The sequence below is a fragment of the Nelumbo lutea genome, chromosome 3 (assembly GCF_056320005.1).
Source record: "Nelumbo lutea isolate HS-2025 chromosome 3, American lotus-T2T, whole genome shotgun sequence".
NCBI classification, from domain to species: domain Eukaryota; kingdom Viridiplantae; phylum Streptophyta; class Magnoliopsida; order Proteales; family Nelumbonaceae; genus Nelumbo; species Nelumbo lutea.
The window spans coordinates 98761507-98822454 of record NC_142686.1 but is presented as its reverse complement, the minus strand read 5'-3'; the positions used below and the strand labels follow the sequence as shown (position 1 = coordinate 98822454).

The 60948-nt window shown below is 37.6% G+C and overlaps 3 protein-coding genes and 2 long non-coding RNA genes across 6 annotated transcripts in view; 4 read left to right on the top strand and 1 right to left on the bottom strand.

Moving 5' to 3' along the window:
- The first annotated feature begins 8287 nt into the window (after positions 1 to 8287).
- On the top strand, positions 8288 to 9849 carry LOC148867112 (uncharacterized). The gene is made up of 2 exons (XR_016110165.1): positions 8288 to 8686; positions 9476 to 9849. It is a non-coding gene; the product is annotated as an uncharacterized LOC148867112 (long non-coding RNA).
- A 15006-nt stretch (positions 9850 to 24855) lies between these two features.
- Positions 24856 to 30478, top strand: LOC148867111 (protein trichome birefringence-like 38). The gene is made up of 5 exons (XM_088977905.1): positions 24856 to 25678; positions 27818 to 27980; positions 29417 to 29592; positions 29723 to 29881; positions 30012 to 30478. Exons 1-5 carry the CDS (start codon positions 25371 to 25373, stop codon positions 30304 to 30306), a joined length of 1101 nt encoding a protein of 366 aa, XP_088834031.1. The 5' UTR covers positions 24856 to 25370; the 3' UTR covers positions 30307 to 30478.
- A 1633-nt stretch (positions 30479 to 32111) lies between these two features.
- On the top strand, positions 32112 to 35686 carry LOC148867110 (protein trichome birefringence-like 41). The gene is made up of 5 exons (XM_088979560.1): positions 32112 to 32469; positions 34063 to 34234; positions 34607 to 34782; positions 34877 to 35035; positions 35174 to 35686. The coding sequence occupies exons 1-5, from the start codon at positions 32180 to 32182 to the stop codon at positions 35469 to 35471; spliced, it is 1095 nt and encodes a 364-aa protein (XP_088835686.1). The 5' UTR covers positions 32112 to 32179; the 3' UTR covers positions 35472 to 35686.
- Positions 35687 to 36034: 348 nt separating this feature from the next.
- LOC148867109 (protein trichome birefringence-like 43) lies at positions 36035 to 42534 on the top strand. Its single transcript, XM_088979676.1, has 5 exons — positions 36035 to 36753; positions 40501 to 40672; positions 40821 to 40996; positions 41122 to 41280; positions 42027 to 42534. Exons 1-5 carry the CDS (start codon positions 36461 to 36463, stop codon positions 42325 to 42327), a joined length of 1101 nt encoding a protein of 366 aa, XP_088835802.1. The 5' UTR covers positions 36035 to 36460; the 3' UTR covers positions 42328 to 42534.
- Positions 42535 to 55047: 12513 nt separating this feature from the next.
- LOC148867108 (uncharacterized) overlaps positions 55048 to 60948 on the bottom strand; it is a 16454-nt gene continuing 10553 nt past the window's right edge. Inside the window, exons 4-6 of one of the 2 annotated variants that reach the window (XR_016110720.1) lie at positions 57063 to 57214; positions 56881 to 56956; positions 55048 to 55280 (exon numbers count right to left, since the gene is read on the bottom strand). This is a non-coding gene — a long non-coding RNA (uncharacterized LOC148867108). Of the gene's footprint in view, positions 55281 to 56730; positions 56800 to 56880; positions 56957 to 57062; positions 57215 to 60948 lie in introns of those variants that run through there. The other variant, XR_016110721.1, reaches the window with a different exon arrangement.

Below are 60948 nucleotides of genomic sequence, written 5' to 3'. Positions count from 1 at the left end.
TGGATAGGAGTGGATCTATATTCAATGATTCAATCCAAGTATAAACAGATCGGATCAACCTTAGTAGGGTCGAATTCAAAGTCAAATATGGATAATGGGATACCGTTTGCTGCCCTAATTCCACTAGCACTACCATTGTCTTGTCCTCTAATGACAGAACCTACTACGCTGGAAAGTGTCCAAGTGGGCCAGCCTGCCCATTGGACAATGGACAAGGTTGGACCACCGGTCGATTACCGTGCTAGACCATTTTTGTCCTGCCCATTCGATCTCTTTCCTTGCAAAAAGAAAGAAAAAGCTGAGAAAGTTATCTTAAAGTATTATCTTAAACTATTCTTAAGATTTAGGAAATTAACTAAGTATCTTAAAGTATGTTATTGTTGTCATGTTAAATCATAACAGAAAAAATAAAATATCAAAATTATCCTTCATTATTTCTCAAATTTTCAAAATAAAACTCAGACTACTGAAAAAATTTCACCCCACAGCCGTTGCCATCTTTGTTCTTTACACGGCATGATCCCAATGATCGGATCTGATACCCAAACAAGTCTATTAATTTCTTGACGTTGAAAACCCCAGACCAATTTATAAAGCAGCAGAGCGACAGAAACAATGAGAGACGAAGACTTGGTTTCAGAATCCGGCAAGCAAGGCGATGAAGTTGCGGTAGCTAATGGCGAAAGTGGCTAAAAGTGAAAAACTTTTGAGCGGTGGCGGAGGTGGTGAAGGCGACTACTAGTTTGCTGAGATCGATTTGGCGGGAAATTTCGGATGTTGTACTGGCCGCATTGGCAAGAGAGGTGACGACCTAGAGGGAGAGAAGAAAGAAGTAGAGAATTGGGATTGACTTAACGCCCCTGGAGAGACCGATTGTAGATTGTAGGGAGGTAGGGATAAGGTTTCAACGTGGCGGATGAATTGGGAGTAAGAGATACAACGACCGGTAGAGGCATCGATGAGGACGGTTGTGTTGTCCAGGGATGAGCTGGTGCAGAGAAGAGAGGAAATTTCAAATCCGAAGCTGCAAGGCAACAACCTCTCAGTCGTCTCTGTACGAGGCAACAATCTCTCCAACTGTGTGAGGCAAGTAGGCAACAGTCATTGCTATCCCAGGATTTGAGCTGTTCAGTTACAAGATTTGGGAACAAAAGCAATTGAAAACAAGGAGTTATATTTTAACAACTGCCTGCGGTCTTCGAGGATGCCAGTAGCTTTCCAATTAGGAGTGACTGTGTATTGTTTAATAGACTTTTAATAATTGCTATAGTGCCTCTACATCGATAAGAATGCAGAGGGGGGAAGACATTGACCTGCTTCGCAGGTGGGCTAGCTTTTTCCTGGTTCCTTGTTATTTACCCCTGTTTACCCCTCGTTCCATACACATCTTATCACATGTGTACGGATTTTGATGGAAGATTAAGGGATGTTAACGATAGGGGTAGACTACCGGTGATCCTTCACTTTTATTTTTTTCCAAACAAGGGAAACATAAACGCCTTATTTGTTTTTCGATAAGTTACTTAGGTGGGTAAAGGTAATCGTTGGGTAAGTGTTGTTAGACAATGTATGGCCTTTGATCCAATTAGATTGATGTATACAAACATTTATGAATAATATAAATACATTTGTTTCATGATCATAATTTGTATGTTTTTGTGAATTATTATTTAGACACTTATTAAACTCGTGTTAATTTAGAATGTTTTTAGCCATTGGATAGATTTAGAGAGTTTATCCTGAGAAAACTATCATTAGTGTACTACTGAATGGTGGAGCAGTTTGTTTCATCTACTAGTATTAAACTCCAAGCACAATCACTAGATATTTGGAAGAAGCATTGAATAAAAAAAAAAAATAGTTATGCCCTGTACCTTGGAGATAGATGGACAAAACTAAAAAGTTGAACTTAACTTTAAACTTGATTATGATATTACATTAATTTTTGGACTAAATTGTCTTTGATATGCCAAATAGCGAAATCAATCGAGGGTCAAATATTTGAGCATGTTGGGGCAATTTAGGAAATTAATTGAGTGGAGGATCATAGTGATATAATCGGTCCTTTTGTTAGACAAAGTGAATATTAAGATTTACACTCTCTTTGATGGAAACCTAAATTAATGGTAATGGATTTCAAATGTATTTAAAATCTGATTTGCAAAATGTATTTATATGTTATATTACTATTTTATGAAAAAATGTTTATAAAAGGTTTTAATCTGGGATGCATTTGAGTAGAGAATGTGACACTACATTTTGCGATCAAGGGATATGTCATTCCCTATGAGCAATGTTTTGATGATTATGAGCCGAGAGGTTAAGTGTAAGAGACCATACGGGATTGATTATCTGATAGGCTTCATCTTACATAAATTCATAATCCTTAGGTCTTCTTCATAGGGTGACTGAATCCAATGATCCTTTACATGTAAATGTTAGGCCCAACTAAGCCCAAGTTAATTGTGTTAGAGGTTCACTACCCTTGAGTAGTGAATTCGGCCTAGTTTCTTCCAAAGTTTAAGGGTGAGCAATCGATTTATTCGATTAAAAACTAAACCAGATAAACTAAATTTTTTAAAATTGAAAATTGAAATTTAAAACCAAACCAAAACCAAAATAATGAAAAAATGAAATAATTGAAATTGAAATTTTTAGTTTAGTTTTCGATTAAAACCAAATTTATTTAGTATATTAATATACATTAATATTTTAGTATATAAATTGTAAAATATATATAACATTATATGTTCTAATATATAATATAATATATTATAGATATTCTATATGATATTTAACATATTTATTAGTATATAATTAATATATATAAATATATGTATATATTATAAACCAAAACCGAAACTGAAATTTTATAAAACTAAATTAACCAAACCGAATTAATTGAAAACCAAAAAAACCAAAATTGAAATTTTTGGTTCGATTTTTTGTTTTAACCGAATAATGCTCACCCCTACCAGAGGTGGGGCCAAACCTTTATGGATTTGTGAGATCTTTGTGGGTCCTATGCCATACTACGTTCAAGCCTACATGGCCATGCAACACATAGGAAAGTGAGCCATTAAAGAAAATGGGCCTAAGGCCCATTACTAATATGATTAATTAATTTGTCATTGAGATGGGACAAAATTGGGTTATGGATATGGGTATGGAGCACCCATTCTTCTAATAAGGTAGAGTTTATCCATAAGGGTAAACTCTAATCTAAATCTCATTTGAATTCAACTCCTAATAGGACTAAGAGAATGATCTATATAAGGGAAGAGAGGGATGGGCAAACCGTTTGATCCTAAGCTTTCTCTAGCTCTTTCTCTCGTCTAACTTGCTCCCATAAAATCCTAGTTCGTTTTTCCTCCTCTTCTTAATTGTGTTTTTGGAGAAAAGCATTAGTCCTAAAATAGCTCACACTGTTGTATCGATCCCAAGAAGATTAGAGGTTTAAAGTGTAGAATATGCATTATTGAATAGACTTTAATTCATTGTTGTGCAATCTTCAGCGGGAGACTAGTTCGAGTCTCACATTGGGTGTGAAATACTACTTTGGAAATTATATTTGTTGACCCTATATCAAGTATAATCAAACTTAAATTTGAGTTTCAAATATGTTGTCTTTCAATGCAAGATTGAGCACAAAATTTCAGATTTCAATATCACCAGAAAATCGGTTCCTTGGTTGGGTTAGAAAAATTTTAAGAATTCAGTCAACAACTAAATCTACTTCGGCCATATCTAATCTAATTTCTAACCATTCCAACGAGTGCATCTACTCATGTTCTTTTATTTCCCAAGTAAATAAGACAATGACCTTTTTAGCCATAAAAAATCCTTTATTGAGAGGGACAATTTTATCTTATCCAAGTGTTGGCAACTTTCCTCCTAGGTGGAAAAGTTACTTATTCACCTAGGAGATAAAATAAATTTTCCATAGACCCCACATTAATCTGAAGAAAGAACATGCGTTTTTCGGTCAGTGCAAACCAAAATCCCATTGACCAACTTTCCCCCTCACAAAATCCAATTTGTGAATATTATAAAGGCCCTGTTCACTTTTCGGTAAATTACTCGGTTAATGTAATTACCTGGGTAAGTTTTTTCTGGGAAACACTTACCCAGGTAAATGCATTTACCCATGTTCTTTTATTTCTTAGGTAAATAAGGTAATGACCATTTTAGTCATAAAAGCCCATTATTAAAGGGACATTTTTGTCCCATTCAAGTGTTAGCAACTTTCCTCTTAGGTGGGAAAGTTATTTATTCACTTAGGAGAGTAATACCAAGGAAAATAAACTTTCCCTCGTCCCCACATTAATATGAAAAATGAACATCGGATTCTTGGTCAATGGGAACCAAATGTTGCATATGGCAGCGTTTTTTATATGCGACCTTTTTGTTTTTGTTTTTGTTTTTGTTTTTGTTTTTTGTTTTTGGATTTATTTATTTCTGCTTGTTTTAATTAAGTGCTTGTTTGGGGAATTCAGATCTATTGTCAACAAATGCTTATAACACTACTGTCCCAACTAGTCATGACAGTCGCACATCGATGGGGATATCTCCCCATGAATGACAAGGGAAATGTTTTCAATGTATAACTGCAATGGCTTGTTGGGACTGTTGCGAGGGTATTAATGGTAAAAGATCCCTACCCTAAACTGTTTAGGAAGGCTGAAATTAGTCCAGATCTCCTGCCAATAAAATATCCCCAAAATATATTCCTACATGCAACCTTTCAACATGATCTGACACCACACATTTTATACATGATGGGTCCCAGTCTCAAGGTGAGATGTGTGGTGCCAGATCATGTTGGAAGGGTGATGGGATGTGTTTCATTGGTAGGAAATCTCAGTTTTTTAAGATAGGTTCCATACGGATAGCATCCAAAGTAGGTCCTAGAGTGCTTCAAAGCAGCTGAACCAACTCAACTAAATCTCCAGATCAATCTTCCTATATAAATCTAGGGGTGTAGTTGGGCGGATTGGGTTTGGTTTATGGTCAACCCAAGCCTAACCCTAAAATTTGAGCTTAAAGCCCGAGTTTGAGGTCAAGCCCAATCTTCCCAACCCGAGCCTAATTAGCATTGTAATTTGATGCAAACTCGGGTTGATGCGCACTCCGGATTTAGATTACCTAAAAGCTAAGTTCAAGCTCGACTAAAAAAATAAAAAGGCCAGACCTTTTGAACCTATATCCAGCCCGTATAAAATTTCGGACTGAATTGATTTGGGTTTGGATTAGGCCCGCCCAAGTTTCACCCCTAAATAAATCCTATATTTCTGGATTATGAAGTAACGCTCTCTTGTGAAGCTTTTCTAGTGGGGATAAGAAAAATTGGACGAGTCCTCAAACTCGATGTCAATGCATGCATGGAATCACAGCTCTATACATGCCGATATTTTATATTTAACATATGACTCCTAATGGTTCTTGTGGGTTCACAAGGGAAACAACTGGATATACATTTACAATAAATTGTTCTTGCAATTATATTTCTTATCATTTTAACTTGTTTATAAATTATAAGTAGTAGTAATGCGATGCCAAGACAAACTAGCAAATGCCAAATTGTGTGCTTAGCCTGTTGGTTATGTGTTTTCATGGTATTTAGGGATGTTACTTGGGTTGGTTCAAGTTCACCCAAATTATGAGTTCACATCTACATCCCACAAGGAGGCACCCCATAACGTTTCACAGCACATTTCCGCCATGTATTGAAAACATCTTCTTATGATTACATAATATTCAAAATTGGGTATTTGTAACAAGGTGCCCGCCAGCAGATGGATAAAATCTCCTACTGATCATAGCGGAAATTTGGGATCAAATCCTGTCTGCACCTGGATTAGAGGATGGGCTACCCCATTGTATAGCCATTCAAAAGAAAAAAAAAAAGTTATTTGTGCATGACATGATTCATACTCCTTGTTAATGTTTTATTTCTTTTTATTTTATAATAATTAGAAGCTTGAGGTTGAATCATGGTTTGTTTAAAATGCTTTAAAAAATTATCTATCAATTTATCCAAAACTTACTTGGATGCACCCATATATATACGATATGTCTCATATATATATATATATATAGATAGATATCGGTATTATAAAATTTGAATAAATATAATTACAAAATTAATATTTTTAATTCTCATTAAAGAAAACATAAAACTTTTGAGTCAGAAGGCTTATTCTTCAAGAAAATGTGTTTCAGCTCCCAAAGTGAGCCCCAGTTTTAAAGTCAGAGATGGTATTAAAGAGGGACCTTTCTCCTCAAATAATTGAGGTCACTTTTACTAAGATGAGATTAGTCTTGGCCTGTTAGCTAACTAAAACCATGAATGGCAAGTCTTTTATTATATTGTTGTGGATTCCCTTTGGCGTCACTTCATCAAATTCAACGATGGCTAAAATCCAATCATGCCAAAAGTGAATTGCAACTAATTAGAATTGATTTGAAGAAGAATTAAATGTCCTTCCCAAAGGTGATGACCGTTCTGCCCAAGTGTTTTCAATTTGTTGTTCCATTTTCTGACATTTGACCTAGTGGCATAGTTTTGGGGGAGAATGACCAATCAGCCCAGATCAAAATTGTATAGTCCCAAAGTATAGGGGGAATGCATCCTAACCGTGAATTGATGTCAAATTCATTTATAGGGGGGAAAGGGCTAATAATAGGGGGGGTTGGAATTCAGAATTCTGCATCGTGTGTATTCGTTCTTGTCTGTAGTTTTGATCAATTTTTTTTTTAAATCCGACCCGAAATCGAAAGGGCTTCAGTCACCGGCTTTTAAGTCGGCAGTTTGACCATTCAGTTAAAAAACGATATGTTAAATTTTAAAAATGAAAATAATTAAAATAAAAAACAGTAAAAAATCATTGTTCATGTCAAACAAATTAAGGGTTCAACCACCCAGATCAGCGGATTACTGATTAAATCAATGGTTCTTAATAACAGAGTAGATTAAGGGTGAAGTAGAATCAGTTGCTGAACGGTTTTCGAGCTGAATTGTCCCCGACTGTCTGGGTTAATAATTAATGGGTCAAAAACCATGGTTTGGATCATGATTTGGATTGAACCTCCAGCTTGCAAGCAAAAATTTTGTTCACATGGGAATCCAATCGTACCTTGGGAATATCTCCCCATAAATTCAACATATACGTATGGGAGATATTTTCAATATCTAACTTGAATTATTGTACCAGCTCGGACACAAAACCACGCTTTCCTCCTACCCAAGGTTTTAAAAACCAGATTGGACACAAAACTATTTTGGCCACTGGTTTTCTTGTCAAATGGTCCAACTATCCAGTTTGAATGAACAACCCGTTCTGATTTAAAAAATTAAAATTAAAATAAAAAGACCAAAAACTATTATCTAGATTGATGAGTCAATGGTTCAAACAATCCGACTGTCCAGTTTGAATAAACGGTCCATTCTGATTTAAAAAGAAAAATTAAAATAAAAAGGTCAAAATTTGTTGTCTTGATTATTGTGTCAATGGTTCAATCACCTGAATCAGCGGGTCTCTGACCAAGCCAACATATGATTATTGGCCTAGGAACGGTTTTATGGTGATACGGTACTGATTGCCTAGAGAGTTCCCAAACCAACCGGTCTGCCCCATCTGGTCCCACCTATCTTTCAAAACAATGCTCCCAATTTTATATAATCTCACTGCCAAACAAATAATGCTCTTACCTCCATTATCTTCATATATACGAGGTTGGGATCACATTATAATTGTTACAAACAAATAAGGCAAAGCCAAATATGAAGCAAAAGTAAACCAGAATTTACACAACCTATTTGCACTCCCCTACATTTACATCAATGCAAATGGAATTCACCAAGGTTCAAAGTATCAATGCGTATTGCCCCGTATTGGCCGATACATGCCATTCCGATAGCTCCCCGGTATGCCCTTGCAGAGGGTGTATTGTGGTTTTGATCGATTCAGGGGGTGGAGGAGCCTTAAACCGGCCCCATGAACTGATTTCAAAAAAATTAAAAAAAAAAAGTAAAAAAAAAGGGAAAATTCCCAATAGGTACCTAGTACTTTAGGCCAAGTGCCAATTTAATATTTGTACTTTAAATCGTGACAATCTAGTATCTGAACTTTTAATTTGGAACAATTTGGTACCCAAACTTTCAATTTGCAACAAATTGGTACCTGGTGTTAGATTTCCTTCAATTAAAAGACTCACATGCGGGTTAAAATTTTCAAATATCAAAATTACCCTTTACAAAAAACCCTTCTTATTTCCCTAATCCCCTATTATCTTTGTTCTGGGTTGAACGAGTGAAAGAGGAGAACCCTTGTTGTCTTCATTCTAGGTTGAACGAACGAAAGAGGAGAACCCATGTTGTCTTCATTCTAGATTGAACGAACAAAAGAGGAGAACCCCTGATGTTGTCTTCATTCTGGGTTGAACGAACAAAAGAGGAGAACTCCTGTTGTCTTCATTCTGGGTTGGACAAGCAAAAGAGGAGAACCCCTATTGTCTTCATTCTGGGTTGAAAGAACGAAAGTGAACCCCTGTTGTCTTCATTCTGGGTTGAACGAATGAAAGGGGAGAAGAGAGCCAACCTTCCTCTTCATTCCTAGCACTTCCATTCCACCCTTCTCTTCAAAATCGGTTAGAGAAACGACAGAGAGGCCGGTGAAGAAAGCTGGTAAGCTTCTCCCCAACATCTCTAGAGCCGCTCACAGATTTGATGGGTATAAAAACTCCCATACCAGAGTTGCGCACAGATCTGAACCATTTTCATACGGCGAAGAAATGTGGTTCTGATCTGAACAATTATCTGAACCATTTTCAGATCTAAACGGCGACGAAATGGTGATTACAATTGTATGTAAAAAGAGCACAGAAAGTGAAAATGGATTTTTTTTTCACCAAGGCTTATCTTTGGCTTGACGGAAAATTGTCTGACTGTTGTTCCAATGCTGACCAATGTTTGGCAAAATGTTTTAGTTCTGACTAATGTTTCAATTATGATCAATGTTTTCAGATCTAATATGTTGATGGTCAAAACCTTGTTTGTTTTCAGATCTAAAATCAAAATGTTTGATTTTGCATACCAAAATCTGTATCATACCAGAACTAATTAATCTATATCATACCAAAATCAAAATGTTTGATTTTGTCTAGTTTGTATCATTATGAATTTTTTATTATAGTTGCATGTTGCATAGGATCTTTTTGTGGTTTTTATGTTTTTATTTGCAGGGATGCCATCTTCTAAGTCAACAAATGATAGTCAACATGTTAGGTATCTTAAATACAAGCCAAGGGATTATAAATGTGGAAGGAGGGTTGTCATTTGGGTTTCGGAAATAAGTAGAAATCTGAATAGAATATTTTATAGCTGCACAATTAATCTTATAAGCAATTAAGGGCATCTATTTGTATTCAAATTAATTATGAGATGCTGATTTCTTTGCATTTGATTGTATTCAAGGCAGCGTAACTCCGCCATGCAATTTCTTTGAATGAGCAGTTCCCACAGACTTTTCTAATGAAGGCAATTCATCAGAAGATCATCTAGAAAGCCGCATTGCAGAGCTTCATCAATTGGTAGCTGGTTTTAGGTGTTGTATTAAGGTTATGGAGTCCTCCCAAGAAGTAGTTACTGAAGGGTTAAAGAGCATGAGGGTCTTAGTTATTGTGTTAATTGTTGTATTGTCTGACATGTATATGTACAAGTAGTTAATGAATAGTATCCCAATGAAATTGTAGAATGGAACTTGATCCCTTTGTAGATGTAAAGGGTTAATTGTTGTTCCTTTTGCCATTGCATTCAAGTTAATCAATTAATTAGTAGTGAAGTTCCAATGGTTATTGTCCAACAATAATAGTATTCCAATTTTTTGCATATCTCCATTAGAATGGGATGACCAACTTTGCGTGTAAGATCCAATTGTTGGTTAAAGTGATGAGGGATTGCCTTTGAATAATAGGTACCCTAGAATAAGTTACCTTAAACAAATAATCATTCATTAATATGAGAAAATATTCTAAAGTGATCAACATTAACATTCTCGCACCAATACAAATAAGGGGACGACACCCATTCAACATTAGTATTCTTGTGAAGTCATCCCATCACCATTTACAAAAAAAGTGGAAGAAAAAAATAAGCAACAGTTCTTCCACAATCTTTCTAAATGTTGTGGTTATCTTATTAACACCAACCTATAAAACATTATTCCCCCATCCACCATTCAAACAACAAAAGAACAAAAAAACCATAAACTACAATTGCAAATGTGGTTCAATTCTCCTTTCTGTAGTAGCTTTATGGTTAGAAGCCCATGCATATCAATATCCATCCAATAGTCCCATGTATCATTAACGGAATAAGTCCGTATTTGAGCAAATGCATTTCAGCAAAGTCATACAAGCATTAAATTCAATTAACTTATACAGGCAAACCTGAAAAGAGGAGATAGAGAGAGCTAGAGAGAGGGGGGAGTTGATCAGATTCCAGGGACAGGAACAGGAGAGAGAGAGAGAGAGTATTGAGGATAACCCTACTGCCACATCATCAGGAGCTGCCATGTCATTAGATAGATCTCCATCTACAGATAGATCTCTTTCTATAGATGTAACTCTATCCAGATTGATATAGAACTCAACTAACTAGATAGACCCTATCAAATAGAGTTTAAATCTATGATAAACTCTATCTAATAGAGTTCAATGTTATTTGATTATCTCCAACTATTGTTGTACCCAAACTGTACTTCTTCATCTATAAATACATAAGGATTCGATTGGTTCATCAATTCCAATGAACCATTTTCCATTTATTTGGTTTTTCTATTTCTTGTTTTATTTCTTTAACTTGGTATCAGAACTAGTTCTCAAGGCTTCTTTCAATAGCTCAACAGGAGGAGAGATCAACAACCTAGGTCATTTACATCACCATCTGCAATAGGCACGGTAAGTTCAATTCCAAATGTCTCTCACTATCTCCCTATCAAGCTGAATAGTGACAACTACCTCCTATGGCGAGCACAGCTTCTTCCCATTCTTTGTACTCACAAACTCATGGGTATCGTAGAAGGGAAGACTCCTGCTCCTCCTGAAGAAATTGATGATCCTGAAGATCCATTAAGGAAGATTATCAACCCAACATTCGATCAATGGTATCAACTGGATCAACTAGTACTCAGTTGGGTCGTTTTTTCATTTACTGAGGGTATCCTAGCTCAGGTTGTAGGTATGTCCTCATCCTCTGAAGTTTGGAGTGTGTTGGAAGAGTCCTTTGCTTCCCACTCACGTTCCAGAGTCTTACAATTAAAGAGACAACTCCAGAGCATCAAGAAAGGTATTCTTTCTATTTCTGAATACATATAGAAGGCCAAAGGTATTGCTGAGAACCTTTCTACTGTTTTTGAACCTGTTTCTTGACAAGATCTTGTTATGTGTATTTTGAGTGGACTTGGATCTGAATATGAGTCCGTTATTACTACTATTGCTAATAGACCTAATGTTGATAGATTGAGAATTGCTGATGTTGTTGGCCAATTACTTAATCATGAGTCTTGGCTTAAAGAAAATCGTTTTACTAAGTCTAATGATGGAGCTTCTACCAATTTTGCTTCGAACAATAAAAGTAACTCACAACACTCCCAACAATGGCACAATAGTTCATAGCGTGGCAGAGGCAGAGGTGGCCATGGGAACCAAAATGATGGTTCCGAAAGAGGTCATGGACGTAGCAATATTATCTATTAGTTGTGCAACATCCCTGGCCATGGTGTTCGGAAGTGTAGACGCATGTTTGATATCTCCTATCTTGATCCAGATCAACAACCTGCTCAGAATCCCACACCAGATCCAACTGCTGATTTTCACACTAGTTCTTCATCACAGTTTGATCCGGCCTGGTATCCAGATTTTAGAGCCACACACCACATCATGTTCGATATGGACAATTTGTAGATTCGATCAGACTATGGTGGGTTTGACTAGGTGAAAGTTGGTAATGGCGCAGGTTTGGAAATTAAAATTATTGGTTCTTTTGTTATTTCTCATGATAAAAATAAATTTTATCTTAAGGATATTTATCATGTTCCCTCTATTACAAAGAACCTACTTTTTGTCAGCAAATTTACCAAAGATAACAATGTTGTCTTTGAGTTTCATCCTTCAAATTTTCTCTTGAAGGATCATAAGGGGAGAGTTCTACTCCGCGGACCTAGTAAAGGTGGACTCTATCAACTTCCCACTTCAGCATCCATTTCTTCGTCTTCCAGTAGTACTACATTTATTGGCAAGAAAGCATCAGTTCAAGTTTGGCATCATCACTTGGGCATGCTTCAGTTAAAGCAGTTCGACAAGTGCTATCTCGGTTCAGTCTTCCTTATCATGGTTTGTTTGATATTTTAGTTTGTCATGCTTGTGAGTTAGGAAAAAGTCATTGTCTTCCTTTCCCTAGTTCGTTGTCATCTTACAGTAATCCTTTAGAACTTATTTATTCAAATGTATGGGGAGCAGCCCTAATTGAGTCAAATAATGGTTTTAAATATTATGTGTTATTTGTTGATGCTTTTTCTAAATTTTCTTGGATTTTTCCTATACGCTGTAAATCTGATATGTTTGAGATTTTTCTCAAATTTAAACGGCATGTTGAGCTATTATTTGATAGAAAAAATAAATGTATTCAATTTGATTGGGGAGGGGAATACCAAAGACTTTCACAGTACCTTGACTCTCAAGGCATCAGACACCATCTCGCTTGTCTGCACACTCATGAGCAAAACAACATGGTTGAAAGGAAGCATCACCATGTGATAGAGTCCACCCTCACCTTACTGGCCCCTGCCTCTCTCCCCCATAATTTTTTGTTTGATGGAACTGAAACTACGTTTTTTCTAATCAATCACATTCCTTCACTGACTCTTCAAGGCAAGTCACTATATGAATTTTTATTTCAGCGCACACCAGATTATTCTCAGCTTCGCACCTTTGGCTGTGCATGTTATCCGTTTCTTCGTTTGTACAACAGACATAAAATGGATTTTCATTCAGACAGGACAAATTTATATCTGCCGCCATGTCATCTTTGGTGAAGATCGGTTCCCTGGCTTGCCACCGTTGTCTTCAGCTCCAACACCCAGCTCAAAGGGTGTTAACTTACTGCCAATATGTATGTCTTGACTATCAACACCTGTTCCTATAGATTCGTCATCACCCCAGACATCTTCTGGGACAAATGTACCTAGTATCGATTCCAGTGATAATGATGTTGCAAGCGCTAGTCCTCCTGCTTCAGATGAACTTCCACGCACCCGACCTCGGACTTGACTGGTTCAGGATTTAATGAACACCAAACAACCTATCCTTGCTCCAATTTAGCGCACTCATTCTATGGCCACCAAGTCCATGCATGCTCAAGCCTCTTTGGCTACTCGGTACCCTCTACCCCTTTGTTATACTGCTTTTGTTGCTACTGAATCTGAACCTAGCACTTCTTCCTAAGCCTCTAAACATCCTCATTGGTGTGAGGCGATGTTCAAGGAGTTTTAGGCTCTTGTTCAAAACAAGACTTGGGATCTTGTTCCATATCACTCCTTGATGAACGTGGTAGGTTCTAAATAGGTGTACAAGGTCAAACAGAAACTCGATGAATCTATGGATCGCTATAAAGCCCGGCTTGTTGCGTAGTGTTTTACGCAAATACCGGGTGTGAATTCTTTTGACACTTTTAGTCCTATTGGTAAACCCACTACCATTCCTACTATCCTCTCTCTTGCCATTTCTCATCAATGGATTATTTGGCAACTGGACTTTAATAATGCTTATCAATGGTCTGGTAACTAAAAATAATTACATGTGACAGCCTAAGGGTTTTGAGGATGTAGGTCATCCCAATCATGTGTGCAAGTTATCTAAAGCCCTCAATGAACTTCGACAGGCTCCTAGAGCTTGGTTCTCACACCTTAGCTCTAAGCTTGTTGAACTAGGATTTTGTACCTCTAGTTGTGATCCCACTCTTTTTATTTGTTCTCATGGTGTTCACCATATCTACTTGTTGTTATATGTGGATGATGTTATACTTACTAGCACTTCCTCACTATTATCAATTCTGTTATTGCCAAACTAAGTCGTATGTTTCGGCTCAAGGATCTTGGTGATCTCCACTATTTTTGGGTATTGAGGCATGCAGGGATTACACCGGACTTTATCTCTGCCAAAGCCAATACATAATTGATCTTCTTCATCGTGTTGGGCTGGCTGGTGCTAAACCTCTCTTTACTCCTATGGTAGCAAGTGTTAAACTCTCTAGACTTCATGGGTCTCCTCTCTCTGACCCATCTTAATACAGGAGTATTGTGGGTGGACTGTAGTATCTTACTCTCACTAGGCCTGACATTTGTTTTGTAGTTAACAAGGCCTATCAGTTTTTACATAATCCCACAGATGAACATTGGATAGTAGTAAAGCGTATTCTTTGGTACCTCAAATATACCCTTGAAGACGCTTTGTTCTTCTCCTCTTAGTCTTCTACCAGACTCTTGGCTTTTTCTTATGCTGATTGGGCAGGATGTCCTGATGACTACTCATCTACTGGCGGGTATTGTGTTTATCTTGCTTCTCATCTAGTGAGTTGGAGTGCTAAGAAGTAGCAGACTGTTGCTAGATCTAGTATAGAAGCAGAATTTCGGTCCCTTGCCAATACTGCCACCGAATTGATTTGGTTGCAATCTCTCTTACAAGATCTTGGAGTTTGACTTCCATCTGCTTCATCACTTTATTGTGATAATGTCGAAGCTTGTTACCTTGCAGATCATCCGATTTTCCATGCTCAGACTCGTCATATTGAAGTTGACTTTCACTTCCTACGGGATCATACACTCAAGAAAACTCTTCAACTCCATCATGTTCAATCCCTACATCAGCTCGCTAACATTTTCACAAAACCATTGGCTTCCCCTCATTTTTCCTCTATTATGGACAAGTTGTATGTGCTTCCAATTCCCATTCGCTTGAGGGGGCGTATTGAGGATAACCCTACTGCCACATCATCAGGAGCTGCCATGACATTAGATATATCTCCATTTATATATAGATCTCCTTCTACAGATGTAACTCTGTCCAGATTGAGATAGAACTCAACTAACTAGATAGACCCTATAAGATAGAGTTTAAATCTATGATAAACTCTATCTAATAAAGTTCAATGTTATCTGACTCTCTCCTGTTATTGTTGTACACAAATGTACTTCTTCATCTATAGATACACAAGGGTTCGAATGGTTCATCAATTCCATCGAACCATTCTCCATTTATTTGGTTTTTCTATTTTCTGTTTTATTTCTTTAATTGAGAGAAGAGAGAGAGATGGAAGAGAATGAGGGGGAGGAGAGAGGAGAGTGAGAGATCCAGAGGGAGGGGGGAGATCTGATTAGTTGATCAAATTTCTAATTAGAAATCTGATCAGCTAATTAGATTTCAAGGAGGGGAGGAGAGAGGAGAGAGAAAGAGAGAGATCTAGAGGGAGGGGGAATCTGATTAGTTGATTAGATTTTAGGGAGGGGAGGAGAGAGGAAAGAGAGAGGAGAAAGAGAGAGGAGAGAGAAAGGAGAAAGAGAGCTAGAGGGAGGGGGATCGGCTTATCAGATTCCAAGGAGGGGAGGAGAGAGGAGAGAGGAAAGAGAGAGAGAGCTAGAGGGAGGGTGGAATCTGATCAGCCGATCAGATTTCTAATCAGAAATCTGATTAGCTAATCAAATTTCAAGGAGGGGAGGAGAGAGGAGAAAGAGAGGTAAGAGAAAAGAGAGAGGAGAGAGGGAGCTAGAGGGAGGGGGAATCTGATTAGCTTATCAAATTTCAGGGAGGGGAGGAGAGAGGAGAGAGGAGAGAGAGAGGGGTTCAGAACTTTAGATTTGACCATTCAACTTGCTTAAATAAAGAAAAGAAAGGGGTTCAAAACTTCAGATTATCTTTTAAAACTATTTTACATCAAAATAAGCATAAAACAACAAACATTAAAGGTTACAACACTTATTAATACATGTACTAGTTAATGACCATTCACTCAATACATAAGAGAGGTGTAATGCAAATTTGAGATGAACTTAACTAACATATCACCTCCAAACCTGGAAATTGTGAACATATACAATTCAGGATGTCTGGATTGATAATAGAGGATCATGTTTGGCATATTCTGACTCATACAGTATTGCTTTTTACTACAAAGCAAACATGAATCCATTAAGGAATACTATGACTTGGTGTGTGGCAATGTGGTATAGGCACCTCAACCTACAAGGAATATAAATGACTGGGAGCTCCTTAAGCAGGCTAAAACCTAGATGATTCTCCTGATATCAAAGAGTGCAGTGGTGATGGCTGGAGCTTCTTCTCAATCAAATCCTTTTACTCAACAATGGAACAATAGTAAGACGATTTTGCCTCTTTAAGATGGTTGTGAGTCCATGTACCCTCTAAAGTTTTCATTCTTCATGCCCACTGTTTTGGACAGATTACTAACCATTGATCACTTAATCAACATGGGCAAACATATCAATAATGTATGCAGTTTGTGGTCTCCATAAACTGAGGAATCAATTCAGCACTCCTTCATTCATTGCAAGTTGTCCCTCCCTCCCTCTCTCTCTCTCCTCTCTCCTCCCCTTGAAATCTGATAAGGTGATCAGATTTCTAATTAGATCAAAATTTGATCAACTAATTAGATTCCCCCTCCCTCTAGCTCTCTCCTCTCTCTTTCTTCTTTCTCCCTCCTCTCCTCTCTCCTCTCTCCTCCCCTCCCTAAAATTTGATCAGTTGATCAGATTCCCTCATCCCTCTAGATCTTTCTCTTTCCTCTATGCTTTCTCTCTCCTCTCTCCTCCCCTCCCTGAAATTTGATCAACTTGATTAGAAATCTAATCAACTAATTAGATTCCCCCTCCCTCTAGCTCTCTCTCTCTCTCATCTCTCTTTCTCTCCTCTTTCCTCCCCTCCTTGAAATCCGATCAGATTCCCCAACTCCTAGCTTTTTTTCTCCTCTCTCTCTCTCTTTCTTCTCTCCTCTCTCCTCTCCCTCCTTCTCTCCCATCTCTCTCTCTCCTTTTCCTGTCCTTGAAATTTGATCAGTTATTCAGAAATCTGATCATTCCCCTTCCCTCTATCTTTCTCTCTCTCCTCTCTCTTTCCTCTCTCCTTCGCCCTCCCTTTAGCTCTCTCTCTCTCTCTCTCCTATTCCCTCCCTCTCCCTTTCCTATATCTGATTTTTGGATTTACTCTCTTTCATATAGATTGGAAGCCATGCCATCCTTATAAATAAACAAAACACAATCAAATGTGAAGCAAAAGTAATCAAAGTTAGAAGTTAAGACCCAAGTTAGAATTTCATCTCACCATCTAGAGCCATGCATATTATTATTGTATAGGAGGACCACCATCCATGTTAAAGCTCTCCTGCAACAATATTCATACACCGAGGTTAGTTAATATCTGTGTCCAAACTCTTGGCTCAGAATTGGCATACAATGGTAATGAGATTTAAGTAGAGAACATACAACCTAGGGAGAAAAATCAACACCTATATTTGGCACTTGGGGTTGTGGTAGTTGCAGATAATTAATCTAGTGAGGAATTTCAACACTTGATGTACCAGTATGAGATGATGGTGCACCCCTTTGGTTTGATGATCCACCTCTACATGTCGATGATCTACCCCTCGTACTGGTGGTTTTGATCTGAGGTTGTCTTTGTGCCCTCAATGATGATGATGTTTGTGATGGGCCTACATCATCAGTCCTATTCTTAGAATTTCCCTGATGTTGGCCCTTGCAGCCTCTAATGTTGTGTCTCGTCTGCTCACATTTAGAACATGTCATAAGTCTGCTCCTCTATGTTACATTGTGCCCACTTATCAATTCATCGAGCCCCCTCCTCCTAAATTTCCTTGGCCTTCCTGGTTGTGACTTGATGGAGGATGAGGTGATAGGTATTGGTTGATGTACAATGGACTTCTTTTTGAGTTTCACTTCACATACCATGATTATGGCCTTGATGTTTTCCTCATGACTAAAGCTGGATTCCTCTCTCCTCCTTTGTTATTTTTGTAAGAAGAGCATTGATAGGAAAAAAAAAAAGAATTGAAAAAGAGGGAAAGAGTCTAGGCAGCTTCAATAAGGAGGAAAACATGAAGGCCATAATCATTGCATGTGAAGTGAAACTCAAAAAAAAAAAAGGAAAACAATAGGTTAAATAGGTTTTAAGAGTAAAATGGCAAGAAAAAGAAAATAGAAAAAGTTTAGTGGCGTATTTTGGTAATTTAACACTTTCCATCATCTGACTTAATGGCCAAGGGGGTCTTTGTCTAATGGATAAAGTTCAAGGGGATTTTTGTCACAAAAAAAAGTATAGGGGGGACTTTGTCACTGACCCCATAGTACAAGGGGGGTCTTTGTAATTTACCCTAATATTTTTTAACATTTTTATCAATAAAATAATAATTATTTTAGTTAAAAATAATAATTTTTAAATGTTAATTCTAGCACAAGCTCGATGGTACTCTTTCTCCACTCTTTTTTCATTTGTTTAAATATTATTTTTTAATATTTTATCAATAAAATAATAATTTTTATTCTTTCATTATTTTATTCTCTTTTCTGTTAAAATTAATATTTATTCGTGCCTTTTCCAATTTATTTATCATATAAAATGCAAAAGTTAGACATTTATGACGGACTATTTAAATCACTTCATAAATTGTATATGAGATACATAGAATCAAAAGGTATGATGTTGATCAATACCTATAAAACATTACTATGAATGTGGACTTATCCATTCCACACGGTCTGTCCACAATGTATAATAATTGTTAACTATAGTATGGTGTATTTTGATCACTACCTTCGTACTATGGTGTAGACCAACCTACATCTAAGGATGCAACTTAGGCGGGGCTTAACCCGAACTCGGCCCGACCAAACCTGATTTTATTTTCACGGATTGGGTTGGATTTTTTGGGCCTTGGGTTGGGCCTGGGCTTGAAAAGTTAGGTTTCTATATTTTTCAAGTTGGGCTCAAGTTGAGGTCTTGGGTAACTCGAGCTCAGCCTGACCCAGCCCAGGCCAATGTGTTATACATGTACATTTATAATCTATAGTAAAAGAGCACGCACGTTGCACATGGCAGTGTATATATTGTCGTTTAACTCAAAGATCAAACTTCAAATGTTCTTATAGTTTCTATCAAAGTTTTCAACATGCGGTTGAACCATAGAGTTGGATTTATTGGTTTGTCAATTGGACACATTTTTTTAGTATGTTTTAACCTAAGCCAATTTATTGCAAAGGAAAAAAAAAAAAAAAAACAAAACTATTGACTTGGTCAAGAACCAAATGAAGTCCTTACTGGTAGAACCACTAACCTATTTAACCAGGAAAATGGGTTATGGTTAACGCATTAATTTGTTTTTTTTTTTATTTTAGCTATTTCTTTTTCTACTAACAATAATTCTCATTTTTTCAAATATATTTTTGTTTAATATGAAGAATATATAATTTTAATACATGTTCAAAATTTTCCAAAAATTTTATAAAAAAATCTACATTTTTATTTATTTTTTATTATTTAATTTAATTCCAAAAAAATTTTTGATATTGGTTTTTAATATTGGGGTCAAATCAATTTATTAGATTGATTAGCTGATCACCCAATTCAAGATTGTAGGTTCATTTACTACCTAATCACTTGCCTACAGTGGCCTAGATAATTAAATCATGGAACCATTTGACATGGTTAGTAGAGCCATGTGTTAGACATTAATGCTTTATTTTTTTCCTAATTTTTATCCCATTTCCATCATTAATGAAAATAATTCTCATTTATCATACTTTTTTATATGATGAATATATAATATCATAGAATGTACACTTGGAGTCATGTGTTGATCCATTTGATATGGACAATTGAACCACTAATCCACCACTTGGATGGAAAAAACCATTTTGCTTTTTTTGGTTGATTTTAAATCTTGTATTCCATTTTCATCATTAATAAAAGTAATTCTTATTTTCATATTTATTTTTGTTTAATATTATGAATATATAACATTAGAATTGTATCAAAATGCTTTATACAAAGCTTATATATTTTTTTGAGTTTCTATATATTTTTTTAATATTTATTTTTTACTTATGACATCATAGATTGACTCATTTGACCTAGAAGATTAGATCGTTAAACTACCATCTATATGAAATTGGTTTTAAATTTTGCATTTAATTTATATCACTAATAAAATAATCATTATTTATCATACTTATTTTTTATTTAAATGATTAATATATAATATTATAGATGTGCCCAAGATTGTTTTATACTTTTTGTATTATTCTACTTTAAAAGTTTTATTTTTAATTATACATCATGAGTTAACCCATTTGGTTTCAAAGGTTGAACCATTAACCCGCCCCCAAGATAGGAAAATTCTTTCATCTCCTATCGGTTTTAAGTTCTATATTCCATGTCCATCATTATTAAAATTGTCTATTTTATTATACTTATTTTTTTAATATGACAAATATATAATAATAGAAATGTGTCCAAAATTTTCAAAATTTCTTTATTTTCTATATTTCTAAATTTTTATTATTTATTTATGACATCATGGAATAATCCATTTGACCCAAATGGTTGAACTACTTACCACCTAGATGGAAAAATATGATTTCATTTCTAGGTTTATTTTAAAAATATAAAATTTCATTATAATAATAACGATTGTGTATTGATTTATTAGTGGAATTTAATGATGATAATCAAAAGTACAAATGTTGGATTGAATGTGAGAGAGAGAGAATGTGATTTACTTAATGACTTAAATGTGAGACTTGATGAGAGGTAATAATTGAATGCACTTAATAGTATTATTTTAATTGCATTTTCTACTTAAATCTTGTATTCCATTTTTATCATTAATAAAAGTAATTCTTATTTTCATATTTAATATTATGAATATAAAACATTAGAGTTGTATCAAAATGCTTTATAAATTGCTTATATTTTTCTTTGAGATTCTATATATTTTTTAATATTTATTACCTAGTTATGACATCGATTGACCCATTTTACCCAGAAGATTAGATTGTTCACTTATCATCTAGATATGAAAATGTTTTTATTTTCAGGCTGGTTTTAAAATTTTCATTTAATTTATATGACTAATAAAATAATTATTATTCATCATACTTATTTTTTGTTTATATGATTAAGATCTAATATTATAGATGTAAGGGTGAGCATTTGGTTTATTCGATTAAAAACCGACCGATTAAATTGAAAATTTTTTAAAACCAAATTGAAACTAAATATTAGAAAAAACAAAATTTTCAAGTTGGCTTTTAGTTATTTTGATTAAAACCAAATTTTAATAATTTGTATACTATATTATATACATTATGACATATAATATATAATATATATTATGAAAGCAAATTTCATTATGTTATATATTAATAAATAAATAATATTATATATTGCATATGATATACAAAAATTTAGTTTATTTTGTTAACCGAATTTCTAATTCTAATAACCAAATTAACCAAAACCCTAAAAAAATATACCAAAATTTTTAGTTTGGTTGTAACTGAATTATGCTTACCCTAATAAAAGATGTGTCCAAAATTGTTTTGTATTTTTTGCATTGTTCTATTTTAAAAATTTTATTTTTACTTATACATCATGTGTCAACCCATTTGATCTGAAAGGTTAAACCACTAACCCACCCCCTACGTAGGAAAATTGTTTTGTTTTGCCATTGGTTTTAAGTTGTATATTCAGTGTCAATCATTAATTAAATTATGTCTATCCTATCATACTTATTTTTTAACATGACAATTATATAATAATATTATTGTGTCCACTTTTTCAAAATTTCTTTATTTTCTACATTTTTATATTTTTGTATTTCTAAATTTTTATTATTTATTTATGACATCATGGAATTATCCATTTGACCCAAATGGTTGAACTACTTACCCACCACCTAGAAGAAAAAATATGATTTTATTTCTAGATTTCTTTTAAAAATATCAAATTTCATTGTATTAATAATTATTGTGTATAGTTTTATTAGAAGAATTTAACAGTGAGAAACAAAAGTATTAATATTGGATTCAATGAGAGAGGATGTGATTTATTTAATGTCTTAAATGTCAGACTTAATAAGAGGTAATTGAATGTATTTCATAGTATTATTTTAATTACATTTTCTACCCTTACAATGGAGATGAACAGATTTAAGAGAAGGGGTATTTTAGTAATGAAAATTTCCAGAAGCCAATTTTTTTAATATGACAAATATATAATAATATAATTGTGTTTATTTTTTTCAAAATTTCTTTATTTTCTATACTTTTATATGTTTTATATTTCTAAATTTTTATTATTTATTTATAACATCACTGAATTATCCATTTGACCCAAACGGTTGAACTATTTACCCACTACCTAGATGGAAAAATATGATTTCATTTCTAGGTTTATTTTAAACATATCAAATTTCATTGTATTAATAATTATTGTGTACAGATTTATTAGTAGAATTTAATAGTGAGAAACAAAAGCATTAATGTTGGATTCAATGAGAGAGGATGTGATTTATTTAATGACTTAAATGTGAGAGTTAATTAAATGTATTTAATAGTTAATATAATAAATATATAATAATATAATTGTCTCCATTTTCTCAGAATTTCTTTATTTTCTATATTTTTGTATTTTTTGTATTTCTAAGTTTTTATTATTTATTTATGACATCATGGAATTGTCCATTTAACCCAAATGGTTGAACTACTTACCACCACCTAGATGAAAAATTATGATTTCATTTCTAGGTTTATTTTAAAAATATCAAATTTCATTGTATTAATAATTATTGTGTATAGTTTTATTAGTAGAATTTAATAGTGAGAAACAAAAGTATTAATGCTGGATTCAATGAGAGAGAATGTGATTTATTTAATGAATTAAATGTTAGACTTAATACGAGGTAATTGAATGTACTTAATACTATTATTTAAATTACATTTTCTGCCCTTACAATGGAGGTGAACCAAATTTAAGAGAAGGGGTATTTTAGTAAAGAAAATTTCCAAAAGCCAATTTTTTAATATAACCAATATATAATAATATAATTGTGTTCATTTTTTTTTTCAAAATTTCTTTATTTTCTATATTTTTGTGTATTTTATATTTCTAAATATTTATTATTTATTTAAACATCATGGAATTATCCATTTGACCCAAATGGTTGAACTATTTACCCACTACCTAGATGGAAAAATATGATTTCATTTCTAGGTTTATTTTAAACATATCAAATTTCATTGTGTATAGATTTATTATTAGAATTTAATAGTGAGAAACAAAAGTATTAATGTTGGATTCAATAAGAGGGGATGTGATTTATTTAATGACTTAAATGTGAGATTTAGTGAGAGGTAATTGAATGTATTTAATAGTATTATTTTAATTACATTTTCTGCCCTTACATTGGAGGTGAACCAAATTTAAGAGAAGGGGTATTTTAGTAAAGAAAATTTCCAAAAGTCAATACCTTTAAAATATCAAATTTCATTGTATTAATAATTATTGTGTATAAATTTATTAGTGAGAAACAAAAGTATTAATGTTGGGTTCAATGAGAGAGGATGTGATTTAATTATTTAATGACTTAAATGTAAGATTTAATGAGAGGTAATTGGATGTATTTAATAGTATTATTTTAATTACATTTTCTGCCCTTACAATGAAAGTGAACCAAAATTAAGAGAAAGGGTATTTTAGTAAAGAAAAATTCCAGAAGCCAATATGTTATTCACACTTTTATAGGTAAAAGTTCTCCTGACTCTAACTAATTTTGTAAAAATGCTTGAAAAATGTTTCCTCAACCTTTTTGTTTCTCTCTCATTTTTTATCAAACCAAACACGGCCTTAATTTCCACTATCTCAGTTTTTTATATGGAAATAGGGGGATTCCCTCATATGATGTGCCAATGGCTACTCATCCCATGTGATTCGGAAATAATCTTTGGTTGTCCATATTTGCATTTGATGCCTGAAAGCAATAATAAGATAGCGAATTAAGCTAGCCCCTGCAATTGACGTCTGAAATGTGCATAGTCTTTTTCAATGGTTTTATTGATACAAATTTGGAGTTATTGTCTGTGTTTGTTAAATCAGTATAATTGAAGGAAAAACGTCACAGAACAGCAACAAATAATTGAAAAGTGTAGTTAGTAGAAAGCAAGTAATGTAATTGACAATTAATGGAGGAGGCCACGAGGGTCCCTCCCATTTGATCCATCACTCGATTCCTTATTCTGACTAATCTTGATTTTAATTATCCGAAGAGAGACAACAAATGGTTGAAAAGAACAGAAATGCTAGCTCAACTACCACTTGTTTTCACTCTGACTGAATCTTGTCTATTTCACTTTTGCTCTTCTTCTTAATTCTACCCTCCATTAATTGGGATCTGGGTTCCAAGAAAAATGTGAAAAGCAAACATTGGTGAGAGCAATGTATTAAAAACTGAACTGGAACCGCTTTGGTTCAAATAGATGATTTATTCTAAATTAAAAAATAAAAAATGGTTAAAAACCGTTTTCTGGGACCTATGGGCTGGTGGAATGAGTTGAGAGTTTGATTAACCGGTTGGCTAGATTCAATGGATGAATGAAAGCCAACAAATTTTCCATCTTAGACCGCACACATCAACAACATTCAAGCCATGATTATTAGTGCAGATGTGCGATGTATGATGGTCTTATATTTGACATAACCCCAAGAAAAATAAATAAGAAATTTGTATAGTTCTTGGCATTTTGGCTGGATTATCTGCTGCAAGTGTAAGAGTGTGGTGTTGGATCAATGGATGCTTTTCACACATTCTTAAATCTTAACCCGTGACCCGTGCAACAAACAATTACTTGTCTTTTCTTCCTTTTCCATGCTCTTTCTCCTCAGAAAACGATAGACAGATGGAAATTGGAGATAGAGATCCTCACTTATGTAAGCATTATATAAACGAGCAATGTAATCTACTGGCCCTCGCTCTCCAATCAATCTTCTTTGCCCAAATATAATAACATACAAACCCCCCTTTTCCTCTCTCTCCCCCATGATTTTGTATCTGTACAGCTTCGCTGTACCATTATCTCATCAAACACTTGTTTTCTTACACTGCTAGGCCGTACTCTCTCTCTTTCCTTCTCTCTCAGACTGATAGAGATCGAGAGAGATCGAGAGAGAGAGAGAGAGAGAGAGAGAGAGAGAGCTCCTATCTTCATCATTTCAATCCTCAAAAAGCTAACATGGAATCTGGGTTCCACAAGTATTATAGCTTCTTTGCAGCTTCTGCAGCTGTTATCGTTCTGATTTCAGCAGGTCTCCGCCAAGCAATGGCGGAAGGGGAAGAGGACATTGGTCATAATGTGGAGGGACTAACGTCGACGGGCTGTGACTTCTACCATGGGTCGTGGGTGTTGGACGATTCTTTCCCACTCTACGACACCTCGAGCTGTCCCTTCATTGATAAGGAGTTCGACTGCCAGAAGAACGGCCGGCCTGATAAACAGTACCTCAAATACAGATGGAAGCCCACCGCCTGCGACCTGCCAAGGTAAACCCGCTAACTCGCCGCCCATTTGTTTTCTTTCCCATTTCTTACGATGCGATGGCTCGTGCGCTGTGGCTGTGTCGAGTGTTTTGACTCTATCTGTATCTTCTGTGTCGGCATTGCCGCATTGGGCCTCCCAATTTGGATTGCACCGGTTCAAGTAGGGATAACCGAACCGTTGGCATTTTTTTTAATCGAACCGGTATTATCGAATTTTCAAAAATTGGTAATTAAAATCGAACTTAAATTAATCAGTTAATTGATTGACTAGTTTGGTTAATCATCGGTTCGATTAATCGGTTTTGGTTTTTTTAATTTTTATATTATATATTGTAAATATAATAAAAATTATAAATATATAAAAATACTATATTATAAATAATAAATAATATATCATATATTATAAATATATATATATATAATGCATATTTATTAATTTATATTAATATATAAAATATAAAATATATATAATATAAATAAATATATATAAAATATATAGAAATATATGTATACTGGTTGATTCGATTAATCATCGGTTTTTTATATTGGTTAACCGAAACTAAACTAATACTTTCAATTTTTTAAAAACACCAAACCGACCAATTTGGTTAACCAATTTTTGGTTCGATTTCGGTCAATTTTTTCAATCGATTCAGTTTTTCGATTTTTTTTGCTCACCCTTAGGTTCAACTTGGGCTGCCAATGGCTTTGATAAGGCGGTTTTACACATGGAATAAGTTTCACCTAACATCCCTTGCCACGTGGCTAAATAAAATAATTAGTTTCTTTTTAAATGAATTGAAGCTTTTGTAGAATTATTTGGGGAAAGATCCAATTCAGAAAGCCCACGTGGCAAGTCAGTACTAGAAATTTCCTCAATTCCATCCTAGGTGTCAGTAATTTAGTAAAATACTTGAAATTACCACCATCGAATTGTATCTCACATTTGATTTGATCTTTGAAGTTTGAACATTCACTGTTCCCTCCCCCCTCTAATAAATATATAAAAATAGGAATTTTCCTGTTAGAGTGGGTCATAGGGAATCTAAAGTAGACAAGGTGACCAGTTCAAGAATCCTTTTACCTGTACTAACTATAACCAAGTAGCATCTGCATTGCGCATGCAAACCAGAGATTAATCTTTTTTTTTTTAATATTTTTAACTCTCTTTTTTCTTTTCTTCAGTTTTTTAGGCATGATTTGTTTGCAGTGCTATTTCATTTGCATTGATGCAAAAGTATAGAATGCAATACTGCAAATGATTTTGAGTTATTGTCTTGTTTTGTTTGTTTGCAATATTGTAAATGAAATAAAATAAAATCTGGTGCAAAACACTGAAGCAAAAGTAAACCAGAAATTGTATTCTTCTAATTTGTTACATATCATGCATTTGTAGTAGTGCAGATGAAATTGCACTGCAAATAATAACAGAGGAAAATATGAGTACAACACAGGAGCACCGACATGCTTACCCCACTCTAGGATTACAGGTCTTCCTTCACTTTACATATTTTCGTAGAAATAAAAAAAATAAGAAGTGTAATTACTAAAATACCCCCAATCAAGCCCATCAATGATATGAGTTAGACGTGTAAAGCCAACCCTTTGAATAGATTCCCTAATCTCAAGAGTAGGATTAGCATTCCTGGTACAAGCAATTTGAAGGTGGCCTCACAGCTCCTTTTGTACTAGGGTCTAGGGCCACAGAAATATCATCGCTTATCACCAACATGATCACCTTTTACATGTAGTCCACAGCTTTTTATCAAGGCCATGGCCCATGGACCTAATAAATTTCTCATGAAGCCAATTGGGCCCAAATTGTTGTACCTATACCAGACCAGCCAAGGTGGGCCGTTGCATTGACTGCCGAGATAAGGTTGGACAGAGCGGGTCAAGCCGATAGGTAGCTCAAAGTTTGAGGCGGTGTTCCAAGATTCAGCCCAGATCATATGGTCGGACCATGAAAACCGGGCACTGGTTTCCGTTCAGGGTCCCAATTAAATGACAGACAAACCATCTGATGAACCAGTAAAACCGGGACCCATGGAGCATTCCGGTTTTTAGTCCTGTCTGAACCTTAAAACACTGGTTTGAGGTTCAGCCGTTCAGGATTATCTTATAAACTTTTGTGGTTGTTAGGTTCAACGGCGAGGATTTTATAAGGAGGTTTAAGGGGAAGAAGATAATGTTTGTGGGGGACTCACTAAGCCTGAACCAGTGGCAATCGCTGATATGTATGCTTCATGCCGCAGTGCCGCAAGCAAAGTACAACTTGGTTAACCGCCAAGCCTTCACATTACCGGTGGGTTACAGACTTCCTACACTGCCTACTTTACTTTCTCACATCTCACATTCCAATTCCTTTGATCACATTTACATACAGTAATAAACTAATACAGTTGTTATTGCTGCGACCAGCTATAGTTCAGGCTGTTGCTGTGAATTGAGAAACTCCACGTCAGATGTGGAGCCCATTCTCACGTCAGATGTGGAGCTCACTCTTCTGACGTGGAGCCTGTTCATTTGCAGCAGTACCCCAAAGAATCCAGATTTGCTCCTCACATCAACTTCACAGTGTTTGAAGCCTTGCATTGGGGAGTTCGGCTTCAGTCAGAGCAAAGTCCATTCGGGCAGTTTTTACTGCTTTGCATTGAGAATACCTAGCACTTGTGTTCTTTATTTCATGGAGAGATATTTCTAATGCAAGGTTACAAAAGACTGTTAGAATGGTGTGAACATAGATTTGCCCTGATAGAAGCCCGTCTATGTATTGGGAATATCTATTCGTTCTTGTATATTGTCATTCATGGGAACATATTCCCAATGCATGATTCAAAGCACTGTGAGGTTGGTGTGAGGCGATCTCTATGACTGTGAGGAGCAAATCCGATTTCTAGGCCTGAAACCTTGTTCTAGAAAAAGTTGTTGAACAAGAATAATCTATATCAATCAAAATTCGGGATGGCCTTTAAAAAAATGAAATAATTTTTCTGACAAAAATATTTCAGATATTCAGATATTATTTCCGTCCTTTTTTACAGCAAAATTTTGTTTTCCGCAAAGAAGAAAATAAGTTTTTATTTTAAAAGGGGGAAAATATAACTCAAATATTTAAGCATGGAAAAGAATTTCCATTCATTTCGCATTGAAACAAATTCAGCCCCGCTTACCAAAACAAAAAAAAAAAAAAGAAAAGAAATCAGCCCCTATGATTTGTTAGAGGCCTACTGTCGAAAAACTGAATCAATTACATATTTGATATTTTTCATGTGGGCAAATAGAAAACAAGCGAGAGGTCCTAATGAGATCTGAGCCATTAGATTGGAATCTGTCTTTTTTTTCTATGTTTTCTTTTTTTTTTTTTTTGGTATAGGACTAGGCTGGGCAATGGGTATTTTGCAGGTAAGTTCATCTTATTTAAGACATTGGCTTGGATGTCTTATGCCTAATTGGGCCCATGGCCCATGGCCCAGTAGTATTTCCAGGTCCTTATTTATATTCAGAAGATAAGATTAAGCTACAGCGCCAACAGAGCTTTTAAACAATCCAATAAGCTCCAAAGTTGCTAATCAGTTCCATACTAATAAACGGGGACAAAGCGTCCTCTTTATCAAGAATCCAAAAACCATCCCATTAGATGATGGAGACTCATTTGGGAGGACCGAACTTGTGGTCCACTGTATTCTTCTTCTTCCCATCTTGGCCAAGAAACGAACCAATTGATCAAGGAATTTGCAGGAATATGGACTGTCGGTGATGCTTTCCCGTAATGAATTCCTCGTCGACATAGTTTCCGATCGAATCGGCCGTGTTCTAAAGCTCGACTCCATCGAAGGCGGCAATGCGTGGAAAGGCGCCGACATGTTGATCTTTAACACTTGGCATTGGTGGATCCACACAGGAAGCAAACAACCGTATGAACTTCTAAGGAACTCTTGAGCTTGGCTTTTGTTCCTTGGCTAAATTGTACTTGTTTTTGGTCTTATTCTCTACAAAATTGGATTGTAACTAAGAATAGCTAGCACAATGTTTGTTGCATTGCAGATGGGACTACATTGAATTAGGAGGCAATGTGTACAAAGACATGGATCGTTTGGTGGCTTTTGAGAAAGGATTGACAACATGGGCCAATTGGGTAGACTCAAACATTGATCCAGCCACAACAAAGGTCTTCTTTCAGGGCATTTCTCCAACCCATTACGAGTAAGCTCTATAAAGTATAAACTGTACCACTTCTGAACAATTGTATAGCTCTAGAGCTAGAGATGGCAACATTGGAAGCTTGTATTCTGATCATTAGTTCTTGTTTCCTTTCTGAATACCAAATGATCAGTGGTAGGGAATGGAACCAGCCCAAGATGAGCTGCAATGCCCAAACACAACCTGTAAGTGGGTCGACATATCCCGGAGGTTCGCCTGCGCCGGCAGCGGTGGTGAAGAATGTGTTGGGTAAGATGTCCAAACCGGTAAATCTGCTCGACATAACGACACTATCACAGCTGAGGAAAGATGGTCATCCCTCTGCATATGGCCCTGGCGGGGCGAAAGGAATGGATTGCAGCCACTGGTGTCTTGCAGGCGTTCCTGATACTTGGAATGAACTTCTGTATGCATCTCTTGTCTTGTGATTGAAGATAGGGCATCAATAACAGCCAAAGTCAAAATTATCTACCAAAGAAAATATACAAGTTGAAATTAGAAGCAATTGTATCAATGCAATTTATTTTCTCTAAAGGCAAATCTGTCCATGTCCATTATATCTAAATCATCAAATTTGGCCTATTGGCATTCTGTGGTTTACTGGTTCGACCAAGCAGACCAGTTGCAGCTTGAACCAAGGATTTCCATTTGTTTGCTGTTTGCAACTGTGTTTTGGTTCTACTACATGATACAACTTTTATACTTTCTCATGTAGTGTAATTTTTGCATCTCAAAAATCAATGCAAAATTTGCACTGCTTTATACCTCAATTCTCACTCATATAAAGTGGAAATCACATCATCTTGCTTCCTACCTCCCTCCTAAATGCCAATGAATACAAAATTTTTAGGGAGAATGATCAATCAGCCCAGATCATAATTTTATAGTCCCAGTACATGGGGAATGCATCCTGACCGTAAATTGATGCCAAATTCACGGGCAGGAAGTGGTTTATATGGGGGAGAGGGCTAGTAGTAGAGGGGCTGGAATTCAGAATTCTGCATTATGTGTATCTGTACTTCTCCAAAATTTTTAACACCTAATCTGACATCTAATCGGTAAGCTCAAAAGTGAATCAGAATTTACATGGCCAAATCAAAATCAAAAGTAAATAAGAATTTATACCGTCAAATCAAAAGTAAAAATAAACCAGAGAATTTACAGTCTATTTGCACGTGAAAATAAAATTACCACTGCAACCAAACGCAGCCCTACTAATGCAGCTAAGAATAAGAATAATGATTAATAAAGGAATTGATTGGAGAGTAGGTCTCATGGACAAATCAAAATCAAAAGTAAACAAGAATTTATACCGTCAAATCAAAAGCAAAATTAAACCAGAGAATTTACAGTCTATTTGCACGTGGAAATAAAATTACCACTGCAACCAAACGCAGCCCTATTAATGCAGCTAAAATAAGAATAATGATTAATAAAGGAATTGATTGGAGAGTAGGTATTGATCCTTTTGAACAACCGAACGTCGAATTCTGGATCCAAGTCTTATTAATTAGGTTAGGCTGTGCTTTATCACCATCAGACTGTCAATCTTTCATTATCAATTAATTAGGTGGGATCCACCCATGTTCTAGTTAATTTATCACTCGACCACTAGTGAAAAATAGTGGTTTTCTAAATTCCTCCCCTTGCTTCTTCCCAGGGCAGCCATTAAAAAGCAAAATGCACCGAAACAGTCTTGTCTAATATAGATTTGTGTTGAAGAAGAGAAGAGATTATGTAGAAAAACCATTTTTGCTTATTAAAATGGCTTAAGAAAAGGGATAATAATTTTTCTCATCCCGGTCAAGGGATAGGGATGGAGATTTCTTTGCCAGGGCGGGGACAGAGATGGGGACAAGTAGGGATCCTTAACCTGGGTTCGGGACAAAAAACCTGTCTCCAATCTTATTCAACTGATTGATTGGTCGGCCTACCACGAAAATCATTTCAGTGTTAATGATTAATTGGCGATATATCTCAAAGTCCAGTCCAATCAAACACTAAATACACATATCTGTTTATCTCTCTCTTGATAGCAAGAAAGAAAACGGTGCATCCATGGCTGAATTATAATATTTAAACGCCCCTTATGAATCCATTTAAAGAAAAAGCAATTTTTGTAACCCCTTGACGTAACTCACAAGAGTTGTGAACCATAGAATTCAATCCACAAGAAACTAAGCCAACCAACTTCTTCAATTCTTCTATATAAAGATCTCTTTCTCTATCTTTCTCTCTCGTACACACACCCTTTTTCACTTTTTTCTTTGTCTCTGCTCTGCAGTCTTGTTTTGGAGACAAATGGGCTCTGGGGTTGATGCCTATTGGTGCTTTTTTGCACTATTAATCATTTCTTCCCTCCAGCATGTGCGTGGGGAGCATTTCAATAATGTAAGTTGGTGGGGACAAAGAAAGCAATCACAGGGCTGTGATCTTTTCCAAGGGAAATGGGTTTATGATGAAGTCTATCCTCTCTACGATCCTTCAGTCTGCCCTTTCATCGAACAGCTGTTCGACTGCCAAAGGAATGGTAGGCCTGATAAATTATACCTCAAATATAGATGGAAGCCCAATGGTTGTGACTTGCCAAGGTATGCCCTACACCTTTTCTTTACCCCAAAAGAGAAAAGAAAAGAAGAGAAAAAGCCTTACTCTATGGTCTAATGCAAATTATAGCATCCCATGTGATACCATCAAAATATATATGTATAAAAACTTAGAACAAATAACAATAACGCAATGATCATATGTACTGTATTTTAGGGAAAATTTGACAATATAAATCCCTCAAATAGGGGAGAGATTTATATTTAACAAAATTGTGAGAACTGAAAATAAATTTCCAAATTAAATTCATAAGCTTAGAAAAATTCATATCTTAAGAGGTTTTTTTTTTTTTTGGTATTCCGTTTTAATGCACCATTAATAACTTTCCCTTGACCCTCTTTTTTCCTCAAAATGCTGGTTGCGGGATTTGATTCCACATCAATGCTGGAACAAATTTTTTAAGAGAAAATTTGATTCATATTGAGGGAATACTCAAATGGGGTAGGGGCGTTTGGTTCTCTCATGGGATTGGCATAAATAAACACCCACGTCCCAATTCATTAGTTTTGTTTGAATCTTATCTTTTACCAATTCAATTATAAATCCCTCCACCTGGATCATGTGAAAAGATCCTTGATTGAATGAGTACTAGTGCGTCATGATATACCTAAAATCCTAAATTTTGATGCTGGCGTTCCAACCTCTAGCTTGTTGAATCAATGTATTACCTAAAACCGAATCATTGTCAAATAAATTATTTCTTTTAAGTACTTTGTTGTTCTCAGTTTTAATAGTTTAGTGTTTCTGAAGAACTTCTTGCATGGATCTCTTGCCTCAAATGCATGAGGAAGCCAAGGTGAAATCATGTCCATTTCATTTTTTTTAGCATTTAAATTCTAAATCTAGCAATAATGAATGAATATTGTATATGTGAATTCAAATGGGATTAAAATAATTAAACTGACAGCTAGTAATGGATTATACATCCATCAATACTCCCGGCCCCAGGCCCCCACCTCCTAGCAATAGATACATACTGTTGACTATTTTATTTACAGTTCAATTATGGTGCATTTATTAATATTGGCTGCATGTTAAATCCAAATTCCAACCAATCACGTAAAAGTTTACTTACTTTTCAATCATTCACATTTCACAAAAACAAGACGTACTTAAGCTACGTTTAGAAACAATGCAAATAAGTGTAAATGCAAATATGCACGTAGAGTGTAAAACGGTTCATATAAATTATAAAATTAGGTTAGTTTTGCACTGACAAATTTACCCTCTTATAAAACAGACTTTAAGCTGTAATGGATGTAAAAATGAATTTCAATAAAGCATATATTTTTTTATTATCAAAAGCCCACTTAAATGCAAATTTACCTTTTTTTTATTGATATATTTTTACATCTTATTATCAATATAAATATACATTGATCGGTTATTTGTCAATGCATAAATGTAATATTGTCAAATACAAGAAAAAATGAACTAGAGTGAAAATTTGCCCCGAACCGGGATTTACACTTCATTTGCATCGTTTCCAATCCAAGCATTAATTATTACCATCACCTTCAACTAATCACATCTTTTGCTTTACCTTTTATTTTTGTTCACACTAAATGGTGATGCAGTTTCAATGGTCATGACTTCTTGTGGAGATTAAGGGGTAAAAGCATCATGTTCGTTGGAGACTCACTAAGCCTCAACCAATGGCAATCACTGACATGTATGCTTCACACTGCACTGCCAAACTCTAAGTACAGCTTGGTGAGAAATGGGGGGCTTTCAACCTTCAAATTCCTGGTGGGTCCGAGCTCTCCCTACTTCTCTAATTCCCCATTTGATGTCAGCTCTTTACAAACATGTGGCATGAATCAACTATACTCATAATGTTCATTGTCCTGATCATAAAAAGAGTACATTTCTTTTGGGACTCTTTTGGACCCACAGTAGAACTTGTCTGGTTCTAAGTTTTCAACCATTGCACCATTCAATTGGGCATTTTGGATGGTGACAAATGACAGAAAAATAATCTTTTTCTGGGAGGGAGGAAGCCCTCTCACAGATAAGGGATAAACGTGGTGGGTTTGGTTGATGGAGACTGCCACATTACGTAAGAAGTGATCGAAACGTATATCTAGTTGTCTTATCTTTTGATTTTCATTCATCCTGCAGGATTATAGGGTTTCAATTATGTTTTCTCGTAATGCATTCTTGGTGGATCTTGTAAGCGAAATAATTGGAAGAGTTGTTAAGCTCGATTCCATCAATGGTGGGGAGGCATGGAAAGGAGTTGATGTGCTGATCTTTAACACGTGGCATTGGTGGACCCACAAAGGACCCACACGAGAGTGAGGGGCTTCTTCTTCATCTAGCTAGCAGCTTTTGATTAACCTCAGCCGTGGTAATTAATTAGGGTTAACAAATGGTGGTTGAAATGTGTAGATGGGACTATTTTCAAGTAGGGAACAGGTTGTTAAGAGATATGGATCGTTTGGTTGCTTTCAAGCTAGCGTTGGCGACTTGGGCCAAATGGGTGGAGGCCAATGTCGACCCTTTGAAGACAAGAGTCTTCTATCAAGGAGTCTCTCCAGCTCATTACAAGTAAGACCTTGAAGCCGACATGTATCAATCAGTCAAATTAAGCCAAAAGAAATTAAAAAGAAGGTTTGACAACCATACTTGACAAAATTAGTGAGTCTATCTCCTAACGTGTTCCTTAATCTGGTTGCCTTTATTCAGTGGGAGCGAATGGAATGCAGCAAGGACAAATTGTTACAGGCAAATTCAACCACTGGAAGGATCAGATCAGCTACAAGGTTCTTCTGAGGTAGAATCTGTGGTGAAGAACATGTTGGGTAGCATGTCAAAGCCCGTCTCTTTGCTTGATGTGACAATGCTCTCAAGGTTGAGAAAAGATGGCCACCCATCAATCTACACAAGCTATAGCCGCACTGGAATGGACTGCAGCCATTGGTGTCTTGCTGGTGTTCCTGATACTTGGAACCAGCTCCTATATGCTCTTCTCATTCAGAAATAAAACATAAATTACTGGGTTTAATTTAATTAATCAGTTAATCTACCACAAGATTGTCTTCATAGTTGATTAATTAATTTTGAGTAAGAATTGAGATGTATTTACAGTGGAATGGACTGCAGCCATTAGTGATCTCTTTCTGGTGTAACCAGCTCCTACGTGTTCTTTTCATTCAGAAATAAAACTATAAATTACAGATGGGTTTAATTAATCTACCGCAAGATTGTCTTCATAGTTGATAAATTAATTAATTTTGGGTAATTTTCATTTTTAACTCATCTGATTGATTGAATTGAGACTTTTTCTAAGTGGGTATTATATATTTTCAGTTTTTCACTGTCCTCATTTGTTGAACAGCCTGAGGTTTTTAGAGGGTTTTGGGTTTTCTAGTTTAACCAACCAGTTCAACCGGATTTATTAGATAATATTTCTGCCGACACTTGGTTTATTAACCCGCCATGGTGAGCGGTTTAACAAAAACCGGACCGTTCAAAGGCCAACCCACCTAGGTCCACTTGACACAAAATTTTTCTGTTATATCTTACCGTGAGCCAACAGTCATACCTCTCGCATTACAAAAATTCAGAGTAAGAATTGAAAACTGAAGGGGACCAGAAAAGGTTCAACTTGTAGGAAGTAGGAACTTGAAAGATTCCATTTTTCTTCTCTCTCTCTCTCTCTCTCTGGCTCAAGTTAGATGCCAACTATAGTGATATTCATACAATTAATGCTCCAAATCATCCTTTCCATAAACGAACCAATTCGACACTCAAACGTAAATGAGGAGAAAATCAAGAATCCCACCATATATTTTACTACCTTTTTTTATAAAAGTTCTATTTCCATTAACCATTACTACTGCTTTAAACAGAAACTTCAAATCCAACCAAATTTACGTTCCCCTAACCCTACTCCATCCTTGTTTTTAAAATTCCAAACTTTGTTTCCTTCGCTTCTCCGCTTGCTCTTCTCCTTCTCACACATTCTTCGACATGGGTCTTTGGTCTGGTAGCTCATCTCTTCTGACTGGGTTGAGTCTTCTTCTCTTGGTGGTGGTTTCTCTTCTCCACCAAGTGAATGGAGAGAATATCAATAACACGAACAGATTACAAAAGGTTGGATGTGATTTGTTCCAGGGGAGTTGGGTTTATGATGATTCATATCCGCTCTACAATTCCTCGGGCTGTCCTTTCATCGAGAAAGAATTCGACTGCCAAGGTAACGGCCGGCCGGACAAACTCTACCTCAAATACAGATGGAAGCCCACTACGTGCGACGTGCCCAGGTACCATTCTTTCTCTCTCTCTCTCTCTCTGCATTGCTTGTTTTTGAATTTACTTATTGGATTTGAGTCAAACACTTACGGAACAAGTTGCAGCTGTTCCGTCCAGTACTTGAACGAGAAACTGGCCTAGGAATCATGAATCTCTTCTTCTCAAGATCCTTTGTGGGTCTAGCTACTAGGTCCACCCATTTCTGTCTGTGACAGTATGACTGCATCTCATTAGTCATTCCCCATTTCTTATTTTATTTCTCTGGGATTCTCTTAAAAGAATGAAACCAAACGGATGGTTGTCTTCTGGGTCTCATCTCAATTCTCAAATCTCAATCACCAGTCGGCCGGGTGATGATATTGTTTTGGTGGGGTGAGCTAGGCTTCACATGGTCACAGAAGGAAAACAGAGAAAGAGAAACGTCGCCATGCCCATGCAAGAGGTGGAGACATGGCCCACGAGGAATGCAGATGTGCATTGTTTTGTGTGAGCCAGGAGCCGGCCATGTCGATTACCTCTCAAATCCATCAACGGCGCATGGCCATACATGTGGGGAACTGGGGATATGGACAATGGGGTTGCTTTCTTGTTTCAGCTGGCATCAGAATGATTGAGCTGAGTCCTCCCGTGATGGAATGGACCCAACAGACCACAGGAATTGCTCTTGTTTTCTTCTTCTTTTTGTTTGTACGCTTTTCCTTCTGGGTGGTTGCTTTGTCACGCCAAGCGGCACATTCCCCCAGAAATGGTGGGAGCAGCTCTAAAGGTACTCTTTTCAACAGAAGAAAGTTTGCCTTGGGCTGGTACAGTGTGTAGTGAACAGTGATATTTAGGGCAGCTGGGAGGAATATATACCACGGTGGGGTCAGTTGATTGATCTTATTGGGGCTCTAGAGTTTAGAGAATGTAAATTGTGATGATGTGAATGGAACGGGTAAAATGTCACATCTCAGACCCCTTACCATTCCATACCTGCAACTATACTAAAATAATAAGGTGGATATTTGTCTTTTTTTTTTGTCTAGTTTTTTATATGTTTGGATTCACAGAGCTTTTATTTCCTACAGACCTCCCACCCTTATAAATGACATTGTGATTAGGGTGCAAGATGAGTCGGGTTAGGTTGAGCTTCGGTGTGGAACTCCAAACCATGGTTTTCAAAATTGGATCACGTGGGATAGTTAGACCAGTAAAATTGAGAATCGACTAGGTGATCGGTTCTGTTTTTCTTTAAAACCGGATTTTTGCCAAAAAAATATTGATTTGGTTAATAAATCGCTGATCCGAGTGGTTGAATCGTTCGAATTGTACAATGATTTTGACCTATTTTTTATTTGTTTACATTTTTTTATTTTTTGTCAAAACGGGCTAACTATTCAGTTTGAACAGTCAGATCATTCAACTCGGAAACTGGAGCCCTGATCGATTCATTGTTCGAGTTAATTTTAAAAACCTTGACCCAAAGCTAAAGTTCTTGGGTTGGTCCAACTATTCTACGTTTTCTAAAGGTTCTTATTTTTCAAGTTCAAGAGATTATTTCAGTTTTAGAATTATATGTAAATTGATATATTTATCATGCTTTTGAAAAATTTTGACTTTGATCTTGAAATGGTTGATATATATATCTATATATATTAATCATATATAATTCTTTGCTCATATAAATAGGTCAAAGGGGTAGGTCTTAGGCCTGCCAATCCACTGAAATGGGTCAAAACCCCAAAAGTTATATCAATTTCCTATTGATAGGAAACATATTGGTTATGGGCTGATATATTGCAAAATTTTAACCCCTAATCAAAGATCTCAAACCCTAATCCAACCTAAGTTAATCACGTTAAAACTTTTCAGTCCAAACCAATCCGATCAAAGATCCAATCAGAAAAAAAAAATGAATATTGATACAAAACTGACTGGATCAAACCTAATTTTAAGCAATTTTATGCATGGTCGCCCTAGCTAGTATTTCTCTAGGCACACACCCGTACATGAAAAGAAGATACCCCTCTCAGTAATTAGTAGAAGATGCATTGCTTTTCCCTAAGAAGTGAGTAGAGAAAAACAACCGAAGTTTTGTTGTTTAGGCTTTTACCAAATGGACAACTGATCAATTAGGTCTATCCATGTCGATTGATTTAAGCAAATTTTGCTAATAAAAAGCACTTCCACTTCCATTACTTCGGGTTACTTTTTCTTGGTTAGGGTGGACCGGCTGGGGGTGGTCCGGACCAGACCAATACGAAGATAAAAATTTTAGAGGATGTTAAGGGTGGCCCTGGAATATTGTTGAATAATGCGCCCTTTTCTACCATTAATCACTAAAAATCAATTAAATTTGGAACATCTCCCATTCCTATCATGGGAATATATTTCCGATTAGGATTGTCAATCGATCAGTTTTGGTTTGGATTCAATCCGGTCTAAACCTTATCAAATCGGATTTGGATGGTTCATTGTAATTATTGGATTAGGCCAATCCAAAATAAATTGGTCAATATTCTTATTGGTTTGAATTAGACCTAAACCAAATTTCCAATAATCCGATCATGATGCGAAATCCTTGTCCAATTTGAAATCAATAAAAACTGAAAACAGTATAAAATCACTTTTATGAAAGTACTTTTACAAAGATATTTTTTATAAAAAGCACTTTTATAAAAGTAATTTTATAATATTTCATTCAGTTTGGATTGGATCCATTCCAATCCATTTACATTTTAATGAATTGGATTCGATTTGGTTTGTATTAGATTTGGACTGGATTGGGTCCATTCCATTTATAAGTGGACTCACATTGGATTGGATCAAGTTGGACCAAATCCGTCCAATTGACACCTCTATTTTCAATGCAAGACTGGGATGTACTGTGGGGCATGTGTGGGGTGCTCTCTATGGGGAGCCAATGTGAATTCAGCAGATGATACCTATCAATTCAGGAGTCTGGATCTGCTCTTCACAGAGCTCTCCTCATAAATACCCTCAACATGTCCCAGCCACACATCGGGAACATCTCCCATATCAACGTGAGATGTTGCTGTGAGTTCGGTGAGCAACAAATCCCAATTCATTAGTTTAGTGGCATCCAGATCAAGGAAGTTTGAGGAAAAGAAAAAGAGGGATTAATAGTATGGGCTGATTTTTTTTGGCTCAGTGTGGTATGTGGTTTGATAGCTTGGGCCCACCTCTGTCTTTTTTTTTTTTTTTTTTTCTTTCTTCTCCTCTTTTGAAAAATTTTATGTTACCAAAAAATGTAAAGATGAGTTTGGACTGACTAATGGCTTATGATAAAAATGTTCTTTACTTCCCTTGTGTGTCCTCTCTCTCTGTCTCTCCCACTATGCATAAAGAAAAGGCACATTTCTTCTTTTAGACCTTTGGTATTATCATTTGTCTCCAAACATCAAAGGCACGATGGGTAAAACCTAATAATAGTAGTACGTTTTTTTTTTTTTTTTTTAATGATGACGAGTTGACTCTCACCCCCTTTCTGATATTTGAAGCATTCATTGTGTATGAAAAAAAGACTTCATCCAGAGTCCAGACTAGCTAGACTAAGGATAGCTCAATTCTTTCCTTTGTGGATGTTAGGTCTAGCTCAATTTAAATTTCAAACCAGACTAAAATATCTAGGATTTGTTGGGCCTAACACATAATTGCCTCTTTCTCTCTCTCTCTTCTAATTTTGTTGTGAGTAGTAATTCATCATTTAGCCTTTTATTTTTTTCAAGTAATGCAATAACAATAACACAATTATCCAGGTTTGATGGCCAGGATTTCCTAAGGAGATATCAAGGGAAAAGCATCATGTTTGTTGGGGACTCCCTCAGTCTGAATCAGTGGCAGTCACTCACATGCATGCTACACAAATCAGTACCCAAGTCCAACTATACTCTAGTAAGAACAGAGGGCCTCTCCACATTCACTTTCCTGGTTAGTTTCTCTCTCCACACTTCCACTTTTTTTTTTTCTTCTTCTGGATAGAGTCTTCAGATAAGCTCGACTTAACAAAGCATCATCCACCCCAACTGTTATATGAGATTGTTACTTCGAACTCTGAAAACTCAAGCAAAATTTACAGGAGTACAATGTGAAGGTGATGCTGTTTCGGAATGCATTTCTGGTGGACATTGTGGGAGAAAAGATTGGGAGAGTTCTGAAACTCGACTCCATCGAGAGCAGCAAATCCTGGGAAGGAATTGATACATTGATCTTCAACACATGGCACTGGTGGCTTCACACTGGAAGAAAACAACCGTGAGCTCAGCTCATTACGTTACACCATCATAAAGGGCTTAGCTCAAAATTCTAGGTTCGATGCTTAATTGGATAAACCTTTGTCAACTAATTGATGACGATATGATCTACTTGTTGTGGTGCAGATGGGACTTGATTCAAGATGGAGGTGTAATGTACAAAGACATGGATCGCTTGGTTGCCTTCGAGAAAGCACTCACAACATGGGCTAAATGGGTAGACTCCGAAGTTGATCCAACAAAGACTGATGTCTTTTTCCAGGGGATATCTCCAGATCATATGGAGTAAGTTCTAAGTTCTAACATTATACAATGAACCGGACCTTGCATTCAAATGATTCAATCTCTCTCTCTCGGGGTGCAACTTGGGCAGGCCCAACCTGAGATCTGGCCGACCCAATATATATTGTTTCATGGGCTGGGCTTGAATTTTTGGTCCTTGACTGGTCCTGGGCCCTAAATTCAGGGCTTTTTTTTGTTTTGCACTGGGCCCAGATCTACTCCTTAAGTAGCCCAAATTAGTTAAACTTGGCCCCACCTGATTCCAGACAACTATACACATACATATGGTTTTTTTACCAAGTATATACATACTTACATAGGTTGATACATAGATATATGAATACATATACATACATATGGTTTTTTTACCAAGTATATACATAGATATTACATATACACATCCATACATGTATATTTACATGTCAAATATACGAAAGTCCTATTTAAAGGTTTAAATTAGTGATACTAAATAGTACATTGGACTTAATAGATTTAGCTCCCTCGGCCAACTTGAACCTGGCATAGGCCTGAGCCCAACCTAAGTATGTCAATTTCAGTTTTAGGGTGGACCTGTGCTGGAAAAATAGGGCTTGACCTCGGGAGGGTTGGACCTAGGATGGAGAGATCAGCGTATCAGGCTTGAACTCAGGCCCGGTCTGAGCTCAGGGTTGGGCCTGGGTTCTCTCTCTCTCATAAGCTCATGGCCCTAACCAAACCCATTGTTTCCCCTCTTCTTACTGTTAAATCAGTGGGCGCGGTTGGAATGAACCAGAGACAACCAATTGCAATGGACAAACGCAACCAGTTTTAGGATCAAATTATCCAGGAGGTCGGCATCCGGCAGCAATTGTGGTGGAGAGGGTGTTGAGTAAGATGTCAAAACCAGTCTATTTGCTAAATGTGACCACACTTTCGCAGCTGAGGAAGGATGGGCACCCGTCAGTTTATGGTCATGGTGGCCACCGGGACATGGATTGCAGCCATTGGTGTCTGCCTGGTGTTCCTGATACTTGGAACCTGCTCTTCTATGCTGATCTCATTCAGAAGTGATGCTCTGTTTTATGAAAAGAGCAACCTTCATTTGAAAACAAAAATTATTCATTTTTATATTTATCCCATTGGAAATTTCAAATATATAATACAACTTTAAATAAAGGGGATGTTTAATTATATTTTCAGATGATTTATGTGCTTGATTGCAGATGTAACATATTTATGTAGCAAAAGAAAAATAAAAAATAAACACTAAATTCATAAGAGTTATGTACTTTTACTTTGCTGACTTCAAAGGTAAAACTCCAAACAGAAGACCAAAAGAGATTAAAAAATAGAATTTGTACTCAACTCATTTGCACTACTATATATTTGCACCAATTCAAGTGAAAAACAGAAGACCAAACAGATTTAATTTTATTCGTTTATATGATTATAAGATTCAACCAAATAAATTTAGACCAATGCATGGGTATACATCCTATGAGCACAATAGATGGCATTGTGCTCAAATGCAGCTTCAACTAAAATTTTTTTAGTGGTAAAAATCAAGGTAAAGAGCACTAATAACTATAAGACAGAACCAAGTGAAACGGGTGCTCGGGCCTAATTGGGAAGGACCCTACCGAGTAAAGTTATGGTACCTGAGCCTAGTATTGGCAAGCTCGGACCGAATTGGGAAGGACCCTACCGTGTAAAACGGGTGCTCGGGGAAAGAGCATACGAGCTCAAAACCCTAGAAGGGAAACAAGTACATCGGATATGGGATGTTGTCAAGTTAAGGCAGTATTACCTATAACTACTGAGTAGACCACGAGTCACTCTCAAAGTCTAAGGGCCAAAATGCCGAGCTAACATTGACCTCGGCACGATAAGACCCAGTCACCTCTATGGCATGGGTGAACTACTGACTAGACCACGAGTCACTCTTAGAGCCTAAGGGCCAAAATGCCAAGCTAACATTGACCTCGGCGCGATAAGACCCAGTCGCCTCTATGGCATGGGCAAACTACTAAATAGACCACGAGTCACTCAAAGCCTAAGGGCCAAAATGCCGAGCTAACGTATACCTCAGCGCAATAAGATCCAGTCGCCTGCGTGGAATGGGCGAACTCCAAGAGTGGACTATAAGTCACTCCCTCAGCCTGAGGGTTAAAACACCGAGCTAACTAAGACCTCGGCACTGTGAAAGACCCAACCGCTTCATTAGCAAAGGCTAAGTATTAAGTACCAGAGGCGTAGGCAGCTCGGGTGTGAGCCCTGTAAAGCATAGCTCATCTCAGTACACTAGTTGAACCCAGCAAGGAACAACCTGTGAACACACAGTTCGGGCATACTTGATAATTACTTCGGGGCATACTATAAAAATATCTTAAGCACCAAGGGATAGCTTGGGGTAATAGCTACCAAAAAATCCTACTTCGGGTATGTAACTCTAATAGCTCGAGTGACAAAGTTGCTTTAGCAGAAAATAAAGAGCATGCCATACTTAGCGAAAAAAGATAAAAATTCCATTTCTAATTTAAATAAAAAATCAAGCTTAATGGCCTAGGAAGAGTTCTACAAAAGCAAAATAAGGGCCCAACCGCCCAAGAGAAAGATATTTAAAAACTGGGTTCTAACACCTGGGAACCACCATAATTCATCAGAGAAGAAAAACATAAGAGCAACCGGCCTCAGGGATCCACGCCTCCACCTCGTCCTCATCCTTTGGAGAGTTAGGCTCCTCTTCCTCCGCCAGGTCCGCCGTCTCAAGATCCAAACCCTTCATTGTTATGTCGTCGAGGTTGAGCCCAGAGAACTTCTTGTGGACCAACCAGTGGCAGAGCTTAAATCCAAAGCGGTAGGAGCTCGAGCCATACTCCACCTAGAGGTCGTGATACTCCTGGGAGTCCTTAAAGTCCCACACCGCCTTAGTCCGCTGGGCCTCCACCATGGTGTCGAAGTTCCGAGTTCGGTCCTGAAGCGTGGACTCCAAGTCTCAAACCTGTTGGCAAAAAAACTCCCTCTCTACCGCCACCTTCGATGACTCCTCCCTGTAGTAAGCACTCTCCTCAGATAACCGAGTGATCTGTGCCTCTTGGTCCCGGACGAGCAACTCCTGGGCCTCACTCCGGACGAGCAGCTCTTGAGCCTGAAGGACTTCACCTCAGGCTCGACCGAGCTCTCCCTGGAGCTTCTACACGGTTGACCTCTAAGCACAAGCATTGCCGGAGAGGATGTTGGTCTGAAGGGCCATGGCGTGGATGGCAGAGTTCACCCGCCAAAAGGAGACTAAAGTCAGAAAAGAGAAAAGGAGAAAAAAAGAAAGAAGGAAGAGAAATGACACTTACCACCATGCAGTGGGCGGAGGCAATCCTGGCGAGCTCCTTGGGGTCCATCTCTCCCCAACTAGCAACCTCCTCATGGCATATCGCCCTTTGGATCTTTCGTGCAGCCACGATGTAGTCATTAACACCCTCCCAGTTCTCGGTAGGGAACTGCGAGAAGGGGAAGGGGCGGGATGGCCCAGACGAAGGAAACTGCCCTTGTGCTGGGAGCTTGGGCCCTTCTACACCACCTTCCGTGGCGACTCCCTCAAATGGAACCGGTGGAACCTCAGGTGGTGGAGAAACGAAGACCGGGTCAGTAGACTCAAACTCAGCACCCCCAGAAGTGGAGGCTTGGTCAGGACGTGACCTCTTGGCCTTGCGCTTCTGGTTGCTGGACAGAAGGCGGCGTGCATCAACACCAGACATAACGGCTGCCAAAAAATCACAAGGTATCAGTCCAGTGAAAAAAAAATTACAAGGCACTACGCAACCTAAAAGGCAACATACCCTGGCTCAGACCGGCCTGGGCGAGCTTCTCCTCAATCAAGTAGTCCAACGCGATGGGGAAAAAATAGTAGGAACGCCTCTCTGGAAGTGCTCCGGGATAAGCATTCTTGATGCAGAGGATGGTGGAGAGGATGTCAAGGTTGAGGGGGAGACAATACTCACAAAATAAAGAAATAGTCCCAACTACACTACGAATGGAGTTGGGGTGAAGCTGGTCAACAGTGACGTTGAAGTGATTCAAAACCTGTAGAGGGTACAGAGGAAGACAGAGGCCAGCGATGAGCAGCTCCTAAAAAATCACTATCTCATCGGGACCCTACTCCTAGCGATAGTTATCGGAAGGGAGGCTATAGACAAGATCTCTAGGGAGGTTAAATTGGAGAACTAAGGTCCTAAGTCTTTCTATCAACATGGAGGGACCAAAGCTATCTAGCTTCCTGCCCCGAGAGGTAGAAGCAGTTTCGCCCAAGGCTTCTTGAGCTTCCAAAGCCTGCCCCCAAGCTCCCCTTGAGCTCAAGGGAGCGTCATCTTGGTCGTCACCCCGGGAAAAGATGTGGTACTTATACCCAGACAAACTGACAAAATGATGAGACTCGCCAGGGAAGAAATGAACCGAAAAGATGGTGTGAGTCGAAGGAGAGCTCAGGCAGCTAGATGAAGACGTGACCTTAGACTCTAAAGGCAAGGCAAGTTAGCGTAAAAGAAATGAAGCCTGGGGCCCTCCTATTTATAGCCACTGTGCCCTCAAATCGACGGCAAGGATTGAGATAGATCTGACGGTTCACAGTCAAGCTGACCACATGTCTTCTAAAACCAAAATGTGACTGGCTGCACGTCTCCCATGATTAAGGTAATGATGGTTGCATGCTTTCCGAAACTGAGAGCCGCTTCTGCATGTTCTTTTTGGCATTCAAAAGGTCCAGAGACCCCTTGACTTTTGCACACACATTTAATGCGATCAGTCAATCAACTTTGAACTTCGGGTCAAATCCACCCATCACACTTCATGAACTCCTCATGCTAAGGTGGCACCCTTAGCCCGAGGAGTGGGAGGAAATTGATGGAGGATGATTTGACTCGACCCCTTGAGACGGTGACACGTGGACATGACTCAACATAAGTAACAGCTCAGCACAACAGCCTCACTGTGACTAAGTAACGAGCCCACAGGATGAGCTCGCCATAGGATGAGCTCGCTATAGGATGAGCTCGATGATCCCCGATGTACTAAAAGCGAATACTCCAAGACAAGTTTACCCCAGCTCGCGAGATAGGATAACCAGCTCGCTCCAATACTTTGGTAGAAAAATTGCCTTAAGGGCATCTTCAAGAGGAACCACCTCGCAATACCCTTAGGAGCTTGCTATAAGGTAGCTCGCGACAGGATAGCTTTCTACAGGGCAGCTCGCTACTAAGTGACATGATGTTTTCAGGAAGTTTCTATCTGACAAGACCATACCCGTCAGACTGTGCCATGTCTCCTGACTGACGGCGCAGTCCCTACCAGCCCGACAAGTTTGTGCCCATGTCTCTTGATAGGTGGTGGCATGTCTATCCTTCCGGGACGTGTCACTCATCCGATTGGGTAGACACTGCAATGGTTACCTGCGTAGCCCTGGCAGATAACGGCTGCGACAGAGGTCTAGTGGCGGTTATGCCCGATTTGACAAGAATGCTCATATATAAGAGCCCCCTAGTTGAAGGGAAGGGCTCTCTCAAATATCTGATATCTTATCTTGAATACTTCGAACTTTCTCTCGAGCTAACTCAGTGATCTAGCGCAACCTACACTCTTAGCCTTCTTTACACTCTTTACAACTTTCTCCAGCGTTCTAACTTAAGCATCGAAGTATTCCCATCGGGCAAGTCCCCCGGGAATCCTTCACCACTCTCTTCTCAGGTACCATCCGTCGTCAGCGAAGAGCCAGTCAACTGCCAGCTAGGACTGCCCGGATTGCGCAACATCACTTTCCAAGACAATTAAAATTAAAAAGGTGAAAAAGTTAAGCAATTTATGAAAAACCTTATAATTAAGAAAATTAAAAGTTGTTTTAGTTCAATTGAACATCCATTGAAGTTAATATTCACGAAGCAAACCATGGGAAGACAAAGAACAAAGTCTAAAACCATTAAATTATTAGTAATCCTGACACTTAGATAAAAAAAAAATGACTACCACATGAAGTTGCAGAAGCAAGAAAAGCATCCAACAAAATCATGTTAGTTTCATTTATCCACAAGGTTTATATATCCAAGTTACTCCAAACTTTAATATCAAGTAAAAAACAAAACAAACCAAAAGTTGCATTGGAAAATTTGGAATAGTTAGAACCCTCTAACCAGTCATATGAACTAAAAACTCTTATTGTAAACATCAAAATCCCCATTGGAGGGGCCAAACAAAAAATGAAGCTATATAGTTTTTGTCTTCATCAGTCATTACAAACTTGTTCGGTCATGGACTCTTGAGGAGGTTCATAGGTCACAAAAAAGATCTTATCTTAAAGAGGCTAAGGAATCAAAATGAGAATTTATTTCAAAGGAAGTAGATAAAGGGAATTTTGGACAACATCCTTACCTCTTTGGTTGCAAGGGTGGGATGACATTGACTACTGTTAATCTTGGAACAAACCCAACAATCAAAAGAGTAACACTTCATATTGGTTGGTGAATTATGCATTTTATTTTCACCGCTGTCACATTCCTCCAATTTAACCCAAAGAAAGTTCAGGAAAATAAAGGAAAAATTCCTGTCAAGGTAAAACTTTCCATTGGAAAATATTTACATTATTCATTAAAGAAGAAAATTATTTTGAAGGACAAAACATACCGGTTAAGTCTTTGAATTCATTGGTAAGAGAACCAACAATTTTGGTACCATCAATTGTATAAATGACAATTTGTATTCTGGAACTTAATCTTGCCCTAGCTTGAAGGGTGTAGCTTTACATCTTCTCAGGCCAATGTAAGTTTTCCTTCCAATATCCCAGCACATGATCCCAAATGGGGATACTCCTCATCTGGCGACAACTAGCATGTCCCTATACAAAAGGGTTCCAAGTTTGTTTGAAGAAGTGTCAACTAGAAATCAAATACATCTTTGGGGTTTGGAATATAGGTGGCAAAGAGGCAAGGTAAAGGTCTAGCTGTAGGAAGGGAATACAATCATGAGGACCATGAGTGAGTAAAGGGTGTGTAAGAAAATCATTAAGAGAGTGGTTGACAATAGTGAAGATGATGGCCCTCATTAGGGGTGATTATGGGCTGGAACGGGCCATGCTTTGCACTTATGATAATGGCTATAGCTTAGGCCCGGGCCTGGCCTGGCTTGAGGTTTTAAGCCTAAAACATAAGCCCTAGCCTAGGTCTATGCGAGCTCGGGCCGAGGGCTAGGCTTGATTTTGGGCCAATGTCACTCATATATAAAACATTATGTATCTATATATTAAATGACATAACATGCATATAAACTTATTTTATATATTATATAATATAATATATTACATATAATATAAATTATACATGCCACGTTATAATATTTATATATAAAATATATAATATAATATAAAATAATATGTATACATATGTATACATTATACACAAAATGTGTAAGTTTAAATATATGTGGGCCAAGCTAGGCCCAGGGCGGGCTTGAAGTATTAAGCCCAAGCCTGGCCCTAAAATTTGCGGGCCAAATGTGGGCCCGAGCCTAGGCTAGGCCTGAACACAAAACCCAGGCCCAAGCCTGGAATTTCCGAATTGGGTCAGGCTGGGCTGAAATGATCACCCCTATTCCTCACCCATGTTGTGCCAAACTTAGGGCAACTAATGAAGAGAATGTCTAAGGGTCTCACCGTGAAGTGTTGTTGAACAACCACTACTCCTGCTAGTACACTTGTAGAATTGCACCAAAAGCCTTGGTAGAAGCGTATATCTTTGTCAAACCACCCTTTTTCTTCTTGAAGGGTTGAGAAGGTAAATTCTTTCATCCTTTGCCTCCTCTTCTTTGGTTTTGATAAAAGAAAGCCTATTGGTAGGGCTGCAAGTCGGGCCGGGTTAGGCCGAGTTGAGGCCAACCCTAGCCCAACCCTAAGTTCTTACCCCAACCCTAACCCCAACCCAACCCGAAGTCAATTTCGGGTTGGGTTGGGCTCAGGTTGGGCCCAACCCAACCTTCTTCCCATCCCTTAAAACCTCATAGAACTTCTTGATTTTAGATCTTAACTCAACTTTCACTACATATATTAATCCTATGTTTCAGTAGTATTTGTTTGTTGATGTTTTTTTTTTTTTTTTGTTCTTTTGGTACAAAATTCAGAAAAACAAGTATTAGAAATGACTATACTTTATTATGAGTTATGGCTTATGATATATCTTTCTTGGGCGGCAAACAATACAGAGCAGATGAAGAATAAAATTTTCAAAAAACATAAAATAATGTTATTAAGGTTTTAGTCTTTCTTATTAAGATTAAGTGAAGTGATTATCTTAAAAGAAATACATGATACTATGTGGTGGGAGCTATACAAATATCATGCATCTAAATAAATCAATATATGTTATATATTACATATAGCATATATTTATATATGACATGTACTATAGAGTCGGTTCGGATTGGGTCGGGCTGGCTAAGGGGTCAACCCTAACCCAACCCAAAGTAAAATCGAGTTCATGAATTTCAACCCTAACCCTAACCCAAACCCAACTTTTTCGGGTTGGGTTAGGGTTGGGTTCAGGCCAACCCGACCCAAGTTGCAGCCTTACCTATTGGGCGGTTGAAAAGTTGCCATATGGTAGGATAGCTTCTAGGTAAGACCTTCAAAGCCTACAAATGTGGAATGGTCGACTAATGTGGATGATAAGAGGCCTTCTTCCTCCAATCCTATTTGTCTCCTTTCTTCTTGAGCAATATGATCTTCTACCAGAGGAGAACTGAACAAAGCTCAACCAATACATATAATTAGTCCATGGGTGAATGCTATGATAATTTTACACTGATTAGTGGGTGGGTGATCTACAAAGGTGATTTATTAGTTGTTTTTCAGCACATTTAGTCTTTCTAGGTTTTTTCGTGTAGGGTCCAACTTGCAAAGCTAGAAGCCACTATGTAAAGGCCCTCCCAAATGAGGAGAAAACAGGTATACCACTTGGAGTAGCATTGGGCTAAAACCATGAGATCATGGCGTGATACATTGGATATGGTAAAATCCTAGCCAATAAGGTATGGTGAGGCTGACATCGAAACAACGAAACTGATATCTCTCAATGATATTAGTAGAGTAAGATAGTAGCCTTTCAAGAAAGCACTCACAATAGAGCGAGATTACCTCACAAAACTTAATTGTCGAACAAGGTAACATGACTTTGTGAGGCTAAGTAGAACCCAATAAGAGAACCTTGTTGAGTTGCATGGAAAAGTAGCACGGGGTGGAACCTTATGAATGCGACTTAAGTGAGATTCAAAAGCATTGACATATTCTTTATGACCCAGCCACATGATTACATTTGTCCTCATGAGGCTGAACCATAGTCTCAACACTTGAGGTTAATAACCTGACCTAAGGGCCATATCAACACATGTCACTCCTTAAGAAAGCTTTGAGATATTCCTCTAATGGCCTTGTGGTCCTCATGAACATGTGTCACTGGGAGAGAGAAAGGTGGGATTTGCCCCTAATGCATTGGTTAAGGCTGTGAATATCCCAACTTTTATGCCTACATGCATGTAGCCTGCTACCCCACTTCTATAAATAGTCAAACCAATAGAGCATTCGGTCACATTCATCCCTTAGCAAGCTTCCTACATCTCCCAAGTGTTTCAATCCCTTCACCGGAACTTAGCCATTTTTCCAAACCTTTCACTGACCCACACTCTATCTCAAAGTTCAAGAGGCATTACTTGATCCACTTTCAAGACTCTTAGGTCATCCTTATACCGGTGGTCTTACACATGGCCTTCGATGCATTGTTGTGGCCTGCTTTACTTCACTTCATCCAATTCATGGGGGACCACAACAATACATCAAGGGTTGTGATTCACAATTTTAGTCCACCGCTACTCTACTAGGAGTAGCTGATTTTTGAGCATCCCAAATGGGTAGCAAGCATCGAGAAATGCTACATTCTGGTTATAAGGTTTTGTTTCTTTCTTCTTCTTTCATTTTATGAGTAAGAGATCCTACCAACTAAGTCACCATCAGTTGGTACATTTCTAGTGATAAGAGACTTTTACATTTCTAGTGATAAGAGACTTTTACTCTTTCTGACATTTTCACCAAATATTTCTTATAGGTTGTTCAGCTATGACCTACTTGTCCCTCCCAAACACTCAAACAAGCACTAAAGCTTTGTCTAGAGTTCAATCATAGACAAGAGGCTAGATTGAATGGTTATGGGGTTTCTACATTTTATTATTATTATTATTATTATTATTATTATTATTATTTGTTAGAAGGGTTAGAAATCAGATTAGACATGACCGAATTAGATCTAGTGGCTGGCCAAGTTTTTAAAATTTTTCTAGCCTAACTCGAAACCGATTTCTCAGTGATCTTGAAATCTCAAATTTTGGAATTGATCTTGCACTAAAACAAACCAGGTTTGAAACCTAAATTAAAACTAATTGTACATGACACGGAGACTACAATGTGCAACTCTCAAAGTAGAAGTTTATGCCCAATATCAAAATCAACCTTCAATTGAAGATGGTGCGGTTATATATGCAAAGCCGATTCGGCAACATTGTTTCAGCAAAACTGATTCCCAACTTGCTTGGATCGATGTGGTTGTGTGAACATAGTATCCTCTAATGTTTTTTTTTTCTAAAAACATAGTAGAGAACTAATGAGAATCAACCCTAAAACAGCTAGTTCAGACTAGGGTTTATGGGAAGAAAGGGAGAAAAGAAGAGAGCAAAAGGATGGAGAGAATTGAGTGAATTGTTCCTCTCCTCTTAATCCCTTATATAGATTACACTCCTAATCATATTAAAAGCTAATACAAATCTGATTTGGATCAAGACTTTAACTCTAATTGGACAAGAATTATCTTCTTAAGAGAATGGATGCTCCATACCCATTTTTTATTCAAAACAAATTGTCATGTGACTATTTAACTAATCGTATTTGTAATGGGCCTTAGGCCCATTTGCTTTAATAGTTCACATTCAAAGATATTGCATGACCACTTTAGGCTTAACTATTGTATGGCATGGGAACCACAAAGGTCTCACATATGTCTATAAGGGTTTGGCCCCACCTCTGAAAGAGGTTAGGCCTAATTCACTACTCAGGAGCAACAAACCCCTAACCCAATCAATTTGGGCTCAATTTGGGCCCAACATGTACACATAAATGATCTTTGGATTCAACCACCCTATGAAAACCCAAAGACAATGGATTTATTTTAGATGAAGCTCATCATGTAATCTAAATAGTAATAGTCTCTTGCACCTATCCTCTTGGCCCATAATCATCAAAACACTACTCACAAGGAATGACATCTTCCCTGGCTGCAAAATGCAATGTCACATTCTTTGCTTAAATGGATCCCATGATTAAAATATTTTGAAAACATTTTTCATAAAATAGTAATATATTATATAAATACATTTTTCAAATTATATTTCAAATACAATTGAAATCCAAAGCCATAGTTTTAGGCTTTCATTAGAGAAAGTGTAAACCCTAATATTTACTTTGTTTGATAGAGGGGGTGATCCTATCACTATGATCACCACTCAAGTAATTTCGTAAACTACTCCAATATGCCCAAATATTTGACCCTTAATGGATCTCACTAATTGACATATCAAAGACATTTCAATCAAAAACCTTGTATAGTATCATAATCAAGTTTAGTGTTAAGTGCAACTTTCCAATTTTGCCAATCTATCTCCAAGGTCTAGGGCATAACTAAAAACTGGTCCAGGTTTAGTGATTCTTCCAAACACCCATTGGCTATGCTTGGGGTCTAACCCTATAAGTTGAGACAAACTGCGCCATCAATTCAACAATACATCAGTGTCGGACGTGTCAAGAAAAACTCTCCAAATCTATCCTATGGATAAGACCATTCTAAGCTAACACAAGTTTATTAAATGTCCAATTTAATGAGTAATTAACAAAAACATATAAAATGTGATCATGAAACAATAATGTACTTATATTATTCATAAATGTTTGTGTGCATTAATCTAATTGGAGATAAGGGCATACACTATCTAACATCATCATCATCATTATTATTATTGTAAATCAAGTTTTTAAGGAACAAGTCCCACTTCTTTCTTTTGTAAAGAAAGAATTGGCTCCACTTGGTTGACCCTGAACTGTCAAGGCTAGAACTGACCTTGAAACCAATCTTGACAAAGTAGGTTCTAGTTCCAAAATCCTATAATCAACCCTTACAAGGTAGGTTCTAGGTTTTGCCTTGGAACCAAGCCAAATCAACCCATGCTCACCCCTATATAAAACCAATCCCGAGGCATGCCCTATAGCTATGGGATCTATTAGCTAGCAAACCCAAAATTGATCAAATTGTTAAATAATAACAAAAAATGGATAAAATGAGTTATGGATGTCTAAAAACCATTTTAAAAGTAGATAGTTAGAGATTGAATACTATAAGGATATAATGGGTACACACTTCAAATTTTTTGATAATATTTCAAGGGCTTTTTACAAAAAAAAGAAAAATATAATAATAAGATTTCACTAATTAACAAAATCAGGTACATTTCAAAACATATTGCAAAAATAGTGGGTGGAACAAAAAGTTAATTTTCTTTGACCCAATTTCCCCCTTTTATTGTTTTCAAAGTAACCCACCTTTTTTTTTGGGAAAATTTCCTGATTAGTACCCTGTACTTTGGGCCTAGTGCCATTTTGGTCCCCGAACTTTAAAATGTGACAATACAATACCCAAACTTTCAAAACATGACAAACTAGTACTTGTTGTTAACCAGTCATTAGGTGGCATTTAAAAAGGACACAAAATGCCCTTCGAGTGTCATCTAATTTTCTTTACCAACCATTCAAACATTGACAAAAAATTAACTATCTCAAATCCTTTCCTCTTCTATTCAAGAAAGTTAGGGTCACCAGAATGCTCACTCAAATGTGACCCCAACTTTCTTGAATGGAAAAGGCAAAGATTTGTGATTGTTAATTTTTTGTCAACGTTTAGATGGTTGATAAAGAAAGTTAAACAACACTTGAAGAGCATTTGTGTCATTTTCAAATGTCACTTAATGGCTGGTTAACAAATAATTAACGGCAGGTACTAGATTGTCATGTTTTAAAAGTTTAGGTACTAGATTGTCATGTTTTAAAAGTTTAGGTACTAAATTGTCGCATTTTAAAGTTTGGGGACCAAAGTGGCACTAAGCCCAAAGTAAAGGGTACTAATTGAGAATTTTGCTTTTTTTCCTTTTTCCAAGCTCTAGGCTCTCTGGCCATTGTCCCGTCAAATAAACAATCACTACAAGAAAAAAGGTCAAAGTCGGTAGGCCTTAAGACCGCCGGCTTATGTCTAATGCAGCGGTCATGCATCCGCCCCCTAAGAAGCTGCTGCCTTAGATCAAGACTACCAGCTTAGGTTAAAATGACCGTTGCCTTTGATATTGCTCTAAGGCGGCAGCCTATCAGAGCCACCGGGTTATCGTTAATAAGGCGGCGGTTGTGACCGCCGGCTTAGGTCCTAAAAGACCACCACTTTAGCTTTTCCTAAAAAAACCTCCCATGTTTAGGTGGCAGTTGAAACCATCGGCTTAGATGTTTCTGACCGCCGCGTTTGGTTCCGATTTAGATTTTTTTTTCTTTTTAATGGTCGTTTACCATATTTTTGTTTATACCTTTTGTATTGTATTTTGTATTTTTTTATGAGTCCTGCTTAATGCAAATCCAATCCATCAAAACTTAAATTTATATAAAAATACAATTTGAGACAATATCTATTAATTAGAAGACTAATTATTATAATATCTAAAATTTGTTCAAATTCAAAATGCAATTGTTCAAATACAAACATTAAAAAAATCAAATTCTCAAATAATGTAGTGCATCCCTGAATGCATGTTCATTTTTAAATTGAACAAGCTCTCCCTTTGACTGTCTCTACAGAATTTCAGCTTCTCCGGTTGAAGCTTGCATCCATCTCTGCAATTTTAGACTCCTCAGCTACCGAAACCTAATAAAACAGATTCACCATAAGTTAGGTCAGTTCATAATTCGGATATTGGTACAGAAATTTGAAGAATCCATATTTGCTGCCGAGACTACAATTTGGAATATAAGAAGCATACAAATAAATGTGTTTAATTAAGATAACCCTTTATCCATTATACCATGATACTTTGTAAATGCACCATGATATGCACTTCCAACTACCATTCTATAACACTTGCAGATTGTTCATTTTCTTTTTTTTTTCCAGAGAATTAATTTAACATGGGGACTGATCTACTAATCAACAATTCAAATCTGCTACAAAACATAAATTCCTCTGCCCCTTTCTCTAAGCACCTACTCATTTCAAACAAAACAGAACATAAACCAGCTGCTAACATCTCCAAATGTCCCCTTCTAACTGTCGAAGCTAGTAAACTAAATGAATTCTTCTCTCAAACTGTTTTAAACAGAGATTAGTGATTGTCCCAGCAAATAATCCAGTGACCATACCCACTCATATGCATCTTGAACACTTTTTGTTTTATAAATGGACTTGACATTGTTTCAAGTATGTTTCTATTCATATACTTCAATTTTGATTACTGAAAAAAGTGTAATGATATATTTAATTAATATACCTGTCAATCTGAGACAAGATATTTTCGGATGACATAATCACCACAGGTATCTCTTTCAAGGTCAAAGATTCTTGCATAGAAAGATTAAGGAAATAAGTAATTACGGAATTCAGTATTTTTCAAATTAATCCGTTGAAATGCTATAAGAATATATATGAATTGAATATAATTAACCATGATTTTCTTGAGCAACTCATATACAATCATCCCAGGAATACAATAATCAGTGATTATCATATTCACCTTCAAACCCTGTAATTAATATCGGATAAAAAGAATAAGTCACTAAAAAAATAATTCCAATGAATCATTTATATTGCCTATAGCTTACTAAATTCTCTTGCACCCATGCCGACTAAAGAGTTTTCTTCTCCATCCAAACCCAGAAATTTCAGAGCACTCCTTCCGCTATCCACAACAGTAACTATGATTTCAACAATATTTATTTAGATAACAAAAAAAAAGTTCAAAACAGAACACTACAAAAACGAAAAGAACAAGATGAGAACCAAATGCAACAAAGAAAGCAATGATTTAATGATAACCCAAAAGAGAACAAGATGGGAACCAAGTGCAACCAAAAAATGGACAAAAAAACAATGCCAAATGCATGATAACCCAAAAGAAAAGAAAGCTACTGAACTTGAACCAAGGCAAATATTATTGAAAACTGTAAAGTAGATAAATGAGTCCCAATTATATGATAGTTGCACAATGATTTAATGATACGAATTAGTCTCAAATTAGATCTCCGAATGATATTCTAGAACCAACATCTGTAATAACAAAGTAGCCAAGGCCAAAACTTGGGAAAAAATAATGTGGAATTACTTGTAAGGTTCTGGTAGCATCAAAATCACAAAGAAATGGAATGTCAAACTTCGAATCTTCATCAAGTACCTTAAAGTAAAAATATAGCAACTATTTTAATATTACTAAAGACAAATTATTTAACAAAGTAGAAAGGGTTGGTGCACTTACAACTTTACGGATCAAGGGCTCCAAAGTAGAAAGGATTGCCTGAATGGCTTGCATCTTCTCCACTTCCAATACCACACTGATGTCATAATAAGACATCAAAAAAGGAAAAAAAAAAACAGAGTTAGAATAATCAACAAATAATTAACAAAATGGAAAGTACAAGCAAAGTGAAAGGCAATAACTAAGAATCAAGGTTAAGACTTGGAAAGTGGAAACTAGAAGCAAGCCGGTTATCGTTATATGATGACTGATTGGAAATTGTGTTTCATTCTTTCCGAGCTCCAAAACAAATTGCTATGTTCTTAAACATATCCCCTCATGGAAAGTGGAAGCCCTGCATGGCAAGTTAAAATATTTAAAACTCTAAATAGGCAAAAGCAAAATCAGTAACCCTTGGAAATTGAGGGCAAATGACAAATTGAATATTTTCCTTCACCTGTCAAATAAAAATAAGTCCCAGAAGAATAATATCAGAAACGAAGAAGGTTTGTCTTACTGAAATTATCAATGAGTTAAACATATTTGTAGAATCCAATTTGAAGACAAATAATTATATCCAATACTCAAAAAAAATATCAAAACAAACAGTCATCAACATCAGGTCGCGATTTCCCTCAGCTGCCTCAGCTTCAGCCTTAGCTTCAACCTCAGCTCCCTTCTCGGCACCCAGCCTCACGACAAGCTAGGTCTCGCCGCCATGATGAATGCCCTTCTCGCCAAGGAGAGGCTTCCCAGAACCCCCCTAAGAGCCAAGCCTCCTCCCGCGGCGGAAAAGAAAGACTAGCCACTCCGGTCTCACCGCGGGCAGTCAGGTCGGGAGGACCCCAGCTTGCCAGGTCTACGTCACCTTAGCAATCAAAGTTTGAAACCCCCCTTCTGGAGAACCGGTTCGAGATCCTGGCTGTAGACTCCAAGAAAAACCCCTCTGCCCACAGCCCGAGCTACTTCCTGCGCAGACTATTCCTGATAGTACGGAGGTGAGCAGCACCAATGCGGAACCCGCCAAGAAGCAAAGACGTCGTCGCCGAGCTCGCCGAACTACCACCCACAACCTACCCGAGCTCAAAGGCAGGGAAGAAGTAAGCTCGGGTGAAGTTAAAGCTCCCCTCCTTTTTGTTCCTTCCCCACTGTCTCCCAAGCTCCTGACTGTTCCAATGCCCAAAGACTTCAAGCTCCCCCCTCTCGACAAGTATGACGGGTCGTTCAACCCAAATGATCATGTAGACGCTTTTCAGTCGCAGATGCACCTAGCGAGGGCCAGGGAGTCTTGCATGTGCATGGCTTTCTCCACCACTTTCAGAAGAGTGACCCGCACATGGTATCAAAACCTTGCACCTGGATCGATAAGAAGTTAGGTGCAGTTCGCGCAAGCCTTCACATCCCACTTCGTCACCAGCAAGCAGTGCCTGCGAACTGAGGAAAGTCTCCTCAACATAGTCCAAAAAGAGGGAAAGTCCATCTGGGGCTATATCAAGCAGTTCAATGATGCATGCATGCAGATACCGTGCTTGGCCCTGCAGTGCGCCCTGTAGTAGCCAAGAAGGGCATGACGCACAAAGAATTCAAGTGAAACATGGTTGTCAACCAGCCGGCGACCATAACTAAATTCCATAAGCTCGCAGACAAGTTCATAGCTACGGAAGAAGAGATCAACCAAAAGGGCGAGAGCACACCCAAGAAGAGAAAGAGAGAAGGAGAACCTTCCAGCCAAGGAGACAGCCGAAAGAAGGAGGACGTAGCTCGGGGGGCAAGGTTGGGTCAGCTGCTCCGATTCCCTATAGCGGATCGAACTGACTATACCCCACTGAATGCTAACCTGGCCGAAATCCTGATGGCAATCAAGGATGCCCTATACGTGAAGTGCCCACCCCGTATGCGAACTCATTCATTGCGGATATCTACGAAATTTTGTGTAGAATAACAACAATAATAATAATAAAGCAAGTCGGCAAGGGGAGCATGGTATGGATGCTCCTGAGTCCAGCAGCAGGCCAGCAGAGTAGTCACAGAGGCAGCCTCCGGAAGAGAGACCAGTTCGGGGCACCATCCACATGATAGTTGAAGGCTCGATCGTTGTAGGTTGTACCTCGGCGGTAGCTCGGACGTCAATTCACGAAGCTTCCAGGGAAGAACAAAATCCTCTGAAACGGCCGAAGACAGAGGAATCGATCTTCTTCACGGAAGATGATGCGTACAGGGTCCACTACCCCCACGATGACGCGCTCATCATAAAAGTAAGGATCAATGATTTCGAGGTCAGGTGCGTCCTTGTTGACTCAGATAGCTCAGCAGATATCCTCTTCAAAGCTGCGTTCGACCAGCTTCAATTGTAGGGAAGTGACTTGAGGCCCGCTAATACTCCCTTGGTGGGCTTCATTGGAGAAGAAGTCAGGCCCCTCGGGAAAATAACAATACTTGTGAAAGTCGGCACATGGCCCAGTGTAGTCAGACTCAACCATAACTTCTTGGTGGTCTTGACCCCCTCCCCGTACAACGCCATAATAGGTAAACCGATCACCCATGTCCTACGGGCAGTGGTCTCCACTTATCATTTGGCAATGAAGTTCCCTACAGACTTCGGAGTAGGGGTAGCGCGGGGCGACCAACTTGAGTCTCGCAAGTGCTATGTCGCCACCCTCAAGGGAAAGACCAAGGTGGTCGACAACCTTGAATTGGAGCAACCTATGGAGCAAGGCGAAGAACGAGCTACACCCACAGAAGAAACAACTGCCATTCCAACTTCAGCAGAAGACCCAGCTCGGACACTTCAAATCGGTGCTTCAGTCCAAGAACCCCTGCGATCTGAACTAGTAAATTTCCTACTTCAAAACTTAGATGTTTTTGCATGGTCTACAGTAGAGATGCCCGGTATAGACCCTACTCTTATAATTCACAAGCTTAATACTGATCCTGTAGTTAGGCCCGTTAGATAAAAGAAACGCAACCTAGCCCCAGAGCGATGGAAAGCAGTCGACGAGGAGGTCGTGAAGCTCCTCGCAGTCGACTTCATAAGAGAAGTCCATTACCCGAGCTACGTAGCCAACCCCATTCTGGTAAAGAAGGCTAACAGCAAGTGGCGCATGTGCGTCGACTACACCGACCTAAACCGAGCCTGCCCAAAAGACTGCTTCCCACTCCCCAGAATTGACCGCCTGGTGGACTCGACCTTAGGGCACGAGTTGCTGAGTTTCTTAGATGCCTATTCGGACTATAACCAAATCAGGATGGACCTGGCAGACGAAGAAAAAGCTGCCTTCATCACAGATTTCGGTCTATATTGTTACAAGGTTATGCCCTTCGGGTTGAAAAATGTTGGGGCAACCTTTCAAAGGCTTGTAAATAAATTATTTGAGCCATTAATTGGCAGAAAAATAGAGTGTTATGTAGACGACATGGTCGTTAAAACTCAGTTCTCACACGAATTAATACAAAACTTGCATTCTATCTTTCAAATGTTGCGACAATTTAACATGAAGTTGAATCCAAACAAGTGTGTCTCCGGTGTCACCTCGGGCAAATTCCTAGGATACATCGTTAACCATTGCGGCATTAAGGCCAACCCGGATAAGAATAAGACCATCTTAGATATGAGACCACCCTAAAAATTGAAGGAGGTTCAGAGGTTGAATGGCCACGTAGCCACCCTGAGCCGCTTTATGTCCAAGTCGGCAGACCGTTGTCTGCCTTTCTTCAAGGCAATTAAAAGCAAAGGGTTTGAATGGACCCCAAGACTGTTAGCTCACATTTGACGAGCTTAAGAAATACCTCGCTAGTGTGCCAATCTTAACCCGACCCGAAGAGGGCGATATTTTAGAGTTGTACCTCTCGGCAAGTGACAAAGTGGTCAGCTCGGTACTGATAAAGGAAGTAGGTTGGGTCCAATGATCCATCTATTATGTTAGTAAAGTATTGTAGGGAGAAGAGATGAGATATCCGGAGATAGAGAAGCCAGCCTACGCATTGGTCATCGCAGTTCGGAAGCCCTGTCCGTACTTCCAGGCTCATACTGTTATCGTCCTCACCGATAAACCTCTGAGGCAAGTCTTACTTAAGCCCGACGTCTCTAGT

Coding starts and splice junctions, on each gene's coding strand:
- LOC148867111 (XM_088977905.1), top strand. CDS start 25,371: ATGGAATCTGGGTTCCACAAGTATTATAGCTTCTTTGCAGCTTCTGCA. Junction 29,593..29,722: donor CACACAGGAAGCAAACAACC/GTATGAACTTCT, acceptor GTTGCATTGCAG/ATGGGACTACATTGAATTAG. Junction 29,882..30,011: donor ATTTCTCCAACCCATTACGA/GTAAGCTCTATA, acceptor CCAAATGATCAG/TGGTAGGGAATGGAACCAGC.
- LOC148867110 (XM_088979560.1), top strand. CDS start 32,180: ATGGGCTCTGGGGTTGATGCCTATTGGTGCTTTTTTGCACTATTAATC. Junction 34,783..34,876: donor CACAAAGGACCCACACGAGA/GTGAGGGGCTTC, acceptor TGAAATGTGTAG/ATGGGACTATTTTCAAGTAG. Junction 35,036..35,173: donor GTCTCTCCAGCTCATTACAA/GTAAGACCTTGA, acceptor GCCTTTATTCAG/TGGGAGCGAATGGAATGCAG.
- LOC148867109 (XM_088979676.1), top strand. CDS start 36,461: ATGGGTCTTTGGTCTGGTAGCTCATCTCTTCTGACTGGGTTGAGTCTT. Junction 40,673..40,820: donor TCTCCACATTCACTTTCCTG/GTTAGTTTCTCT, acceptor CAAAATTTACAG/GAGTACAATGTGAAGGTGAT. Junction 41,281..42,026: donor ATATCTCCAGATCATATGGA/GTAAGTTCTAAG, acceptor CTGTTAAATCAG/TGGGCGCGGTTGGAATGAAC.